A 71,894-nucleotide genomic window follows, 5' to 3' on the forward strand; every position below is an offset into this window, starting at 1 on the left:
GTCAGATAATCACAATTGATTTATCTCTGTCACTCAAGGTTTTAATCTATCAATATGAAACTATTTATTTGATTTAATTTATATATTATGATCAGAAAAAATCTGCTTAAATCTTAGAATAAACTTGTTAGCATTCTGATTTTAAGGCTTATTAATTTTCTGTCTCAAATCATGGATATGGACGCTACGGAAGGAACACACAAAGTGTAGCTTTAAAGGAAAAGCTGGTCCTGAGCCATGCAATGGAGCCAACATGTGCCATAATTTACCTTTTTTCCTTGCAGCTTTAGTGCATTCATGTACCAGAAGTTCAACTCATAATCATTTAATAAAGTGAACATCTGTAGTCTTAAACAACGTTGAGAAAGAAGCAGGCTATTAAAAGTTAAAACCCTACTTGCATTAAATATGTTCTAAAAAATAATCCCAAGAATATTGTAATGAAGTCTAGGCTTAGTAGCAAGCATTGTGCAAGTTAATGTAAGTAATGAACCTTTCACGTGAAATGATGTAGTGTCACAACTCATTTGCATCCCACTTAAAGTGTAATTAAGTTTCCCTGACAGCTTGGCTTATGGCTGGAAGAACAGACCTGGATGCTAAATTAATCCAGAGTCCCTTAGTTAATAACACTCAGAAAAGAAAACTTTATACACTTTCATTTAAAGTTACCAAACTTCCACTTACAGAATTGTGTGATAAGCAGCCTACAGAGAAACCTTAGGAAATTGGTGGCCACCATCCAATCACTAAAATATCTAGAAACATAGCTTTGATGAAACGGGACATTAGAAAGTACTATTTTCTCTCTAGCCAAGAAAGTGGATGATCTGGAGGGGTGGTTTCACTCTCAAATTTTTCTGTAGCATATTTATAAAGTATGGCATGTTTTCACATTTAAATTTGAATTGCTAGCAAATTTATAACCTAGCCAGCTTCCCATAGCAAGTGCTCAGAAGTTGTGTAATTCATGTTTTATCCATTCTTTCAAGACATATGCCTCACGTAAGTTTTTACCCCCAGTTGAAATATCAGTACATTTTCATGTGATTCTATTATCATTTCTTATTTGTTTTGCTAAGACTATTTGCTTTTTGCTATTAAAAAATCTTCAATATCCTTAACCAGCGGGGAAATACAAATTAAAAGTGCTTTGAGATTCCATTCATCCCAGTCAGTATGGCTAACATCTAAAAAATACATGACACCAAATGGTGGTGAGGGTGTGGAGAAAGAAGAGTCCTCATTCACCACAGGGGATGGAGTGGGGAGCATAACAGCCACTATGGAAACTACATGGAGATGTCTCAAGAAAACTAAACTGTGACTACCACATGACCCAGCTGTACTACTTTGGGGAGTAACTTGCAAAGCCATGCTTATAACTGCTGTATTCACAATAACTAGGAAATGGAACCGATCCAGATCTCAATCAATAGATAAATGGATATAGAAGATGTGGTACATAGACACAGTTTTATTCAGCTATAAAGGAACATGGAATAATGGCATCGATGGGAAAATGGATGAAACTAGAATTATGTTAGAAAAAATAAGCCAGAATAAGAAAGACTGCCTATTTATTCTCATATTCAGATCCTAGATTTTACTTTTTGTATATGTATACTTATATGTATGAGGGATTGTAAATCATAAAACCTAAACGGAACCAAGAAGGAGTAAAAAGATATCTCAGTGGGAGGACAAGAATGAGAGCAAAAGAAAGAGATAGTGAAAGCCAGCCAGAGAGAGAGAGGACAAAACTCATGTGAATGTAATCCACCATATTAACAATCTGCGAAAGAAAAACCACATGATCATCTCACTAGATGCTGAAAAAGCCTTTGACAAAATCCAGCACCCCTTCATGATAAAGGTCCTAGAGAGATCAGGGATAACAGGAACGTACCTGAATATAATAAAAGCAATATACAGTAAACCAACAGCTAACATCAAACTAAATGGAGAGAAACTCAAAGCAATTCCTCTAAAATCAGGAACAAGACAAGGCTGTCCACTCTCTCCATATCTCTTCAATATTGTACTTGAAGTTCTAGCTACAGCAATAAGACAACAAAAGGAGATAAAGGGGATACAAATAGGAAAAGAAGAAGTCAAACTTTCATTATTTGCAGATGATATGATAGTTTACATAAGTGACCCAAAAAACTCCGCAAGGTTACTCCTAGAGCTGATAAACACCTTCAGCAATGTGGCAGGATACAAGGTAAACTCAAAAAAATCAGTGGTCCTATTATATACAGATGATGAAGTGACTGAGAAAGAAATCAGAGAAACATCACCTTTTACAATAGCCAAAAACAGCATCAAATATCTGGGGATAATGTTAACCAAGGAAGTGAAAGACCTGTATATCAAGAACTTTGTGTCTTTGAAGAAAGAAATCAAAGAAGATACCAGAAAATGGAAAGATCTCCCATGCTCTTGGATTGGTAGGATCAACATAATAAAAATGGCAATCTTGCCAAAAGCAGTCTATAGATTCAATGCAATCCCTATCAAAATTCCATCACAATTTTTCAAGGACCTGGAAAGAACATTAATCAACTTTATATGGAAAAACAAAAGGCCCAGGATAGCCAAAACATCCCTATACAATAAAGGAACTTCAGGAGGCATCACCATACCTGACTTCAAGCTCTATTATAGAGCTATAGTCCTGAAAACAGCTTGGTATTGGCACAAAAATAGGCAGGTAGACCAATGGAACCGAATCGAAAGCCCTAATTTTAACCCACACACCTATGAACACCTGATTTTTGACAAAGAAGCTAAAACTGTACAGTGGAAAAAGAAAGCATCTTCAACAAATGGTGCTGGCATAACTGGGTAGTGGTATGCAGAAGACTGCAGATAGATCCATGTTTATCACCTTGTACAAAACTTAAGTCCAAATGGATCAAAGATCTCAACATACATCCAGCCACACTGAAACTTTTAGAAGAGAAAGTGGGAGATACTCTTCAACGAGTTGGTACAGGAGACCACTTCCTAAACATAACACCAGTGGCACAGGCACTGAGATCAACAATTAACAAATGGGACCTTCTGAAACTAAAAAGCTTCTGTAAGGCAAAGGACACAATCAAAAAGACAAAAAGGCAGGCCACAGAATGGGAAAAGATATTCACTAACCCTACATCTGACAGAGGGCTAATCTCCAAAATTTACAAAGAACTCAAGAAACAAGTCTCCAAAACACCAAAGGATCCACTTGAAAGGTGGGGTACAGAGCTAAATAGAGAATTCTCAGTAGAGGAGGCTAAAATGGCCAAGAGACACTTAAGAAAGTGCTCAACATCCTTAGCCATCAGGGAAATGCAAATCAAAACAACTCTGAGATACCATCTTACTCCTGTCAGAATGGCTAGAATCAAAAACACCGAAGACAATTTATGCTGGAGGGGATGTGGAGAGAGAGGAACACTCCTCCACTGCTGGTGGGAATGCCAACTCATACAGCCTCTTTGGAAATCAGTATGGAGATTCCTCAGGAAAATGGGAATTAATCTACCACTAGACCCAGCAATTCCACTCTTAGGCATATATCCAAATGAGGCAGGTTCATACAACAAGGGAATCTGCTCCACTATGTTCATAGCAGCATTGTTTGTAATAGCCAGAACCTGGAAGCAACCTAGATGCCCCTCAACTGAAGAGTGGATAGAGAAAATGTGGTACATTTACACAATGGAGTATTACTCAGCAGAAAAAAACAATGGAATCTTGAAATTCGCAGGGAAATGGATAGCACTGGAAGAAACCATCCTGAGTGAGGTAACCCAGTCGCAAAAAGACAAACATGGTATGTACTCACTCATATATGGATTTTAGATATGGATCAGGATAGTGCCAGTCTGCACTTCCACAGATAGAGAGTCTGGGAAACAGGAAAGAACCTAAAAGATATGCATATATGCATAGTACCCAAGAGAAGAGGATGGAGACAAGATCCTCTGAATGGATGGGGAACAGGGCTGGGGGGGGGTAGTGAGACCTGGGAAGAATAGAGGCGGTAAAGAGGAAGGGAGTTGGTCATGGGGGAACAGGAAGTTGAGGGGGTGGGGGTAGAATAGGGGGAAGAGGGAATCATAGGATCGAAGACAGATCAGGCACCAGAGTGACCTCGAGTGATCTAAAGGTATAACATCAATTGGCAAGCTAAGCAATAGTGGAAGGACCACCTCGAATGCCCATTCCTGATAATGAACTTGATGTCTATAACTATCCGGGAGCCTTCATCCTGGGACTGATGGAAGCAGAGGCAAACACACAACTAAGCACTGAACTGAACCCAAGGAACCCAGTGACAGAGAGAGAGGAATGATGAGCAAATTGACAAAGAATGGGCTGGCAAAACCAGCAGAGACAGCTGATCTGAACAGGGGAGTGCTCTTGGACCCTAGACCGACAGTGGGGAGGCCAGAATGGGACTGATCTGGACCCCCCAAATGTGAGTGTCAGTGAGAAGGCCTGGACAACCTATGGGGCTCTGAGCTGTGGATCAGTGTCTATCCCTGGTATACAATCTGTCTTCATGTGCCTATAGCACAAAGAGAGATGCTCTCTCAGCCTGGACTCTTAGGGGAGTGCCTTGACCCTACCAAGAGTAAAATGATAGACTCTAGACATCCCCTATGTGGAAGGATTTGGCAATAGGGTGGGAGGGAGGGTGGAAGGGGAGTGCAGGAGGAGGGGAGGGAGAGGGAACTGGGATTGACATGTAAAACAAGCTATTTAAAATTAAAAAAAAAAACTCATGTGACATGAAAGGATAGGGGAGCTATTGGAAGAAGGCCACAGGAAGGAGGCAGGCAGATAGGGAAGAAAGGAGCAGCATCCCCAGATACGTATGAAAATTCCATAATGAAACCCATATGCTAACTTTTTAAAAGTTTGAAATTTTTAAATAACCAAAAGTATTTACTTTTTACAGTCCATAAACTAATTGTGGTGCTGTCGCAACAAGTTTTAACTAAAGCAGTATTCAGTTTGTAAATAATATAAACTATTTTCACCGCAATAGAGAAGAGTGAGTGAGGTTCTGGCATTCAGGCATTCCTTCTCCGGCAGGACACGGGAAGTTCAGCACCACAGTGGTGTCCAGCTACACGTTCCTTACCTTGCTCCCTTTATGAGTATCTCTTTATGGGCATCTCAATTGAGACAATGTGAGAAGAAAAACTACCATAAACTGCCGGCCTCCAAAGGGACTCCAGCTGCCCCATGATTAAAGTGGCTCTTCAGAGGGTTCAAAGTTTTGCTGGTGGGGAACAAAGAAAAGAAGACAGTCTTCTGAAGACAGTTCTGAACCTTGCGAATGCCTAACACAGTTATGCTTAATAGATTCACCCTCATCTCTTAAACCAAAATTGTTCAGCCTATTTCCAGTTCAGTTAACATTTATTCTAACAGATGAGCTACATACAGTACCTGCCAAGAAAGTCATCTCATTTGGAAATCAGATAACATGCTGACATGTAGCACTGAGGAGAACTGTGATATTCAACTCCGTGTATTTGCACAGCCCTGAGATGTCTCCTCAGGCAAAATTTATACTGCCTCGTCTTTCTAGATGAGGTCTCAGCATGTGCAAGAGATTGCTGAGTGAGATGTGCATGCTCTGCTCTAAGTTTCTGAAGCACTGTTTCCGAGGACAGAAAACTTGCTAAGAAGGCACGCTGTTGGGAAAAAGAGCACCGTGGGGATCTTTTTCTCTTTTCATAGACCATAATGTACTAAAACACAGAGACAGGAATATTCAATGAGATGACTTGTTGTACCATGTTGTTGGCCTAACTAGAGGGGTAGCAGACAAACCTTTTACTTTATCCATCCAGTTGGGGTCAAAATGCAGTGAGAAAAGGCATTCTATTCTGCCAGCCTTTGTTCCTCAACTGAAGCCCAAGTTATCAGAAGAGAAGAATCTAGGGGCTGTGATCTGACCACTTCAGCAATTTCCCATATCCACTACTTTGGAACAAAGGGATTAAGCTGCTCAAGGTGACAGCTTGCAGTCACACTGAGAAAAAAATAAAATGTATTTCTTCATAAATACAAAGTAAGTTTAGGGGAAAATACATTGTATATATACTTTAATTTCGTTAAGAATTACTGATAAACCGGGCGTTGGTGGCGCACGCCTTTAATCCCAGCACTCGGGAGGCAGAGGCAGGCGGATCTCTGTGAGTTCGAGGCCAGCCTGGTCTACAGAGCGAATTCCAGGACAGCCTCCAAAGCCACAGAGAAACCCTGTCTCGAAAAAACCAAAAAAAAAAAAAAAAAGAATTACTGATAAATATGTTGTATGTTTTAAAGTATTTACAGAGCTGTTCTATTTCATTAACATGTAATTTTCTTATATAAAGTGCTCACTATAGCAATTCACTATATGACTTACCATTTTCAACTGCTAATAAATGATTATAATCCCACACATAATTTATATGATATCTGATGTGCATTTAATTCAAAACACACCCAAAATACTTTTATAAGCAGTTCACTGTATTTACATTTTTAACATGCATCAAGATGGTCTAAACATAAGTTGTATCAAGTAATTACCAAAGCTCTCCTGCCCATTTGTAATTTCCAAAAAGTTCTATCAATCCACACCAAATACTGTACACCAAGAGATTCCAACCATGCAACACTGGTGGAGATTAACCTGCAGCTGGCACTGCCAGCCATGGCATTACTACTCCTGTGCATAAAAACAAGCAGCAAGCATGCAGCACTGCACTGGGTGCCTAATGAGCTCAAATCAGCTGTTATCTCTCCTGGTCTCCCATTATCTGTTAGTTTTTCCAAATAATTGAGTTGTTAAAGTCCAAAAGAATTAGAAGCAAAGCTGTGATGAAACTTTGCAGGAGATTTCCCACCTAGCATGTGTGAAACCCTATGCTAAATATACAGTATACCATATAGAAAATATTTACCTCCTGTGAAAAATACAACTATTCATATACAGTTCAATTATTTACATAGTTATTATAACTTTATGACTATATCACTATTTTGAGACTCCGTAAAAATAGTGAATGTTTAAAACATGCTCCATAATGTACAATATCAAAATAAAATAAATATAATATTCATAAAATATAATACATATAGGATGTTCTCAAAGATATGCCATAAGTGTTGACATTTAGATTTGGGGTAGGAGTTCTGAATGAATGAGAAAGTTATGTAAACATACAATGAAAGTTAGCTGGCATATTTTTAACTCTTAATTTTATTTTAGTTAGTGTGTGTGTGTGTGTGTGCGCGCGCGTGTGTGTGTGTGTGCGTGTCTGTGTGTCTGTGTGTGTAAGTCAGAGGACAACTTTCAGGAGTTGATTCTTTTCTTTTACCATAGATTCCAGGGATTGACAAACTTGAGTCATCAGGCTTTTTAAGGAATCACTTTTACCCGCTGAGCTATCTTGCAGATGCAGCATATTTAATTGTATATTTTAAAGGCTTAAGTAGCCAACAATTATCCCTCAGCATTTTCAGTTCTTGTTAATTTATGTTTTTTATGTAGTATGTACAGAAAATGTTTTATAGTAAGTTTGGTCAAGACCTTGCTTTTGAATAAATGTACTTATACCTGACAGTGAAAGCCTTTCTTGGGTATTAAAACATAGGGAAGGGTTGTGAATCTCTTTCTTCTCACACCCCCTGTCACTCACTGCAGGCCAAAAGCAAATTTGTAATTCAATTATTATTGTAAACTCACAATTAGACCTTTGTCCATCCTCAGTCTTTTTACATGTATTGGGTAAAGAATTCTACAAATTCTCCCAGTCTCAGACCTGTGAACTGTGTAAATTTTTTATCAATGTCAAGTGGAAAATGCTCCCAAAGAGGACAAACAACCCCATCCCACTTATTTCAAGTAACGTTGACTTTAGATTGTAAGCATAGGTCTTCTTTCATAGTTGGGAAATAATTTTAAAACTTTTTCTAAAATTATTGGATTTAATGCATTAAGCAAAAAAAAGAGACCAGATCATAAGGTTTCAGTTCAACAAAAATTGTGTAATTTCTTAGTAAGATAAGCTTTCATAAATGTGTCCTCTTAGGTTAATAATTCATTACTAATGCTACTAAGAAATCATCCTATTTGCAGTTTCATTATTTACTGAAGCATTTAGGTCTGCAATAAGACAATGAGATTTCAAATTCAGTTTATGCAAATAACTTATTTTTAAGAGGAATATAATGATACAGCTGGCCTGGGCCTTGGTTCTTCATGCTTGGTGCTCTGATGAAAAACAACTGAAATGCTACATATGTTCATCTGGCCTAATTTTATCATGGTTATCAATGCTCATTCTGGTCTCCTGGGGCCATATTGAGATTCTGGAGAAATTTAGAGATATGTATAATACACATCATCTGCATTCAAGGAACATTACCAGCTTCACAGAGAACTTCAATGTATCTCCCACTGCTCGGATAAAATCTTACTGTTTTCCATGATTTCAGAAGCTAGAAGTTATTTTTATTATATCTTGGCTTTATTTACTAATTCATCAGCAATTACCTACCATTTTATCAGTTTTCCAACTTTTTAATAATTTTTACTAATATCAATTTTACCTTCTTGAGGAAGTTCACACCTGCAAGCAACCTAGATGCCCCACAACAGAAGAATGGATAAAGAAATGTGGTACATTTACACGATGGAAATTTACACTACTCAGCGGGAAAAAAACAATGACTCTTGAAATTCGCAGGCAAATGCATGGAACTAGAAGGAACCATCCTGAGTGAGTTAACCCCGTCACAGAAAGACAAACATGCATGTACTCACTCATATATGGATATTAGATATAGAGCAAAGGGTTACCAGCCTACAATCCACACCCCCAGAGAAGCTAGGAAACAAGAACATACATGGACCCCTGGAGAAGGGGAAAGGGACAAGATCTCCTGAACAAATTGGGAATACGGTGGGGAGATGGGGGAAGGCAGAAGAAAGAGGAGGGGACAAAAGGAGGCAGGAAGAGAACATAATGGGTCAGGAAGACTGAGTTGGGGGATGAATAGAGGAGAGCAAGAAAAGAGATACTTTAATAGAGGGAGCCATTACAAGTTTAAAGAGTAATCTGGCACTAGGAAAATGTCCAGAGTTTCACAAGGATGACTTCAACTAAGAACCTAAGCAATAGTGGAGAGGCTACTTTAAATGCCCTTCCCCTACAATGAGAATGATGACTATCTTAAACGCCATCCTAGAGCCTTCATCCACAAGCTGATAGAAGCAGAAGCAGAGATCCACAGCTAAGCACTGAGTCTAACTCCTGAAATCCAGTTGTAGAAACGGAGGAGTGATAGCAAAGGGTTCAAGACCATGCTGGGGAAACCCACAGAAACAACTGGTCTGAGCAAGTAAGAGATCACAGATTCTAGTCTGACAACTAGGGAATCAGCATAGGACTGAACCAGACCCCCTGAATGAGGGTGTCAACTAGGAGGCCTGGGCAGTCTATAGGGCCTCTGGCAGGGGAGCCAGTATTTATCTCTAGTGCATGAATGGAATTCGGGAGCCCATTCCCCATGGAGGGATACTTTCTTGGCCTAGATACACGAGGGAGGGCATAGGCCCTGCGCCAAATGACTTGACAGACTTTGATGATCCCTCATGGAAGGCCTCATCCTCCCTGGGGAGTGTATGGGAGATGGCATGGGGGTTCAGCGGGGAGCATGGGAGGATGTGAGGGAGAGGGAACTGGGATTGTTTCTAATTTAAATAAAAGTTATTAAAAAATAAAGAAATGTTTTAGACATAGATCTGGGGAGTGCCAGCCTACAATCCCATGGCCAGAGAGTCTGGGAAACAGAAACTTCATTCAGTGGCTGATGAAGAAGAGGCAGACTCCCACGGCTAAGTACTGAGCTGAACTCAAGAAAGCCAGAACAGAGAGGGAGGACTAATGACCAAAGGAGTTAAGACTGGGCTGGTTTAACCCCAGAAACAGCTGACCTGACAAGGGTTAACTCTTGAATCCCAGGCTGATGCCTGGGAATCCAACATGGGACTGATCAAGACCCCCTGAATGGGGGTGTCAGTGAGGAGGCCTAGGTAATCTATTGAGCCTTGGGCAGTAGATCAGTATTCATCCCGAGTATACACATGGACTTTGGACTCCCATCCAACAATGTGAGATGAACTCTCACCCTGAACTCTTGGGGGGGAGGGTCTAGGCCCTGCCCTGGATTAAATGACAGACTATGGACACCCCCATGGAGGGCCTCACCCTCCCTGGGGAAATGATGGGATAATAGGGGAGTTGGGGGGAGGAGGGGAGGGAAAGGGAGAGGGACCTGGAACTGACTTGTGAACTAACCATGTTTCTAATCTAAATTTAAACTTAAAAATAAAAAAATTAATAATAAAAAATAAAGAAACAAAGATTTGTACAGCAAATATATCCCAAATAAATATTTCATTCCTCATTCTGATGATTTCTCTCTAGTTTTTAATACCCAGCTCTATAAACAGATCTTGTCAACTCTAATGAGGAATGTAATATTAACTGAAGTCATCCAGAATCACTGGCATTCCAATTCTTAAAATTTCCCATTTTAAAAACAGTTTTGAATGAGAACCAAATTACCTTGTCTGCTCTCCCAACTCTATCCTCTCAGAGATCAAAACACTTTAATTTTAACATTGTGCATGGAAGTTTTGTAACATATCTTCCACAAAACAATTTAGAACTTCTATGAAGAGAGCCATAAGAAATAAAATCTATGAGGCTATAATAAACAAAATCCACTAATCAGAATTGTGTCTCAACTAAATCCTTTATTTTGCATCTAGGAAAAATAAAATACATCAGGAATTTTATCCAGGTAAGTTCTGGTAGAGTTTCACAAAGATTCTAATAGTTATTTGTCTTTCAAATTAAATAGAAATGGAGACACCATCCACTAATTGGAGTCTTGTATGCAATCAAGCTAATAGGAAAAACCTGAGTAACTTGTGTGATATCCTTTCAAAACAGAACTTAAGGATGTTCTCCATTATGTCCAAACCCTCTAAAACATCTCTATGAGTATTACAAGAAATAAGTGTTAATTATCTGTGGTGTCATTTCCCAAAAAGAGTAAAGATCTGAGCCCCATAGGTACCAGTTAGTATTAAGGTCTAAACAATACATTCTTCCCCTCGTCACTTACCTTGCTGCTTCATGAAGAAATGACGTTAGTTCCTGATCCCACTTGGCTCCAAGAGTCAGTCAGCAAGTACTTTTTCAAGGAACTTGAACATATGTTATTAAAAACAGCAAAATCCTTGCCCTCATGGAGCTTGTATCCTAGCTACATTCATAGACTCTTAAATTTAAAAAATTCTTAGGACAAAAAACTTAAATTCCTTTAGCTATAAAAGATCTATTTTCTTCAGAATTCTAACTATGCCAATTAATTATTCAGTATGTAACATTTGTCATCTGTTATCCATTTCTGCTTGAGAAGAATACTGTTCTAGAAGGTCGAGAATGAGACAGCTTGTATCTACCTTGCATGTTGAATACATTTAATATATGTTAGTGGGTTAAAGGATCAGCCAGCCAAATAAATGAAAACAAAATTGGCTATCTACTTCCACTTATTGGATCAGTAAATGGTCATTTAATAGCCTTAATTTTTATGATGTTAACATTCTTGCTATAGAGTTTCCATTGCTGTGATAAAGACAACATGACCAAAAGCACTAAAGGAGGAAAGGGCTATTTCTGTTTATAGTTCCACATCACTGTCCATCATCAAAGGAAATCAGGGCAGAAACTCAAGCAGAACATGAATATAGAGGCAAGACCTGAGACAGAAGCCACGGAGGAATGCTGCTTACTGACTTGCTCTTTATGGCTGTTTACCTAGCTTTCTTACAAACACAGAACCTCCTACTCAGGGATGGCACTGGTAACATTGAGCTGGACCCTCCCACATCAAACATCAATCAAGAAATTCATCAAGAATCAATCAAGAAATTCCTCTGCAGACATGTCCACATGCCAATCTGATGGAGGAAATTCCTCAGTTGAGGTTTCCTTTACCCAAGTGTATCAAGTTACCAACCAAGTTTAGTCATCATACTACCCTACTACCTTACACCAGTTTTCCATATTGAACTGCAAAAATTGCTTAATTTTTTCCTAATTAAAAGTTAGCCATGATTGAAGATCCATGCTAAGATCCAGGCATCAAAACTCTAAGACACTTCTATTAAAGGTTTATTATGAGTAATTCAATGACATCAAGAATATTTAAGTAATTGAAGTACTAGAAGTGTTTGGGGGTATCGTTTTTTGTTATTGTTTTTAAGAAAGCATTTTTAACTTTCTGAGGTATTTCTGAAGCTTCTGTAAGCTGAATTTTTATCATAGCAAGAGTATATGAGAGGCTCTTCAATGTTCCTCTGAAGCATGGTCTCTACCATCAGTTGCTTGGTTAAGATCACAACAGTTTTCCAGCAATCAGCACCACAGGTTGGAAGACATTACAATATGCTTATTATTGCTTCTCACTGTCAATTTCTGCCACATGGTTCCCATCAAACTCAGTTTCAAAAGAAATTAAACTGGTAACAGCCTACAGGTTTCAGCCCTATTAGATTTCAGAGAGGTGGAAAGTACTATGAACGTTAGTTACTAGGATAGAAAAGTAACCAACTGTCTTACCTATCTTACCTATATGTGAGTATAATAATAACTTGCCTTAGAAGATATTCTCCCTGGTGCAACATGAATGTTATAAGAGTCACCAACCACATTCTAACTTTATTTGAGACCAATTCTACAAAACAGAACTCAAACCCAGTACTGTTAATTGGATCAAGATTCTATAACTATGTAGGTCATACACCATAGGGAAAAACTTGATACTATTATTCTGCTAAATTGAAATTGTATTAAGATACCTCTAAAATATGTATCTTTATACCCATAGGTTAGCAGAGGATTCAACCATAATTAGAAAAGCTTCTTTTGGCAGTAGATATGCATACAAAGATGCACAACTGGTCAATGTGCAGAAATGATAAACAAATGCTAGTTTTCTTCAGGTATGTGACCATTGATAGGCTACCCTCGCTTCAGTACATGGCCCTATACCTATGTACATAGTAGTAGCATCAAGTTGACTGGGTATGTTTAAAAAGGATCATTTGAAAGGAAAGTGTTTGGGGGGGAGGATAGGAATATGAGAGGAGTCGGGAAAGTCGAGTTGATCAAAATACATTATATGAAATACTCAATAAAAAGAGAAAGTGTGTTTGATTGAACTCATCCTAAGTACTCATAAAAAATAAATTCCTAGTGTCCATGCAGGATCTCTTGAATTGGAACATTAAGGGCAGTCTGATTCCTACGATTGCCTTGCATTTAATAGGCACACAGCAGACATATGTTCAGAGTACATATAGGACATACTGTGTTTCTCTGCCAATATGCATTAATTCCTACAGACAGGTTTTATAGAACATAATTCTTATGATTTTGACATCTGCACTTTCTGTTACTCTATATTTCCCTTGAATGGTAGTCCTTGAGGGCAAGAAGCCTTACCAAAGAGCAATACCCTGGAGATTAGTGTTACTCATAAAATTTTTATTGAGTGAATTAATGTCTGAACCAGCCTCTGTGTGTGTGTGTATGTGTGTGTGTGTATGTGTGTACTCCGTGTGAGCTTATATGTGTGTATATCAAATGGCATATTGATCATCTTGTACCAGAATGGATTTAGCAATTTTTAATAGACTTCTGTCTTACTATTTCAAAAACAATATTTATAGTTCTCTGAAGATGGGAGTTTCTGTCCCACCAGGTCCCACCACCCTTTAGCCCCAAATAATCACATGGATGCTAAATTAATTATAAAAATGTTGGCTGATATCTAGGGCTTCTTATTGGATAGCTCTGTCTTACTTATTAACCCATTTCTGTTAATCTAAGCATTTTCATGTGGTCTTACCTTACCAGAGAAGGGTCTGGACCTGTTACTCCTTCCTAGGTTACATGGCATCTCTCAAGGCCTCTCTTTGTGTTCCTCTCCCCAGAATTCTCCTTGCCTCCTAGCCCCACCTATCCTGCCTCTAGAGCCAACCAGTGTTTTATTCATTGACCAACAAGAGAAACATATATATGTTTGATTAGGTGCAGCCAATTAGGAGTTGTTGGAGGATATGAATCACTGGGGGTGGGCTTTGAGAATTTAAGAATATCCCCCATAAGTTCTCTTGGAAAGAACTGTGACATCTATCCTTTAAAGCAGACATCCTTTTTAAAATATTTTGGGATGATAAAAAATTACATCATTTTAGCCTTTCCTTTCTTTACTCTAAACCCTCCTATGTACCACTCCCTTGTTATCCTCCAAATTCATGACCTCTTTGTTGTTACACAAATGTGTGTGTGCACATGTGTGTGTGTCTAAAAATATAATACAACCTGCTCAGCCCATATATTACCTGTATTTGCTTTCAAGGATGACCACTTGTTATTGGATAACCAGTTGGTGTACTCTTCCCAGTTTCAGCATTTTTTTTTGTTTCCTTTGTTCTTTGTCTAGGGATGAGGCCTCCTGAGCTTCCTCCCTCTTCCTTGTTAGTATGTCTATTGCTATCCTCCTTTCAGTCCATGTTTAGGCAGCCACAGTGGTGAGACTTCATGGGTATAGCTTCTGACATTTTAGTAAACATAATCTCATAGCAATCTCCCTGAACCTCTGACTCTTACAGTCTGTTCTTGCACAATGATTCCTGGTCCTCAGGTGCAATAGTTGTGCTGTAGATGTATCATTTGGATATGTACCCCCATAACTCTACATTTTGATCAGGTGTTTTCTGTAATGGTCTCTGTCTCTTACAAAGATAAGTTTTCTTGATGAGGTATGAGAATTATATTTATCTATGGGTATAAGGATAAATATTTATAATATAGTTAGGGATTATGCAGGTTTAGTAAATTGGTGTCAGTAGATTTTCCTCCAGATCTCTGACTTCACTAATCCTGGGTAGTTGTCTGGGTATCAAATACCAGGCATGATTTCCCTCTTGTTCACTAGGTCTTCAAATTAGAGATCAGTTTGTTACTGCCAAGGTGTGTGTGTGTGTGTGTGTGTGTGTGTGTGTGTGTGTGTGTGTGTGTGTGCTCTTAATGTTATGACATGCTGGTTGTTGTGGTTTCTAGTTGTCATAGCTATGTAGGACTATTGGTTGCTTCCCTCCTTTGCATAGAATCCTCTAATAACATGAAAGACAGTCCTCAAGGAAGTGAATGTCAGGTCAAACCTGCTGGATTCTGTTTCCAAAGTCTATGATGCATTTAGCAACAAGGACTTATCCCCCATCTCTGAGGGACAACCAAGGGAAATAGCAAAAATATGTATAATTGTATAAGTCTCTTTTACACCCTAACCAGCTTCTCACACCCATGGTGTGTTTTTTGTTATTGTTGTTGAATAGTCTATGGCACTCGGAGGCAGCATTGTCAGGCAAGATGGGAAATTTCATTTAAATTGTAAATGGATATGTATACACAAATTTATGTGTATTGTAGATCGTGGTAGTTTGGTCCCCATAGGCTCATGTATTAGAATGCTTAGTCTACCAGAGAATGACACTATTTGAAAGGATTAGAAGGAGGTACGGTCTTGTTTGATTAGGTGCAGCCTTGTTGGAGGATATGAATCACTTGGGATGGGCTTTGAGAATTCAAAGGACCAGGCTGCCTGCAAATCAGGAAGTGGTTCTCAACTACTTTTCAAGTGCTATGCCTACTGCCCTGCTCCCTGTCATGGAGACAATGGACTAATCCTCTGAAACGCTAATCGAGTTTCCTAGTAAATGGTTTCTTTTATAAGAGTTCCTTGATCACAGTGTCTCTTCACAGCAATATGATAGGTACTCAGACATAAGTATTTTTATGTGGATAGTTAATAGTAATAGTATGTTTCCTTATAACTTTTTTTAGACTTAGATACTGCTATCATCTCCCTACACATGTATCTCTCTCTGTCTGCCTCCCTAATTACAGCCTTCTGTTTTTACAATTTTGCCATTCAGATCCTTTGGACCTTGCATTCCCCTCTCTATTGCCACCCCAGCCCCACTGGAGCCTTGTTAGTTTCTCTTGATTACATACTCACATCTGAAGATTTGGAGCTAGGAACCAGTTAAGCAAGAAAGTGTGACATTTGTTTTCTGAATCTGGCTTACTTCCCTCAATATGATCATCCGTTTACTTAAAAATTTCATGATTTTATTTTTCTTTACATTCCATAGTGTATATAAGCCAGATATACACCATGACTAGGACAGCAATGAATATGGTAGAGCAAGTATCTGTGGAGTAGAATGCTAAGTCATTTGAGAATATGCTGACGATTGATAACTGGGTCATATAATAGATTTGTTTTGTTTTTTAAACTCAGGATTCTCCACATTGATTTCCAGAGTTGGTAGTTCAGTTTAAAATCCAAACAGTAAATGAGAGCTCCCTTTTCCCCCACATATATAAAGAATAAAATTCTTTTATCAATGGTGTCAAATCTTCCTATAGAATTGTATACCTAAGTTAAAAATATGAAATGCATTACTTTATTAACACTGAGACAAATGTTGAGGTTAGCATGAACATTTCCTCAAATTAATGTGCTGGGTAATTTTATGTCAACTTGTCACAACCTAGAGTTATCTGAAAGGAGGGAACCTCAATCGAGAAAATGCCTCCATAAGATCCAGTTGTAGGGCATTTTCTTAATTAGTGATTGATGATGGATGGACCAGCCCATTGTGGGTGATACCCTCCTTGGACTGATGGTACAGGGTTCTATAATAAAGCAGGCTTAGCAAGTCATGTGGAACAAGCCAGTAAGCAGCACCCCTCCATGGCCTCTATATCAGCTCCTGCCTCCAGGTACCAGCCCTATTTAAGTTCCTGCCCTGACTTCCTTCAGTGATGACCACCACAATTATAGAAGCCAAATAAGCCCTTCCCTACACAACTTGATTTTGGTCATGGTGTCTTATAATAGCAATAATAACCCTAACTAAGACAATTAACAAGTCAAATAGGTACTCTAGTAGACATGCACAGAAGAAAAATACACAATCTTTCTTTCTCAGTAAAACAGGATTTTCATTTTTTTCAACTCCCAAAGAAGAAGCATGGTTTCATTGTTTTGCTTTTTTATTACAAAATAGAGGCAGAGATATCTAAGGCATACATAAAGAGATCTACTTTAAAAATGGAGAGGAGCTGGACAGCTGAGTGATTAATAATATTTGCTATTCTGGCAGATATGGTGATATCTTGTTTGTACTCTAACAAAGCTTGCCTAAAGATCATAAAGTACAGCTAGCCACTAGTTAGCTATAGAGGCCTGGAGGTCTGTACAGACAGACAGGAAGTGATATGAGAGAGGAATACAAGGCAGGAGGAGACAAGATCTCAATCAATTTTGGGCTGAGAAGTTGGTGAAGTAAAGTATGGCTGTGGCTTGCTCCTGTGTCTCTCTGATCTTTCAACATTTACCCCTATATCTGACTTCAAGTTTTTATTATTAAGACCAGTTTGAACTCATGCTACATTTGGTGCCCAACTTTAAGGCATGAAGTCACAAAAAAAGCTACTTGCCTGTGGCTTTGTAGCCACCAGCACAGGTTGGAGCTGCAAGCGGGACTCCTACTGGAGTCACCAGCCTGCCAGCTAGGTTCTTCTCTTTTTTTCCCCCCAGACCTCTAAGAGAAGTTTGGACTTTGTTGTTGTTGTTGTTGTTGCATCCTCTCTGCAACAAACTCTGCATACCCTAAACTCCAGAGGCACCTGGGCTCCAAGTGCTGCAGTAGGACTGACCCACCTTAGACTGACTGGCTCTGCCTCTCCGGCCAGTGCTTCTTCTACACAATCCCTTGTGCATTTTTCAGACAGACAGCTCCCTCTCCCCAATGGGTTGTGGACTTCCCCTAGACCCCCTCGACGCAGGCGGCCACTCTCAGTCCCAGCTACCCTATAACAGCTGCAGCTGTCCTCAGCCAGGCTGTTTGCCACCTGTGTTCTCTGCTCAGTTGTGCTACACAGCACATTTCGCCGTCATTGTTGGCATATTCGGTGAAACAACTGGGAATTCTTTTTTTTTCTATTTTATTTTTAATTTAAATTAGAAATAATCTTGTTTTACATGTCAATCCCAGTTCCCTCTCCCTCCCCTCCCCCCTGACCCCCACTAGCCCCTTATCCCATCCCCTTTCTGCTCCCCAGGGAGGGTGAGGCCTTCCATGGGGGATCTTCAAAGTCTGTCATATCATTTGGAGCAGGGTCTAGACCCTTCCCCGTGTGTCTAGGCTGAGAGAGTATCCCTCTATGTGGGATAGACTCCCAAAGTCCATTTGTGTACTAGGAATAAATACTGATCCACTACCAGAGGCCCCATAGATTTCGAGGCCTCCTCCCTCAGGGCTCAAAGGAAGTCTTCATGGATTTCTTACAAAGATTGACTTAAGCAATAAATAGAATGATACAAAATTCAGAAGCTAGACAAATAATAATTGAATCTATAACTTTTGAAAATGCTAATGCATAATGCAAATGGGTAATTAAGCCATTAAAGGCATTTCTTGGAGGGATGGTTCTGAGATATAGTCAATATTGAGTCTCATCACCATGGTGATGCCTGGAAGGAGAGGTGATTTCCAAAGGTATGAAAAACAATTGAAATGTCAAGTGCTTCAATTGTGGCAAACAAAGCCATCTTAAAATGGTTTGTAAACAAGGCATTCCTAAAAACAAACTTTTTCTAAGTATAATTCAAATAGAACACCCTTCCTTACTAGAATGCAAAAGGTTTGGCAGAGGCAGGCATTGAACTAATGAATGTAGATTAATAAGAGACAGTCAAGGCAACCATTTACAATAGTGAAATGCTTGAGGTGCCTCTTGCAGGCCCCCATGCCAAATTTGGTTCAGTCATTTCCTGAAATTCCTTCCCAGAGCACTTAAAGAATTTAATGCCTATTGTAAGAAATTCTACTTCTCTGGATGATAAAACAGCTATAGAAGAGAGAACAAAAAACTCAGGAGAAGCTGTAAAGCAAATATTTTGACAAACGTCTATAAATGAGCAAAGACCAAAATCAAAAATATGAATAAATGACGTCATTGAAGGTCTGGTAGACACAGGTATAGAGGTAACAATAATTACACCAGAATCTTGGCATCCAATTGGAAGTGGTCTCCTGTGCCAATGCATTCAAGGGTACTCGCCACTTTTTCTTCTAAGAGGTTCAGAGTGGCTAGATTTATGTTGAGGTCTTTGATCCATTTGGACTTAAGTTTTGTGTGTGGTGATAGATATAGATCTATCTGCAGTCTCCTACATGCCAGGATCCAGTTATGCAAGCATCATTTGTTGAAGATGAGTTCTTTTTTCTGTTGCATAATTTTAGCTTCTTTGTCAAAAAGCGTTCATAAGTGTGTGGATTAATATCAGGGTCTTTGATTTGATTTGATTGGTCCACCTGTCTGTTTTTGTGCCAATATCAAGCTGTTTTCATTACTATAGCTCTATAGTAGAGCTTGAAGTCAGGGATGGCGATGCCTCCTGAAGTTCCTTTATTGTATACGAGTGTTCTAGCTATTCTGGGTTTTTTGTTTTTCCATATGAATTTGAGTATTATTCTTTCAAAATCTGTTAAGATTATGCTGGGATTTTGATGGGGATTGCATTGAATCTGTAGATTGCTTTTGGTTAGATTGATATTTTTACTATGTTGATCCTACCTATCCATTTTCTGATACCTTCTTCATTTTCCTTCTTTAAAGATTTAAAGTTCTTGTCATACAGGTCTTTCACTTGTTTGATTAGAGTTATCCCAAGATATTTTATGTTGTTTACGGCTACTGTGAAGGGTGATATTTCTCTGGTTTCTTTCTCAGCCCATTTATTATCTACATATAGGAGACCTACTGATTTTTTTGAGTTAATCTTGTATCCTGTCACTTTACTAAAGGTGTTTATCAGCTTTAGGAGTTCCCTGGTAGAATTTTTGGGCTCACTTGTGTAAACTATCATATCATTTGCAAATAGTGAAAAATTGACTTCTTCCCTTCAAATTTGTATCCCCTTGATCTCCTTTTGTTGTCTTATAGCTCCAGCTAGAACTTCAAGTACAATATTGAATAGACATTGAGCAAGTGGACAGCCTTGTCTTGTTCCTGATTGTAGAGAATTCACATTGAGTTTTTCTCCATTTAGTTTGATGGTGGCTGTTGACTTTCTGTATATTGCCTTTAGGTTTGTTCCTTTTATCCCTGATCTCTCCAAGACCTTTATCATTAAGGTGTGTTGGATTTTGTTGAGGGTTTTCAGCATTTATTGAGATGATCATGTGGGTTTTCCCCAGTTTTTTTTATAGTGGATTATGTTGACAGATTTTCATATGTTAAACCATCCCTGAATCTCTGAGATAATTTCTACTTGATCATGATAGATAATTATTCTGATGTTTTCTTGAATTCAGTTTACAAGTATTTTATTGAGTATTTTTGCATCAATATTAAGATTATTTTTATTAGACCATACTGTACATACATTTCTAATCTTGTTCAAGATATTATACCTATGCAACTTATTTAACAATACAATGCAAATATTTGGCTTTGAAAGTTATTATTACCAACTATTTAGGATAATAAGGAAATGCAGGTTAGTAATTAGTCATCTATTACAGTCGAGCTTGTAGTCATATTAGGTATATTATCAAAGTAAAACAGATATATATCAGATAGACAGGCTGCCTTCAAACACTTCAGAGATATACATTTAAGATATCTCAATAACATAGGTTCTAATATTTATGACAATGAGACATGTCTACTCCTGGCAGCACCAGTCTACTTCAGAGAAGATGATAGGAATTGAAGAAATCCATACGAATTTTACTTTCTTGTGGCAAAAGTAGCCACTGTGCAATAAAATGCTCTTGCCTTGACTGTTGACAGTATCAGACAAGCAGGACACAAGAGGACTACTGAACTTTGCCAAGACAAAGTAGGACAGCCATTAAGAGTATCCTGCTTAACAGAAATGTCTGTCAGATATGTGAGGCATGTTCCCCGAAGATGGATGCCACAATATTGCAGAAGAGCCTTGGGTGACTGTCCAGTCAGCCAGCTGTTCCTGTCATTTCTCATATGATTTGGAAGTCACTTGTTTGCACTTCCTGTTTACCCAGGTAATATTATCTCCTTCTTGGGTCTCTGATGGAGTTGAAAACTCTATAGTTCTAGTTTTCTTTGTTACATATTCAGGAAAGAAATTCACTAAAGAAATGTAAAGTATATAAGATTGAGAAACATAAAAATACAGTTTGGTAATGCAAGTTAGACTAGAAAGTGAATTAGGCATAGCTTTTTGGAATCACCAAAATAGGATATATAATGGAATATTTTCTCGGACAATGTGTCTATTGTCAATGGACTAGACGCTGTTGACAGTTTTTGCCTGCATATATTGCATATAGTTATTATATATAGTATTTCTTATATCAGTTATAACTTTTTTATTTTAGATAAAAATGGGGAAATATAGTAATATCTTGTTTATACTCTAATAAATAAAGCTTGCTTATAGATGAGAGGGTACAGCTAGCCACTAGTTAACCATAGAGGTCTAGAGGTCTGTACAGACAGACAGGGAGTGATATGGCTAGGTGGAGAGAGGAATATAAGGTGGGGGAATAGGGGAGCTCGGTTTCTATTCAGATAAGAAGTTGGTGAGGTAAGGTGTGACTGTGGCTTGCTCCTTTGTCTCTCTGTTCTTTCAGCATTTATCCCTATATCTGACTCTAGGTTTTTATTATTAATACCAACTAGAACTCATGCAACATGCAGAGAATCCAAGTTAGGTTCCAAGTACTCATGATGAGTGGTTCACCATTGTCTGTTAACTCCAAAGCCAGGAGATATGGAGCACTCTTCTGGACAATGGGGTCAACTGCACTCACATGCACATACCAACATGCAGGCAAGAGAATAAATCCCAGTGCCAGTGAGTCTGGGAAACAAGGAGGATCCCAAGAGAGGTGCATGATACCCCAGAGAAATGGAATGAGGCAAGATCTCCTGAGCATATTGGGAACATCAGGAGAGGGAAGAGGGAACCAAGAAAAACAGAGGGGGATAAGGGGAGGGGAGAAGAAGGCATGGGGGAGCAGGAAGGTTGAGTCGAGGTAAGAATAGAGGCGAGTAGGATGAGAGATACCATAATAGATCGAGTCATTATAGGCTTGAGGAGTGAGCTGACTCTAGTGAGATCTCCAGAGATCTATAAGGATAATAGCAACTGGCAACCTAAAAAATAGTGGAGAGACTACACTAATAGCCCCTCCTTGATGATAGGGTTGATGACTATCCTATATGCCGTCCTAGAACCTTCATCCAGGGATCGATGGAAGCAGAAACATACTCACAGCTACACACTGAACTGAACTCCTGGAACCTAGTGACAGAGATGGAGGAGTGATGAGCAAAGGGGACAAGACCATGATGATGAAACCCACAAAGACAGCTGACCAGATAAGGGGGAGCTCTTGAATCCCAGACTGATGGCTGAGAGGCCAACAGGAGACCGATCTAGATATCCCCTATGTAGGAGGATGGGGGGAGGATGTTAGGGGGGGTGCGGGAGGAGGGGAGGGAGAAGGAACTGGGATTGACATGTAAAACAAGCTATTTAAAATTAAAATAAAAAATAAAAGGAAAAAAACAAAAACAAAAACAAATTTATTCATAACCCTCAGTTTTCTTTATTTCCCCTTTCACTAAGTGGAAATTAAAATTATAAAAGTAAATAGAGCTACTATTATAGAGCTATAGTCCTGAAACAGCTTGGTATTGGCACAAAAAAAATGGACAGGTAAACCAATGGAATCAAATTGAACACCCCGATATTAAGCCATACATGTATGAACATTTTACCTTTGACAAAGAAGCTAAAAGTGTACAATGGAAAAATAGAACACAGCTTCAACTAATGGTGCTGGCATAACTGGATGATGGCACGTAGAAGAATGCAGACAGATCCATGTCTATCACCATGCACAAAACTTAAGTCCAAATGGATCAAAGACCTCAACATAAATCCAGCCACACTGAACCTCGTAGAAGAGAAAGTGGGTGGTACCCTTGAACAAACTGGTACAGGAGACTGCTTCCTGAACATAACACCAGTAGCACAGACAGTGAGATCAACAATTAATAAATGGGACCTCCTGAAACCGAGAAGCTTCTGTAAGGCAAAGGACGCAGTCAACGAGGCAAAAAGGCAGCCCACAGAATGGGAAAAGATATTCACTAACCCCTCATCTGACAGAGGGCTGATCTCTAAAATTTACAAAGAACTCAAGATGCAAGTCTCCAAAACTCCAAAGAAGCCGATTAAAAAGTGGGGTACAGAACTAACTAGAGAATTCTCAATAAAGGAGTCTAAAATGATTGAGAGACACTTAAGAAAGTACTCACCATCCTTAGCCATCAGGGAAATGCAAATCAAAACAACTCTGAGATACCATCTTACTCCTGTCAGAATGGCTAAAATCAGAAACACCACTGACAGTTTATGCTGAAGAGGATGTGGAGAAAGGGGAACACTCTGCCACGGCTGGTAGGAGTGTCAACTTGTACAACCACTTTGGAAATCAGTGGGGAGATTCCTCAGGAAAATGGGAATTAGCCTACCACAAGACCCAGCAATTCCACTCTTAGGAATGCATCCAAAAGATGCAATATAACAAGGGCATCTGTTCCACTGTGTTCATAGCAGCATTATTTGTAATAGCCAGAACCTGGAAGCAACCTAGATGCCCCTCAACTGAAGAGTGGGTAGAGAAAATGTGGTACATTTACACAGCAGAAAGAAACAATGGAATCTTGGAATTTGCAGCAAATGGATGGCAGTAGAAGAAACCATCCTGATTGAGGTAACCCAGTCACAAAACGACAAGCATAGTATGTACTCACTCATATATGTATTTTAGACATGTATGAGGGAAGTGCCAGTCTACAATTCCTCTGCCAGAGAGTTTGGGAAACAGAACCTTCAACCAATGACTGATGAAAGCAGAGGCAGACACCCACAGCTAAACACTGAGCTGGACTCAAGGAACTCAGTGACAGAGAGGGAGACTGATGATCATAGGGGTCAAGACTGGGCTTGTTTAACCCACAGAGACAGCTGACCTGTAAAAGGGGGAGCTCTTGAACCCCAGACTGATGGCTGGGAATCCAGCATGGGAATGATCAAGATCCCCTGAATGTGGGTGTCAGTGGGAAGGCATAGGCAATCTATGGGGCCTGGCATACAATATTTTTCCCTGGCATACATATGAACTTTGGGTGCCCATTGCACAATGAGAGATGCTCTCTCAGCCTGGACTCTTTGGGGAGGACCTAGGCCCTGCCCTGGATGAAATAACAGACTATGGATACCACCATGGTGCACCTCACCCTCCCTGGGGATAGGAGTGGGGATTAGGGATGGGGGGGTTGGTGGGAGGGCACGGGAGGAGGGGAGGGAAAGGGAGAGGGACCTGGGATTGACATGTGAAGCAACCTTGTTTCTAATTTAAATTTAAAAATTACAAAAGACATAAAAAAGTTAATAGAGCTATAAAATATAGCACCAAATTTCTTTTAATGACAGAATATGTGTCATTGATTTAGGACAGCTGCTTCCTAAATAGTGTATCCATTACCCAATAACTACAGAAAGAGGCCAAGGTAAGTGTTACTGCTCCTGTCCAAAGACCTGTTGGCAGACTGCTGCCCTGTAGGACTGCGGGTCTCAGCTGCAGCTTTCCTGCAGCACCCAAGTCTGCACAGCTGCTTCTGTATGCAGAGCCCGCTGCATCGATTTCTTCCTGGAATAGATTTCTCACAAACCAGGATAATCCTTTATTTGAGGTTTAGTCACTTGAATTCCTCTCCGTATTCTTCACTGTCAGGCTTTGCAGTTTTATTTATTCTTGCTAGGATGCACTTACTATTGTAGTTATGACACTTTTCACTCTAAGCCTCTTTTTTCAAGGCCTTACAGGAGGGGAGAGAGGTCTTTAGCTAGAAATTTCTCATCCTTGTTGACAGTTTGGAAATGATTTATTTTAGAGGAGAGCAGAGGTGAGAAGAGTAGAAAGAAAGATCATTTATTCCAGCGTTTCTGAGAACTTAGCCATCAGTTAATCACAAGCTTATTGATAAATGAAATGTGCTGGCTTTCAGCATTAAGTTCTAATTGCAAAAGTAAGCTTTAATCTTTATTTAAGAAGTTACACTAAAATGTCTTGAAGTCTTATGTAACCAAAAACACTGAAAAATAATCTTGTGGCTAAAATAAATTTAATTTATTCTCTCCTACATTATCACAGTAAAATAGATTACTATAATAATAATGAAAACATGCTTTGATTTATATATTTACAAATACTTAATTTTTAAATATGCATCTCTAAATACAAATCGATATATATGTACTGTTTGAGCATCCTTTCAGGTATTTTTAATACTAGTTACATTCACACTTATAATACTTAATTAAAAATTGTCAATCTTCAAGTCCTCTACTTTATAGCCTCCATTTTAATCCATTGATTTCCATATTTTTTTCTACACAAGAATTAATGATACAAGCCTAATTACATACCAAATCTATGAGTCCTCTTAGTGTGTGAGCTCCCTATCCTGGGTAAATCAGTTTTCTCTCTGTACCCTTACCCCAACCTGCTGCTATAATCAAACACAAGCACAGTGAAAGTTATGAGGCCACGAACCCTCTTCATCTGTGAACCCCCTTTGTTTGTTCTAGCTAAAGACCCATGGTTTCAGAGTCATCTTTCCCTGGTCCAACTAAACAGCCCATCCACAAGTTTTATCTGACCTAGCTGAGGTTATACATCTTTTGCACTGGCCCAACCTAAGTAAAGCCAGATTATCACATCAGATACAACAAAAGAAAGAACTCCACATTCCCAGATGAATGAAAGACATATGAATGGCCAAAACAGCATGTATCCCACCAAAACAACTAGTCCTATAGAAGTGTTCTCTAAACCCCAGGAAACAGAATTTAAGAGAACAGTCATAAGCTTTATCAAAGAATTTAAAGAAGACATAAATAAATATTTATTAAGCACCAATAAGATAACATGAAAGCACTTGAGTGATGTCCAAGAAAAAAATATGGAAAATAATGAAGATAATTCAGGATTTGAAAACTGAATTGAAAAGAGATAGAAAATGAAGAGCACTCAAGCTGAAATGATGATGGAATTGAAAAACCCAATAATGCAACTAGAAAACAAAGGACAGTCTTATCAAGCAGAAGATAGAATATCAGAATTCAAACATAAAGAAGAGAATCTAGACAAAATAAGAAAAATACTTAAAGCACAGGAAATGAAAATACAGGAAATTTAGAACACCACCAGAAGTACAAATTTTTGAATTATGGGCATAAAAGATGGAGATGAATCCCCAGTCAATGGCATAGATCAAATCTTTAGCAAGATTGTAAAAGAAAACTTCCCTTAACTAAGGAAAGACATAGCCATACAGACACAAGAAGCACACAAAACTCCAGTTAGACAGGACCAAAAGACAAACACCCTATGGCTTCTCAAAGTCAAAAAACTAAACATACAGAACAAAGAAAAATAATGAAAGCTGTAAGAAAACAAACACAAGACACATATAAAGGAAAACTCAACAGAATAACTTTAAAAGACTGACTCTTAACCTAGACTAGTATACCCAGGAAAATTATCTGTCATAGTTGAAGGAGAAAGGAAAAATTTCCATGATCTAAACTCATTCCATGGAGCCGGTACTCTGGTACCCAAATCATGTAAAGATAAAACACACAAAAAACTAAACTACAAATTGATATTCCTGATGAACATAGATTCACAAATCTCCAATGAAATACTAGCAAACTGAATATAAGAACATATCAAGAAAAGCATTCAATGTGATCAAGTTGGCTTTATCCTGGAAATTCAGGTATTAAATATATATATATAATAAACTTAAAGACAAAAATCACATGATTATCTCAATAGATGCAGAAGATATTTTGACAAAATTCAATATGCTTCCATGATAAAAGTCCTAGAGAGAGTAGTAATGGAGGGGACATACCTCAACATAATAACAGCTACATATGACAAACCTACAGCCAATATTATCCTAAATGGAAAAAAAACTCAAAGAAATCCCATTAAAATCAGAAAAAAGAAAGGGCTACCCATCATCCCCACTCCTTTTCAATATTTTGCTGGAAGCACTAGCCAGAGTAAAAAGGCAAGAGAAGAAATTAAAGGGATAGAAATAGGAAAAGAAGTCAAATTATCAGTATTTGCAGATGATATGGTTATACATAAGAGATCCTAAAAATCCCACCAGAAAACTAGAAATGATCAACAATTTTAGTCAAGTAACAGGGCTGAAAAATCGGCCTTTAAAAATGAGTAGCCTTGCCGAGAGTTGATGACATACACCTTTAATCCCAGCACTCGGGAGGCAGAGGCAGGCGGATCTCTGTGAGTTTGAGGCCAGCCTGTTTTACAGAGCGAGTTCCAGGACAGCCTACAAAACAATATAGAGAAACCCTGTCTCAAAAAAAATTAGCCTTTCAATATACCAAGCAAAAACACACTACCAATAGCAAACACACTGACAAAGAAACATGTATAGACTCCTATTTACAATATCATCAAAGACAATAAAATATCTTGGAATAAACCTAAAGAGATGAAAGACATCTACAATGAAAACGCAGATGTCTGAAGAGAGAGATTGAGAAAGATGTTAGGAAGTTTAAAGACATCTCATGTTCATGGATAAATAGAATTAATATTGTGAATTGTAGCAATTTAGACTCAATGCAATCTCAATCAAAAGCCCACAACAACGTGGAGTTAGCACAGAAACCAGGAAAGCAGGAGTGGACCATGGATGGAGTAAGAGAAGAATAGCAGGAGATAGGTAATGTGAAGTAGGAAGCAGAAAAATGGGGAGGGGCCTTCAATTGGGGAGAAAAGAAGGAGGTTAGTACAGAAGGAGAGGGAGGGACAAGAGACAATACCAAGATTGTTCAATGAAGTCTCAAATAATCATATTACTTTATGTTTATCTAAAATTACACATAACACACACACACACAGTTGAGCTGACAATGCTCCTCACAAGAACCACAGACTAATACAAACCCCAGTACCAGGCAAGAGACACCTCCTTTCAAATGTTTGGGCAGTGCAATTCAGGCGATTAACCCTTAATGTCAAAGGGGAAATTTCGATGGATCCCACCTCTAGATCTGCTAGGACACTAATGACTGCTAAGAAAAGGAGAATTAACGTCTCCCTGGGATGAGCCTGTCCAGTGCAGAGTGGTAGGCTTTGAAACCATATACACACAAACAACAAGAATAGACTCAGGTTTATATAAACACACATGCATGTACTTACACACATTATATATATATGAGTGAGAGAACCAAATCCTAACCTGGAAGAAACTTCAGAGGCAGGGCTGAGTTTCAGACCTGGGGCAGCAGTGTCAGAGGGAGGTTTGAGCTTCAGGCCCCCAGCAGCATCAAAGGAGCCATGAGCCCCAGACCTGGGAGCACTGTCAGAAGGAGGCCCCAGCCGCAGGCCCAGGAGCAAGGAGTGACCGCCTGGTGAAACAACAGCAGCGGTTTCCAGCAGTAGCTTCCAGAAACTATCGCAAAAAGTTCATCTGGGAAAGAGCACCTGTGTCCCAGCCAGCATCCACTGCCATTTCTTGGTTGGAGATACCCGGCTTCGACGTTGACCACTGGACCCTCAGCCCCACCTACATCACCAGCGGGAGGAGCGTCCACCGGAGCTGTAGCCCCACTTGCACCTCAAGCAATGACCACCTGAGCATTGTGCCCACTTCCACCAGGAGGATCGTTCAGTAGAATCTCTACTCTACTTGTGCCTAAAGGAGGCATACGTGGAGCCACACTCCCCATCTATACTAGTTGGAGAGAGACTCCCTGAAGCACAAACTCCACCTGTACCGATTAGAGGAAGAGATGGGTAGACAATAAGGTAAGAACACACGCAACAATATAAGGAGCAATAAGGCACCACTAGAATCTAGTGGTGATACAACAGTAAGATCTGAACATCCCAACACAGATGAAGTAGAAGAAAACAACCTAACGATCAACTTTATGAGTATTATTATGCCCTTAAAGAGAAATTAAAAACTCTCTTAAAGAAATGGAGGAAAAGACAAACAAAAAATTGTAAGATATCAATAAATCCCTAAAAGAAAACCAAGAAAAAGCAATCAACCAAGTGAAGGAGACAACTCAGGACATGAAATCGGAAATAGAGGCAATAAATAAAACACAAACCAAGGGAATTCTGGAAATGAAATATCTGGGCAAACACAGAAGAATCCAAGAGATGAAAGAGAGAATTTCAGGCACCGAAGATACTATATAGGAAATAGATTGATTGGTCAAAGAAATTTTTAAATATTTATACATATATGTAAAAATAATAAAGAAAAATGTTATCTCGAAAAACCAAAAAAAATGTTATCAAAATGATATTAGGGAAGACATGGGAGATTTTATAGAGAGGTTTAACCAGCAGGGGCTGAAGTAAGGCAATGGGGGGAAGGGGGGGTTATGTAATTTTATTTCAATTTAAAACATTTAAAATAATTATTGAATACAAGCTTATGAGTAAATTATATAATAGCTACTGAAATAATTAATAAACAGTATTTCAAGATGTGTCAAACTCACTCTAGGATTCTCTGATTTTGCTTTCCAAAAATAAAACATTTTGACTCATTTATTTGACTAACAGTAATATTCAAAGCAATCCATTGAACTTGTCTCTCTTTTTTTCTAATTGAAAAAAAACAACCTTAGCCAGGCATATTGGTGCATGTGCTTAATTCCAGAAGTTGGTAGGCAGAGGTAAGCAGATCTCTCTGAGTTTAAGGCCAACCTGGAATACATAGTTAGTAGTAGGACAACCAGAGCTATGTGGGAAGACCCTGTCTCAAAAACAAAAGAAACAACAACAACAAAAAAGAAAACAATGACAATAAAAAACCCTTTCAGGTGAGTTATTTTTGATTCCCTTTAAAAAACTGTATGAAAAGGAGAAGAGCCATGAGTAGATCTGGTTTGGCCTACACCAAATTCCTAAGTGTGACACCTTCAACATCATCTATTACATTAGATTTTTTGACAGAAAATATATAGATACAACTACTAAGTATTTAGAAGAAACTTGGTATATCTTCATAATAAGACATTAAGGGCAGGCTTTCGTGAATATTAATCCTTCTATACTTATTTCTGACTTTGTATGCTAAATTGAAAGACTACAAAGGAGAAAAAACAGTGAAGTATCAAATGCATACTCAGATGATATTTTTCAAAGGCAAGATTATATAACAGAAACAGAATGAAGTTCTATATAAAGATATAAGTTTATATATATTAATTATATTTTTCATCTCTGTACCCTAAAATTCACACTGGCTCAGATTTGAAATCCCAAATATAAAGTTTAAATAATATTTTTCTCTTTCTAATAATGTTTGACTCCAGAGAAGACTAAGGGTAAGGCATTATGAAATTTAAATTTCCTTCCTTCTCTTGAGTTAAGACTAATATGTGGATATTAGCTATTAAATACATGATAACCAAGCTACAATCTGTACTCCCAGAGAGGTCGTGTATGTAGTGGGAGGTACTGGGTGGGGGGAATACAGATCTCCCCAGGAGGGGGAAATAGAATAGATTTTATGGATGGACTGAGGGTGAGATGAAAGAAGGAAAAGAAGTAACAGGTGCGGAAGGGGGTGGGAAGGTGGGGGAAGGCATGTGGGAGAAACAGCTCTGGAATTGAGGGGCTTCAGAGGGGGCTATGAAAACGTCTTTAAAATATATGAAGGTAATCCTTAAGAAGTCTACAAATAATGAAGGCAACAGAGGCCCAACTGGCCATTTCTTGCCACCAAACAAATCATCCATCACCAAGAATGGGTTACACAAGATAAGTTGCTCTCTGCAAATGGACAGCAAGACTCTATTGCTGATAACAACACCCACACAACTCATTGAACACAGAGAGGGTGAGCTGGTGCCTACATAGAACCTTTGTCCCCATCTCCTAGTGTCTTTGGTATGGGAAGGTACTCATAAGGTTACCAAAAGAGAAATGTAAATACCAAAATAGCCACAAAACCCTTGATCTACAATGGCTTCCTGTGTGCAAGATATACTAAGGTAACTGTGGCATAAAGCTTCTGGGAGAAACCAACCAATGTCTGATTTGGCTTAAGTCCCACTCCACGAGATGGAATATATACACAATACTGCTTGGGTGACCAGGGGACAGAGACCAGAGAGACCAGAGACCTAGGGTAAAAACAAATATAGTGAGTCTAAAAGAAAGTAACAATAAAATGACTTCTAACAATATTCTGCTATACTCATAGATCAGTGCCTTATTCACCTGTCATCAGAGCAGCTTCCTCCTATAGCAGATGGGAACAAATAAGGAGACCCACAACCAGACATTAAGCAGAGAGAGAGAGAGAGAGAGAGAGAGAGAGAGAGAGAGAGAGAGAGAGAGAGAGAGAGACAGACAGACAGACAGACAGAGAGACAGAGACAGACACAGAGACAGAGACAGAGAAAGAGAAAGAGAAAGAGAAAGAGAAAGAGATTGGGCACAGTTCTAAATGGGATATCTCCATCAAATACCTCCCCTCAGAGATCAGGGAACCCTGTGGAAGAGGAGGTACAAAGAATGTAAAAGCCAGAGGGGATTGTGACGCCAGATGAACAAGTCCCTCTAATCAACTGAGCAAGACTCATGAACTCACAGAGAGCGAAGCAGTGAGCACAGGGCTAGGCCTGTATGGGTCTGTGCCTGGTCCTCTGTGTATGTATCATGGCTTTCAGTTAAGTGTCTTTTTGTTTGTTTGTTTTTTAAATGGGACTCCTGAGTATGTGAACAAATGGGTCTCTGTTTTTAGTGCCTTCTCTTGGGCTCTTTCCCTTCTGTTGGTTTTCCTTGTCCAACTTCAATATGATGTTTTTTGCTTTATCCTATTATATTTTATTTTTGCTGTTTAAAATGAATTTTTAAAGACTGATTAGAGGCAAGTTATACATGAATGTGTTTTGTCAGGAAATTTCCAGAGGAGTATAGCACACTCAAACTGGCTAAGCTCTTACTTAAACATGGTCCTGGATCATCCTCTCATGAACTGGAATTGGAACTTGCTTCATTGTTGTTCCAAATAGCATAAGAAAGAGCAAAACAACAAATTATCATCATCACAGCAAAATCACTTACCTCAGGGCAGCAAGATGGCTTCATAGGCAAGGGGAGCTGCCACCAAACCTGATAACCTGAGTGGGAATCCCCAGAATCAACATGATGGAAGGAGAGTTGCCTTCTGCCCTCAATGGCACACATTCGCACATACACAAATAAGTAAACACTGTAAATAAAAAAAAACAAAATATTTTTCCTGGATACAAGAGGAAAATGTAAGTGACTATGGTCTGACTCACAACACTGAAATCTACTATACTCATTTTGGGGGAAAAATATTGAAGAACACAAAAGTATTGCTTACCACAGTTCTCAAATATATATAGTGTTATGGTTAGTCAAAAATTATGATTACTGTATGTGGAGCACAGTAGGACCATTAGGCAGGTATATTATTTCAAACACAAGTCTCATCTGTGTGTTAAAGAATAACTACTATGTAAAACACTCAGTTAGATGTTTCTAGGTCCAAAGTGAAAACATATGCATGAGCTATTCAGAATTTATAAATAAATAAAAATGAAAAGGTCAGCATTGCCTTTCTTCCTCACTGTTACTAAGCCTTTGAAATAAGCTCAGAAAATATATGCAGGTGGTTTTTTGATTAATTTGATGGGGGTACATCTATGGAACCAATTTACAAGTGATTTGCAGGCAAGCTGGCATTACTGAAATAAACGGTGCTATTACTATGATTTATGCTAGTATTCTAAACACAAATGATAAAGTGAAATTTACAGTCCTTAATTACCACCAAGAAGAATTGTGAGAGAGAGAAAGGAGCAAAGATTGGCAATTTGCAAACTTGTCAGTAAGGCAAGATGCAAAAATCTATTCTTTCTTTTAAATAAAAAGGGTATTGTATAAATTGACCTAACTATATTGTTATCAATTTATTGAGGGGCAGAAGGGAGTGCAAAACCTAAAACAAATGATCATGCCAGAAGCATAGCTTAAGGAACACCAAAAAAATGTATCCTGAACTTACAAAAAAGCAAGGGGGCAACAAAATAGAACACTGCTCATTATTTTGTGCCACAAACAAGATTTAGTTTGCTCTTCAAACCCTTCCTTACCAGACTATTTCTTAAATGCATTAAAACAGTGTGGAAAGCAAATTGTTTTTCTCTTGTCCCATTCTTATGTGATTAGTGTCTACATTCTGGTTGGTGCTTCAGTGACTTTTACAGAGATACTATAACCATGTGATGCTAACAAAGTTGTACAATTGATAACTTACCCTGAGAAAAGAATCTCAAACATTGCTGATTCCAAGAGGTTGAGGATGTGAGTGTCTCTTCTGGCGGGGCCATGGACCATTCCTCTCTCAATCTTCCCCCAATTTCTATCTGCTAAAATACCTAAGATACCAAGTAACCAAGAAGAAAAGGTTTATTCTAATTCATTGTTTGAGCTGTTTCAGCCTTTGGGCAGTTGTCTGATGATCTAAGACTTGAGCAATAGCAAGGGGGAATACCATAGTGGTGAGTGAGTAGGGGAGCTATTCACCTCATGATGGGTGTAGGCAGAGACAGTGTAGGAGCAAAGATTCTGAAATCCCAAATCATCCTCCTCAAGACTCTACTTCCTTCCTCTAGGGCAGTGTTTCTCAGTCTGTGGGCCACAACACCTTTGGAAGTCAAGCAACCTTTTCATAGAGTTGCATGCCAGATATCCTGCACATTAGATATTTACATTACAATTCATAGGAGTTGCAAAATTGCAGTTATGAAGTAGCAATGAAAATAATTTTATGGTTGGGGGTCACCACAACATGAGGAACTTTATTAAAGGGTCACAGGTTAGGAGAACCACTGCTTTAGGGCCTCATCTCCTAAAAGTTCCGTACCCCAATAATTTGGCAATAAGGGAATCAAATCTTCAGCACATGGGCTTTTAGAAAATCTATCCAAACTACACAGCACTACCCTAACAATGCTGCTGTTTTATTCTTGTCACACATTCTCATGGGTGACAAGCTACTATAAGAGAATGTCTAGCGTTCTGGTGGATCTGGTAATCACTGTTGGAGGAATTCCATTCACACTGTAGCATTTCACAAGAGTGGTCATTCACACTATTTTACCAACTGCTTCGTAGTAGAACTGCGAAAAGTGGTATAGCTTGGCAAATGATTGGATATGACAGGCAAAGGAGATGGAAGACTCAAAGATAGCAGAGATTTCTTGTTTGTCTGATTTAGAAAATTTCATTTCACTTGTAGGAATCAAGAAGTTACCACCAAAAACTTCAGAAATACTAAGTTTTAGAGACTGATCGGAGACCAAAACACACACATCTAGTAAATATCACTAAGTATGTAAAGTTGAATTTCTAGATAGCTTGGGTCTAAAGAGATATATTTAGGAAAACTATGACTAGAAATAAAAGTTGAATAAAGCAGGCATAGTGAAAACTCAAAAAACAATGATCAAAGAACAAAACCTTTTTAATGTTATATTTAATTTAACCAACAGTGAAGAATGAAATCAAATCTCAAATTAAATCCTTTAAAGTATTAAGAAAGAAATGATCCTCTCATATGTGTATAAACTATCTTAGCAATCTATTATTTTCCACTAAAAATCATTTCTCTCATAACTGGGTGTGGGGATTCAGTTTAATTTGAGCATAACCATCTGGAGTTACAATGACCACACCTGGCCTTGAGCAATCCTGTTGCTTTCCCACATAGTTTTCCAGGCTACTACAAATAGACAAAAGCATTATTACAGTCTACGTAGAGCTTTAGGAATGGATCCTGGTGCCACCAGAAGTTATCTGGTTCTTTAATATTGCTATAGATTGAGAGTAAGCAGGAACATTCCAGCTGGGATCTGGTCCCATTACTATATGCAGCCTTCTTCTGGCCCAGCTTGCCATTACCTATTACCACGCTTCTTCCAGTGCAATACTAGATCTGTCTGGCTTTGTCGTGCAGAATCTTATGACCAGTTCCCATATGTACTAGTTCCCATACGTCGTGTTTTCCACGTATAAGATGAGAAAAAATACAGAAATAGCCCCCTTATGGAGTTTACACCTTTGTATGCAAAATTTCCATAATTCTGGTGGATTCTTATTTTATCTTTGCTTTGTTCTCAGAAAATCTGAAGAGCATGTGGGCATTCCACAGCCAAGTAGGTTTTCAATGTCTAGTTCCCATCAACTCTGGTTTCATTACTGCTACAAAAAATGTATTTTTAAGTGATTTTTCTCTATTTAAATAATTCTCCTCCTAAGATTATCTATAATGCTTTAATTTCACATCTTCTTTTATGATCTTCTTATTTCCAATCTGGAAGTTTTACACTTTTCCATTGGGCTTTAGCAGCCCTCCATGTTATCTGTATTGTGACAGTATCCCCTAAATGTTATATATTTTCCTCATTATATTTTCATCACCATTCTTAAAACATACCACAAGGGATTTTAAATGTTGTTTCTTATCCCTTATAAGCGTTTTCATCAATATTTAATATTAACTATCATTTGAAAGGTTATTTGATGTATTAAAGATTATACTAAGTACCTGACATTTATTATATCATTTCATGCTCTTTGAAAACCTTTGAATTGAGTGGTTCAATTTTTTCTAATTCTGTTGCGGACACTTAGTATGGGACAGTTAGGTCTTATTCAAAAATCACACAGAAAGTAACCAATGGAGCTTGTATTTAATGGTGAGTTCAATGTTCATCATAATTCTTGTGGAAAATTTATTGTGATTATTATAGATGCACTTTAAAAGTATATCTATTGTTAGCCAATATATTTCCATTATTTAAATGCTATACAAAACAAATTCTCATTAGTGAGAACAGGCATCAATTTGTCAATGCCAGTTGTAATAAAATTCAGACTTATTTTTTCCTTCTTCCATCATCACCTCACATTTTTATCAATCACCATCCCATTTCCCAAAAGACCCAGACATTGTTTTAATGTCTCTCTACCATCCCCCATATATTCTTCCTACCATAATTACTCTGAAATCACCTTTATTGATAGACAATGATAAATGTGCATAAGATCACCACACTTTGAAAATACTCATTAATTTTCATTAGTCACATATTCTGGAGTTGACTTTCATGCATATACTATTTATCAATTTTAATGTATTTTGACTTCAAAGTATTAATATATAAAGACTAGCTATATTAAAGTCAGACTATATCATTATTTATGTACACATAAATTAATCTATGCACTGATTATATTAAAGTCAGCATATATATTAATAAGCATATGTACATATAATAGCAGATATATTAGTGTAAGTTAATTTCTTTTGATTTTAATATACACATAGAAAAATATACTTACACATGTATACATTTTAATGATAGTAAACAAGCAGTATATATTATAAGTATCTCTCAGGTAATGCAATGCATGTATTGATTATTACATTACTTTCATCACTTTTCATAACTGAAACATTGATTGCCTTTATATTTTCTCAAACACTATAACAAAGGAGCTTGCAATTATATTTAAAAGAAAACTGAAAACGCTACCACAGCACGTGTATGATATCTTCTCTGGAAATCACTGGATAATGTGATAGTCACTAAACTTAGTTGGCTATTTAAAATGAATTAATTAAAAATAAGCAAAGTTAACATTCAGTTTATTAGTTTTACTAGCCCCATTTCAACTATTCAAAATCATTTATGATTAGTGACTAGCATTTTATTAAGAGCATATACAGGACATTTTCCATTGTCAAGGAAATGCTACAAGACAATACTGGTTTAGGAATTCAATTTCCTAAAAATAATCCCTAAATCAGCCCTTAGGATTTCTTGTAAGATTGTTTTCTTCTGTCAGGCAGTGGTGGTACACACCTTTAATCCCAGCTCTTCAGAGCCAGAGGCAGGGGGATTTCACTGAGTTCAAAGCTAGCCTGGTCTACAAAACCAGTTGCAAGGCAGCCAGGACCTTTACACAGATTTTCTTTTTCCAACCCTTACTTTTTCATTATGTTCAATATTTAGGTTCAATATTTATTAATTTTCTACAGTCAACCACTTTACTATAATAATACTGGGAATACAACCACTGAATGTCAGTGCACACAGCTTTGAAGTCTGCTGTGACTTTCCTTAAAACAGTAGATGTTGAGAACCTTCTCTGTCATTCTCTATCCTCCAAAAAACTCTTAAAATATAAAGAAAGACATTTTCTCAAACAAGCATCCAAAAGAGACAGAGTGAAACCAGTGATAAAAATGCTTGATCCTTGCTAAGAATTTTGTTTCTAGAACTGGAAAGGACCTTAGTTTGTTTTATTTTTTAAGGACAAGTTATTTTAACCTAAAAATTATATTTCTACCACTGTCAGCAATTTTATACTCTGAGTTTGTTTCTTTCCTTGTATTAAAAAAATATTCTGAAGTCACTGGGACCCATGTATGAAGAGCAAGTTAGGGGATTTATAGTCATGGTACACAGATGATAGCTGACCAAGATGGATGAAGGCTCTATGTTGTGTGATCTTTTCTCCAGATTGAAACACTTCCAACTGGAGGGAGGGAGAAGGCTCGTGAGGTTCACATATAAGTCATTAGCCTACTGAATTCAATGAGGCTCATGAAACTCACAAGAGCTGAGGAGACTCGAGAAACTCACAACATCTGAGTCCTCTCCCTCTCCTCAGAGTTCTATAGGCATTATATAGCACCTTGGGTTGAGGAGACCTTCAGTGTTATAGCTAGCTGCCTTGAAATTATACAGAGGACTCCAGTGATACAGCTGTGGCTAGTCATCATTCAGGCTGATGGGGGCCCTTAGGTGATGCAACTGACTGAGTTCCTAACCACCCATGCTTATGAAAGTAACCCATCTATATGTTATTGTAATAAATGCTAATAAACTCATTGTTTGTCCAACCCTGGTTTAGAAAAAAAAACTGTTTCTTTGACCTGGCTTGTCCTTTCAATTTGAGTTGAATAGAAACTTCTTCCCCAGTAAAAGTCACATAATATGACACCATAATCTTGGCTTTTATAGGCACAGAATCTAGACTAAGATATCTACAGGTAAACAAGACTAAAACACAAGGATTAATTCATTTCTTAGAAATCCTATTTATTCAATTGTGCTTTGGTTCCCTAAAGAAATACCAAAGCACAAACCTCATCCTGTTAATATGAAAACTAAATTAACTTCTCTTATTTATGATCAACTGATGATTAGAATGCAAAGATAGACACACTAGTCAACCATAGAGGCTGGCAAGAAGTGGCATATACCTTTAATCCCAAGACTCAGGAGACAGAGGCCGATGGATCTCTGTGAGTTCAAGGCCACCCAGGACTACATGAGAGTGAATCAGTCTTAAAGAGAAATAGAGTTCATGCCTATCCTAGTAGTAGAGAGATATATAAGATAGGAGCAGGGTCTCGTATTCCGAGCATTCAGTCTCCAGCTATCCTGAGGATTTGTGGAGCCAGGATTGCCCTTTTGGTCTGAGATACAGGCAAGAGCTAGTGACTGGATCTTGCTTCTCTGATCTTCATCTTCAACCCCAATATCTGTCTCTGGGTTTTTATTATTTGTACTACAAATTGATACCCAACATAAAAATACAAATTCAGGAAAACACTGCTTGCCTGTGGCTTTAAAGCCTCTGGCCCAGGCTGGAGCTACATTCGGGGCTCCCACTGGCATTATGCCTGACCAACTAGAAGCATCTGAGCTTCAAATGCCACCTTAGACCAGTTGATTTCACCTGCCACACATCTCTTCCTAACAATCCCCCCCGTGCCCCTGTGCTTTTTTCAGAAATCTCTCTCTCTCTCTCTCTCTCTCTCTCTCTCTCTCTCTCTCTCTCTCTCTCTCTCTCTCTCTCTCTCTCTCTCTCTTTCCCCTCCCTCTCTCCCTCTCTGCATTGTGGGCTTTCCCAACAGCCCCTCTCATCGGGCTTCCAGACATGTACTGACATTTTTGGCAGATTTGGTAAGACAATTGGGAATTCTTAAAGGGAGGAATTAGTTAAAAGAGGGAGTCTTTCCCACATTAAAATGGGAAACTCTATTACAATGGAAAGAGTTAGGTCTCTATATGATTATGCAATGCATGATTTAGAAATGGAACAATTAAATGAAGGGATAATCAACTAGGACTGATATACTGTTAATTATCATTTTGATAACCTTTGTTGTAGGTTTGAAAATTCTTGGTTCTTCTCTAAAAAAGTTGGTTGATGTCAGTACCAAGATACGGGCCTTAGAAAAAATTATTAAAGCAGATCAGAGAGATATTCAAACCCAGATGAAGGAGTTTAAAAGAGAACCAAGTTCAACATTGCATTATAAGGTTAAAGAGGAACACTCTAAGATTTTCATACAACAAACCTTATTATATCCAGAAATCTTACAGTAATTGCCAAATGATGGAGGCTCTGTAAAAAGCTGATTGAACTACTGTGCCAATGTTAGATTTAGGAAGATTCAAGGAAGCTGTAATCTCATATGGTATGCATTCAACATTTGTGAAGCAGATGTTAAACTCATGGTCAGTTTGTAATAGAATTATCCCTAAAGACTAGATAGACTTGGTTAACACTGTCTTAGAGCCTAGTTCACAATTACAACGGGGTACCCGGTTTAAATAAGATGCTAAGCCTATTGAACAATGGTGGAAAACTAGAGCGATGGACATCTCCCAAGATCAAATTCTTGCAGAAAGAGATTATGCTAGTACAGAAGGCCAATCTCTATTCGATATCCATACCCTGACTTTATGCCACACAGAAGTTCTGAATGTTTGAGACAGAATTGGAAAAGTACGAATTAAAATTTGCTCATTTACTAAAGTTATACTTGACCCAAAGGAAGCCTTCATGGACTTCTTACAAAGATTGGCACCAGAAGTAAATAGAATGCTACCAAATTCAGAAGCTAGACAAATAATAACTGAAACTCTGACATTTGAAAATGCTAATGCACAATGCAAAAGGATAATTAGGCCATTAAAGGCAAGGTCAGCACATTTGGGGAAATAGATCTGAGATATAATCAATAATGAATCTCATGACCATGATGATGCAAAGATAAGTGATTTCCAGAGGTGTGAAGAAAAATCAAAATGTCATGTGCTTCAATTGTGGAAAACAAGGTCACCTTAAAAAGGTCTATAAACAGGTATTCCTAGAAACAATGATTTTTCTAAGCATAATCCAAAGAGAATGCCCCTCCCTTCTGAATTATGTGGAAGGTGTAGCAAAGGCAGTCATTGGATTAATAAATAGGTCAACAAAAGACATTCAAGATAACCCATTGACATGGGGAAACTTTTCGAGGGACCTCTCCAAGGCGTCTATGCCAAATTTGGCTCAGTCCTTTCCTGTAATATGGACATTCCTCCCCATAGGAATAAAAGAACCTGATGCCTATTGTAAGAAACCATACTGCTTTCAATGATAGAAGAGCTTTAGAAGATAAAATAAAATTTTCAGGAGAAACCATGAATCAAATTTGATAAAAATTAGATTAGGAACCTCCCCAAAATTAGGGTTGGGAAAGGGTTTTGTTTTTGTCTTTTCAAGAAAATAAAAATAAACATTTTGAGGAAATTAAGACATTTGGACAAATAAGCATTCAAAGAAGAAGGGAGGACAACCTGGAAAAAAAGTATAAGAAAAAGAATCTGACCTAATATGATCTCTGAAGTCTCCAAAAAGAAAATGGAATCCCAGCTGGGTGATGGTGGCACATGCCTTTAATCCCACCACTTGGGAGGCAGAAGCAGGCAGATCTCAGTGAGTTCAAGGCCAGCCGGGATACAAAATGAGTTTCAAGACAGCCAGGACTGTTAACACAGAGAAACCCTGTCTCAAAAAAGCAAAACAAAACAACAACAAAAAGATGAATCCTACAATGACAATTCCAGCAGGACTATGACAGCACCATTAAGCTGAACAACACAAACTAAAGATTGGCTTTGGACTACAAACTTCTCAGAACAATTTTAAGGAGGCTTGCTGAAACAATACAGCCCCACAGACACTGCTCAGGACAATTTCAACACTGCTAGCTGAGATGATCCAGCCTCACACTCTACTCTAGCCAGGATTTGAAACAAGCCATGCACTTTCCCATTATGAAGAGACTGGACAAAAATGATACAGCTACCTCTCCCAGGACTTGGCAATTAACCCAAATTTTTCTATTCAGGATCCCCTCAAGATGCCATTACCCCCAGACAACAGGAAATAACTTTAAGAACACAACACTCACATTCCCTAGAGGTGAAGTAGGTGTTTTTTGGTCTTTCATTGGGTTATGGATATTTGTCTTTGTTTAGGGGGTTGGTTACAAGTTGTTATTGGTTATTGTAAGGAAGAAAGTTTAACAAGGGGGATTAGATTCAGAGTTCTTGTTTTGAAAAGAAAAAAGGGGGATAAAGATATGATAGGATAAAAGGATAGATTATTGAATCTACCCTGAAAAGAAAAAAGGAAGGATATAGATATGATACGATTATTGAATCTACTTGTAAAAAGCAACTACCAGTTTTAAATATTTTACATTGGATTCGACATTTGTATATTGTATACAAATTTTATATATTTATACAAATTTAAGAGTAATTTTGTTAAAACATACTGTACATATATTTTTAAGTTTATTCAAGGTTTTGTACCTACATAGACCAATTTAGCAACATAATGCAAATTTCTAGTCCTTGAAAGTTATTATTACCAACTATATAGGATAATAAGAACATGCAAGTTAGTAATTAGTCTGTACAATCAAACATGTAGTCACATGAAGTATTTTTGAAGGTCAAATAAAGATATATTTTAGAAAGATGGGTCATCTTCAAACACTTCAGAGATCTACAAAATATAGCATTTAAGATGTTTTAATAACATTGGTTCTTTTTTATGACCATGAGATATATCTTCTCCTGGCAGCACCAATCTACTTCAGCTAGGATGATGGGCATCAAAGAAACTCAACGTGGAGTTTACTCTTTGTGGCAAAAGTGAGCCACTGGACAAAAAAGTGCCCTTGTCTCTACTGCTGAAAGTATGCTGTTCAGATTGGACGAGCAGGATACAAAAAAGAATGACTGTAAAACCTTGACAAGACAAGGTGGGACAGTCCTTCAAAAATCCTGTTTCACAGAAAAGTCTGTCAGAGATGCTAGACCTATAGGCCAAAGATGGATGCTCCAACATTGCAGAGGAACCTTGAGTGTCTGTTCAGACATCCAGCTGTTTTTGTCAGTTCTCACATTTTTGGAAGTCGCTTGCTTGTATTTACTGCTTGCTCAGTTAATATTATTTCATTTTTGGGTCTTTGAGGAAGTTTAAGACTAGATAGTTATAGTTTTCCTTGTTTACCACACTCAGAAAAGAAACTCACTAAAGAGGTGTAAAGTGTAAAAAGTTAAGAGGCATTGAAAGATGAAATGATAATGCAAATTAAAGTAGAAAGTAAATTAGGTGCAAGACTTTGGACTCACCATGATAGAATAGATAATAGCAAATTTTCTATGAATTCGTCAAGTGCAAATGGAGTAGACATTGTTGATGTACTTATTACCTGCATATATTGCATATAGTTTTTTACTTACTGTATATAGTTTTTTCTTATATTAATTATAACCTTTTTGTATTAGACAAAAAGGGGGGAATTGTGGTGATATATTGTTTATGATCTAATAAAGCCACTGAAGATCAGAATGCAAAGCCAGCCACATTAGTCAGCCATAGAGGCCAGGCAAGGGTAGCATAAACCATTAATTCTAGGACTAAGAAGACAGAGGCAGATGGATCTTTGTGAGTTTGTGGTCACCCAGGAATACATGAGAGTGAATCAGTCTAAAAGACAAACTCAGCTTATGCCTTTAATGTCAGCTCTAGAGAAGTATATAAAATAGGACCAGGATCTCCTATTCTGGCAATTAGTATCCAGCCACATTGAGGACAGGAGGTAAGAGCTGTCTGATGGCTTGGCTATTTTGCATTCCGATATTCTGTGGTTTTATTAGATTATAAACAATGTATGACCACAGACCTCCAAGGCAACCTTTCAAAGACAAATCAAATTTATCCAGCAATATTTATGTGGTGATTTATTATGAGTACTTAATGTTATGAAACTACTCGGTGTTTTATAGGTTTTAACATTCATTTTCATATACTGATGAAATGTTCATTCTGTCTCTGTGAGAGAAGAGGGTCAAAGGCCTGACCATCTTGATATTCATAGCAGCAACACTGGATCTGCCTGCATTTCCACAGATTCTCCTGTCCATCCATTCACTGGAAAAAGCAGAATATGGGCAGCAATTCATCAGAACAATTAAATATTTCATTTTTGCCACTCTACACCAACTGACAAAACTAGAGCCCTGCACATACAAATGCTTACTAGATACCTCAGGGTCTAATGTCTGTCATTGATGTCCTGACAAAAGCTCACTGAAACACTATTGAAGTAAACATGTTTAAGGCCTGTTTGCTCAAAATGTTGTCTTCAGACCAATGATTTTTTTTAGCATATCATGGAAGCCTGCTAGTAATACAAGATCTTCAGTCATACCCAGACCAACCTGGCAAAAGCAACTACATAAAGAAAAGATATATTTTCTTTCATGGTTCAAGGTATATCAGTCTGTAGCACAGACGTTCATGGTGCTAGGAGTTTGTAGTGCCACTAGGGGAAGCAGAGTTAATCTATAACCTTCTAAGTTTATGAGAAATAGCCTATATACTTGGTAACAAATCAAAGCTCAACAGATACAAAAAAAACTGTAATAAACTCCTGTATCTTATCAGACTACCATGGCTTAAAGTTAGAATACAACAACAAAAATAATTGCAGAAATCCTACAAGCTCATGGAAATTGAACAATGCTCATCTTAATCATCAATGTGTCAAGGAAAAAATAAAGAAAAAATTAAAGACTTCCTAGAATGCAACGAAAATAAAAGCACAGCATACCAAAACTTATGGGACACTATGAAAGCAGTGCTAAGAGGAAAATTCATATCAATAAGTGCCTACATAAAGAATGTGGAGAAATCTCACACTAGTGACTTAACAGCACACCTGAAAACTCTAGAACAAAAAGATGAAAATTCACCCAGAAGGAGTAGATGACAGGAAATAATCAAACTAAGGACTGAAATCAATTAAATAGAAACAAGGAGAACAATACAAAGAACCAATGAAACAAAGAGTTTGTTCTTTGAAAAACTCAGCAAGATAGATAAACCCTTAGTCAAACTAACAAAAAGGCACAAAGAGAATATCCAAATTAACAAAATCAGAAATGAAAAAGGGTGCATAACAAAAGACATTGAGGAAATCCAGGGAATCATCAGGTCATACTTCAAAAGCCTATACTACACAAAATTGGAAAATTTAAAAGAAATGGACATTTTTTTCTTTTAAATGTTCCAATTTTTATATAATTTTGGTATGTGGTACTTATCCAGAATGGAAAAGTACCACATACCAAAATTAAATCAAGAGCAGATAAACAATTTAAATAGAATATAACTCCCAAGGAAATAGAAACAGTCATCAAAACTCTCATAAATAAAAAAAAAACTCAGAGCCAGATGGTTTCAGCGCAGAATTCTACCATAATTTCAAAGAAGAGTTAATACCAATACTCTTCAAGCTGTTACACACAATAGAAACACAAGGAACATTACCAAACTCTTTTTATGGGACTGCAGCTACCCTGACACCCAAACCACACAAAGATGAACCCCAGGATGTGGCAGCACCCTAGCTTTCACAGGTCCTCCAAAGACGGTCAACGCCCCCCAGGTCAGCAGGTAGCAGTCCCTATTCCCTAACTTGCCACGTCCAACACCCACCTTTTAATAATAATAAGTGGTGTGATTGTTGGAACCTCAGACATTATGTTGACCCCACCTCCCCATGATGGGCGGGGTACATACAGTGGCCCCTTCCACTCCCACTTCACTCTCTTCTCCCTTCTCCCTTCTCTCTCTTACCCTCTTCAACTCTCTCTCTCTCTCTCTCTCTCTCTCTCTCTCTCTCTCTCTCTCTCTCTCTCTCTCTCGGGATCACTCTTGTTTCCCCCCCTTTAACAAACTCTATGGCAAACGAAATCCAAGAACACATAAAAAAATCCTTCAGCATGGCAAAATAGGCTTCTTCCAAGAGACACAGAGATGGTTCAAAATACAGAAATCTGTCAATGTAATTCACCATATAAAAAAACTGAAAGAAAATAAAACACATGATTGTCTCATTAGATGCTGAAAAATCCTTCTACAAAATCCAACACCCCTTCATGAAAAAGGTCTTAGAGAGATCAGGGATAAAAGGAACATAGCTAAACATAACAAAGGCAATATGCAGCAAGCCAACAGCAACATCAAACTAAATGAAGAGAAACTCAAAGCAATCCCACTAAAATCAGGAATAAGAAAAGAGTGTCCACTCTCTTCATATCTTTTCAATATAGTACTCAAAGTTCTAGCTAGGGCAATGGAACAACAAAAGGAGACCAAGAGGATACTAACTAGGAGGGAAAGAGTCAAACTTTCACTATTTGCAGATGATACGATAGTTTAGACAAGTGACCCCCAAAATTCTACCAGGGAACTCCTACAACTAATATACATCTTCAGCAAAGTGGCAGGATACAAGATTGACTCAAGAAAATCAGTAGCCCTCCTATATACAAATGATAAACAGGCTGAGAAAGAATTCAGAGAAACATCACCCTTTACAATAGCCACAAATAACCTAAAATATTTTGGGGTAACTCTAACCAGAAAAGTGAAAGATTTGTAGGATGAAAACTTTAAGTCTTTGAAAAAAGACATTGAATGATACCAGAAAATTGAAAGATCTCCCATGCTCTTGGAAAGGTAGGATCAGCAGAGTAAAAATGGCAATCTTACCACAGGCAATCTACAGATGCAATGCAATCCCCACCAAAATCCTAACACAGTTCTTTACAGACCTTAAAAGAACAATACTCAACTTCATATGGAAAAACAATAAACTCAGGGTATCCAAAACAATACTCTATAATAAGGGAACTGATGGGGGATGTTCTTCTGGATATATGTTTGTCTTATTGGTTGATGAATAAAACACTGATTGGCCAGGCAGGATGATAGCTAGGACTAGGAAACAAGAAGGATTCTGGGAAGTGTAGGCAGAGAGAAGTTGTCATGTGATTCAAGGAAGTGATATAGCTGGGCAGGAACTGCCACTAACTAACCATAGAGGTCTGAAGGTCTGTACAGACAGGCAGGAAGTGACATAGCTGGGCAGAAACAAGATAAAACAGGGACAAACAGGAAATCGCTGTCTTCTCTGAGAAGATGCTGAGCAGTCACAATGTAGACTGCCAGAGGAGTAACAGGTCTGGACTCTTTCCCTGGTAAGATAAGACCATGGATTACTAGTTATGGGTTAATAATTAAGACAGAGCTAGCCAATAAGAAGCCCTAAGCCAATGGCCAACAGCTTTATAACTAATATAGCATCTGTGTGTCTATTTGGGAAGGGATACAGCAGGACCTTCTGGGCAAGAAAACTCACGTTACAGGGAACCTCCAGAGGAATCACTATCCCTGACTTAAAACTCTACAATAATAAAGCAGCTTGGGGCTGGGTGTTGGTGGCACACGACTTTAATCCCAGCACTCGGGAAGCAGAGGCAGGTGGATCTCTGTGAGTTCGAGACCAGCCTGGTCTACAACAGTTAGTTCCAGGACAACCTCCAAAGCCACAGAGAAACCCTGTCTCAAAAAAGCAAAAACAAAAAAAAACAGCTTGGTATTGACATAAAAACAGAGTGAATCAATGGAATCAAATTGAAGACCCTGATACTAATCCACACACCTGTAATCATCTGAGTTTTGACAAAGAAGTCAAAATTATACAATAGGAAATAGAAAGTCTCTTCCACAAATGGTGCTGGCATAACTGGATGCTGACATGTAGAAGATTGCAGATAGATTGACATCTATCCCCATGCACAAAAGTCAAGTCCAAGTATATAAAAGACCTCAACATAAACCCGGGTACACTAAACCTCTTAGAAGAAAAAGTGGGACGTACCCTTGAACACATTGGCACAGGAGACCACTTCCTAAATATAACAGCAGTAGCACAGACTCTGAGAGCAACAATCAATAAATGTGACCTCCTGAAACTAAGAAACTGCTATAGGGCAAAGGATATGGTCAATAAGACAAAGCAGCAGTCTACAAAATAGTAACAGATCTTCAATCCCACATCTGACAGAGGGCTGATCTCTAAAATATATAAAGAACTCAAGAAACTAGGCACAGAAATACCAAATATTTTAATTTAAAAATGAGGTACAGATCTAAACAGCAAATTCTCAACAGAAGAAACTCAAATGGCTGAAAGGCATTTAAGGAATTGCTTGATATCCTTAGTCATCAGGAAAATGAAAATTACTCTGAGATATCATCTCACACCTGTCACATTGGCTAAGGTAAAAAACACTGATGACAGCTTATGCTGGAGAGAATGTGGAGTAAGTGGAACACTCCACCATTGCTGATGGGAATACATACTTGCACAGCTACTTTGGAAATCAGTATGGCAGCTTCTCAGAACAGGGACTCAATCTTCCTCAAGACCCAGCAATACCCCTCTTGGACATATACCCAAAGGATGCACAATCATGCCACAAGGGCATTTGATGGGGGAAGTCCTTTTGTGTATATGTTTGTCTTATTGATTGATAAATAAAGCACTGTTGACCAATAGGGAAACAAGATAGGTGGTACTAGGAGTCGAGAATTCTGGGAAATGTAGTAAAGAGTGGAGAGTCACCATGTGACTGGCGTCCTCGGTAAGATAAGACCTTATAGAAACATATATATATTATGTTATGGGTTAATACTTAACACAGAACTACACAATGAGAAGCCCTGGATATTGGACAACAGCATTGTAACTAATAGAGTCTCTGGGTGTTATTTGGGGTTGACAAAACTCTGGGACCAGGCTGGCAGGAAGAATCCCTTAACAGACATTTGCTCAACAATGTTCATAGAAGCATTATTTGTAATACCTAGAACATGGAAACAACCTAGATGTCCATCAACCAAAGAATAGATAAAGAAAATGTGGTAGATTTACACAATGGAGTATTATTTAGTGATTAAAAAACAATGGCATCTTGAAATTTGCAGGCAAATGGATGGAACTAGAAAAGAAACATCTTCAGTGAAGTAACCCAGACCCAGAAAGGCAAACTTGGTATGTATTTACTCATAAGTAGGTAATAGTGGTAAAGCAAAGGATAACCAGGCTTTTATCCACAACCCCAGAGAAGCTAGGTATAAAGAGGGATCATAAGAGGGACATACATGGAAGCCCCAGGAAGCAAAAATAGTTAAAATCGCCTGTGTAAACTGGGAGGAGGTAAAAGGAAGGGAATAAAGGGTGGGAACATAAGGGATCAAGAAGACCCAGTTGGGGAAGGGAGAGAGGGAGAGAGCAATGAAAGAGGCATCTTGATAGAGGGAGCCATTATGGAGTTAGGGAGAAACCTGGTACTGAGAAATTATCTGGAATTCACAAGGATTACTCCTGCTGAGACTCCTAACAATAGTGAAGAGGCTGACAGAATGGACCTTCCCCTTAATCGGATTAGTCACTACCCAAATTGTCATCACAGGATCTACATCCAGGAACTGATGGAAGCAGATGCAGTGACCCACATCCAAGCAATGGGTTGAACTCCTGGAGTTTATCTGAAAAGGGGGAGGAGGGATCATATGAACAAGGGGGATCAAGAACATGATGGGAAAAACCACAGAGATTGCTTACCCAAGCAAGTGGGAGCTCACGAACTATGAACTATGGAATGCCGGCTGGGCAACCTGTTTGGGACTGAACTAGACTCTCTAAATATAGGTGACAGTTATGTGACTTGATCTGTGGGGTTGGGGCTGGAAGTGGTACCAGGACCTATCACAGGAATATAAACTGATTTTCTTGGAGCCCATTCCCTATGATGGGATACCTTGCTCAGCCTCAGGGCTTGGTTCTGCCTCAATTTGGTATGCCAAACTCTGTTGATTTCCCAAGGAAGGCTTTATGCCCTCTGAGGAGTAGATGGGGGCGTGGGAAGGGTGAGAGGGAGGGGGAGGGAGGGGAAACTGGGATTGGTATGTAAAATGAAAATAATGTTTTTATATAATAAAAACCTCTAACTAGGAAAAAAACAGTTTTCTACCCTTAGAGCTCTGCATTGCTCATTGAAAACGCTGCACTATTGCGGAGCAGGAGCTCAAGGTAGCTGGTCACATTGTGCCTACATTCAGGAAGCAGAGGTAAATTCATTCTAGGGGCTGTTTCTCATTTTTATGCAGGCCAGGATCCAAGCCTGTGGAATGTCACCACTCACATTTAGACTGGGTCTTGTCACTCAATTCATCTAATCTAGAATATCCATCATAAAAATGTCCAGAGATTTATCTCCCAGATGATTCCAGATCCTGTTCAGTTGACAATTGATATGAACCATCACAGTTACTGTTAACAGTATGGCAAATGTTGCTAAACTTTGTCCAAATTTTCAGCTTTTCTGTTACTGAGAAATTTAATTCTCAAGTAAGAGAATGCCATCTTCAAAATCAATTGTTTAAGCCGGGCGGTGGTGGCGCATGCCTTTAATCCCAGCACTCGGGAGGCAGAGGCAGGAGGATCTCTGTGAGTTTGAGGCCGGGCTGGACCGACAGCCTCCAAAACAATACAGAGAAACCCTGTCTCTTAAAAAAAACAAAAAAAAATCAATTGTTTGGGTTCATGTTAAGAGTGTTGAATATCTGATAATACTATGCTATCACATTCTACTCACAAAACGGAGATAACAATGCACCAATGGCTCTCCATTCCACAATCAGTTTACCACCTTTTACACATTGACTAGACATTTCAACCAACGTATATATTAACCATAAACTCTCATAATGTCTGACACTAAGCTGTTACCAAACAATTATGAAAAGGTCATGGAGGAAAGAACCAGTTACCACAATATGTCCTCTGACCTCCACATATTTAAATACACACACACACACACACACACACACACACACACACACACACTGTTAAAAAATTATAAACAAGTTTTCCAATGATGTTTTAAAAATAAGAACAATAAGTCAACAATGCTCAAAATTGGAAATACAAAAATGAAATTACAAACTTTGTATATCTTATTTATCTTTTATATTTACTCTTCAGAGTTCATTTATAAAAAAATCACAAAGTACTATGATTCAATACAGCACTTGACTTAACATAAACTTTCTCAAAGGGATGAACAAATAGTATCTATATATTTTTGGGTTTATTTAGTATTCACATATTTAGTATCTATATATAGTGATACTTTGATATTATGAGAAAGTCTTCCTAGTAAGAGACTGCTGTGGAGAATAGATGAAAAATAAAATTGTTCTGATAATATAAAAGGCAAAACCGGCCCAACATTCAGAATGCGTATAAAACAAGTTTCAAGTATATATAGGAAGTTGCTTTCTAGAAATGAGTTTGTAAGTGGTTTTGGACTTCCACCCTTAAAGAGCCAAATGAAAGCTAGAGAACATGCTTCTCTGGTGAAACAGAGGAGGAATTTCTAACTGAATCAAAATGTAAATAAAGTCCTGAAATCTCTCCTGTGTCTAGCTTTTGTGATTCTCTGCCAAGTGGGTAAATGAAAGGTTGGAGAGAAAATTGAGAGAACACAATAAATAAATTAATAAATAGAAAATTATATACAAACAGGCAAAGGAAGGCAATAGGAAGTAAAGTATAACTTTTAGAAGTAAACCATGTATATAATCAAGGAATACATTACTAGGAAATAAGAATGTCTAGAAAATACTGTAAGTTTTATAAAATAAAAATATCTCAGATGGCTGCATCCTTTAAAAACAACAAAAATTGTTTAAGAATGTAGGATTAATGTTTTGTCTGCTGGGGGCGAGTCAACCTGTAGTACTACTCAGCGGAAAAAATAAAAAATAAAAATGGGATCTTGAAATTGGATGGAACTAGAAGAAACCATTCTGAGTAAGGTAACCCAGTCACAAAAAGAAAACATGGAATGTACTCACTCATATATGGATTTCAGACATAGAACAAAGAATGACCAGCATAAAATCTACACCACCAGAGAAGCTAGGAAACAAGGAGGCCCCTAAGAGAGACATGCATGGTACTCTAGAGAAGGGGAAAGGGACAAGATCTCCTAAGCAAATTGGGAGCATGGAGGAGGGGAAAGGAGGACATGAGAGAGCAGGAAGGTTGAGTCAGAGGAAGGACAGAGGAGAGCAAGAATAGAGATACCATAATAGAGGAAGCCAATATAGGTTTAAAGAGAAATCTGGCACTAAGGAAATGTCCAGAGATCTACAAGGATGACTCCAACTAAGAATCTAATCAATAGTGGAGAGGCTACCTTAAATGCCATTCCCCAGTAATGAGATTAATGACTTCCTTAAATGCCATCCTAGAGCCTTCATCCAGTAGCTTATGGAAGCAGAAGTAGACACTCACAGCTGAACACTGAACTGAACTACTGGATTCCAGTTGTAGAGAGGGAGGAGTGATGAGCAAAGGGGTCAAGATCAGGCTGGAGAAACCCACAGAAACAGCTGACCTGAACAAGGGGGAGCTCAGGGACCCCAGACTGATAGCTGGGAAACCGACCCAGATCCCCAGAATGTGGGTGTCAGTCAGAAGACCTGGGAAATCCATGGGGCCTCTGGCAATGGATCAGTATTTATCCCTAGTATACAAATGGACTTTGGGAGCCCATTCCACATAGAGGGATACTCTCTCAGCCTAGACACACGGGGAGATCCTCCATGGAAGGCCTCACCCTTCCTGGGGAGCAGAAAGGGGATGAGATAGGGGTTGGTGGGGGGCAGGGGAGGAGTAGAGGAAGAGACAACTGGGGTTGACATGTATAAAACAAGCTTGTTTCTAATTTAAATTTTTAAAAAAGGAAAAAAATAGAGATTAAGATTGATATTTAGAATACTAAAATTAAAATTATGTCTAATGATTTCAAGATTAATTTAATTAGAATTGAAAATCCGTTCCATTCATCATTTATAATAACATTTTTAGACTTCTTGATTGATTCTTGTTATAGTCCTAAGGGATTTTACTGTCCTAATTTATAACAGGCTGTCTGTTGACTTTTGTCATGCTCATATTTATGCCCAGGATCCTGTCATTTTGCAAGCAAGTTAGTAAATGGCTCTCTCCAGTTTATTAGTAAGCTTAATTAAAGCAAATAAGGTAAAGAACTATAGCTCACCAATCTTTGTGGCATTTCTATTACCTGACAGAAAGCCATTATTGCAATGTGAATAGAAATATTTTTATTAGAAATAATTCAGTAACCATTAGTTGAGATTTTTCTCTTACATCCCAATGTTCTGGGCATAGAAAGAACACAGTACTGTGGTTAAAAATATAGGCTTCTCCGTGAGAAAGAATCTGTGTTCAAATCTCTGACTTGTCATATACTATTCCCAGTTTCCTCAGCTATAGAGTAAATATAATAAAAGCACTTACTTCCCAATAGAAGATGCAGTAAGATAATGCAAGTGAGTTGCTTAAGATACCTTGCTACATGCTCACAGTTATAAGCCAGTTGCATAGTCTCTCTAACATGTTCTAAACTGTTTTAGTAGGATAGCAAGCCTGTGATCCCAGGACTTGGAGGCTGAAAAATTCAAGGCTATGAATCAAGACCCTGCTTCAAAAGAGAAAGGAGAAAGATTGTTTTCAATACAGCCATAACCCCTGCCCTATGAACACATTCAATAAAAACTCCATGAGAAAAGAACTTTTGCCATTTTATTCCATAACTGTATACCTGTGATCTGAAATAATGCCTGAAGAGGCTTATAAAAATCTTTAAAATATAAAGATTTTAAAGAACTTAAGAAATTAAGACATTTTAAATAAAAACCATTCCTATTTTCCTTTTAATTTTCAGTGTGTGTGTATTCATTGTACATAGTAGTATATTGATTGCATAAGGCCATTTTATGAAAATACATAATTACCTTGAGTATGTTCCTACATTCCCATGCCTTCGTGCTTTTCTCCTCTTCCATTAGTCTCCTTTGTTCCTGTAGGCAGTTTTACTTCTACTTTCATGACATGCATGCTTGTATGATTTTATGTATCTATATAAAATTAGAAACACACATATGCTAAGACATCCAATATCTGTCTTTCTAAGACGGGCTCAGTCTGTTTAACATGGTTACATCCAGTAGCCTGGGGAGGGAGCACATGGGCATGCACCTGTTGAACACTGAACAGGAAGTCAGGTCTCAGATATCCCATAGCTGTTGTTAACAGGTTATGAGCTGCCTGACATGGTACTGGGAATGGAACTTAGGTCCTCTGGAAAAGCAGCAGTCCTGTTAATTACCGACTCACCTCCCCAGTCTCATAACGTGTTTCTTGTTGCAGCGTTTTCTTTACAAGGTTACTTGAACTCAGGTATCCACCTTTCTATGCCTCCATAGTGCAAAACTACGTTCTGTTTTTTGTTAATTTAAGGTTTTTATTATTTTTGCTTTTTTTGGAGGCATTAATGTGGATTAGTACATTTTAAAGGCATCATGTTGCCTTTTTTCCCTTTTACTTAAGATTTTACATTGGAAATTGCACAAACTGGTGTTAGGTTATAAACTAGATATTTAAAATCCTATTCTTTTGATGTACGTGTTTTCAATGTTCAATAAAGATGAGGTTGTTATATTAGAGCTGAGGTATTATTTTTCTCTTCTAGACAGATGCTTGGGGTTCTGAGCTTTGCTTTTAGTTCTATCTTGGAAGTAGAATGTTATCTACAAAAATAATCACTGTAAAAATTATTGGGCAACAGTGTTTTCTTTACCAGGTTACCTTGAACTCTGGTAATCCACCTGTCTGTGCCTTCCTAGTGCCCATTAAAAACAAGCAGCATCTTAAGAAATTTAATTCAGAAAAAACAAAGAAAATAAATGTTAGTAGAAGGTCACAACCAAAGAAAGGAAGCCTAATACTGTATTAATGATAATTTTATATACAATATATTTTTAAATGTTTTAAAATACCATGTAATATCCTAAAGCCCTTGTTATTGAAAGTCAAGGCAACTTATCCATTATTGATGAAAATATTCTACTTTCACTGCTTCACAATGATTTTCCAGAAATATTTATGTTTCTGAAAGCCTGCAGGCATTAAATGTGGATGTCAATTTGGCATAGGATACAGACAAAGGACTCTAATTTCAGAGAAGTTGATCTTAATGATGTCTATAGCCCTTACTATCATCTTCCCAGGGTCAGAGATTTTCCTGGAGCCCTGGGGTTGATGGGAATTCATCCATTAGTAAACCTTAAGTCCCAGCCCCTGTTCCTCTCTGTGTGTCAAGTGTGTGTGTGTTATGCTTTCTATGTATTCCATTGTGTATACCATGTGTGCCTGTTCTCGTCTTCCATCATGCTTGAGGCAAGGCTTCTTGTTGTTCGTCAAATATGCCAATCTACTTGGCCCATGAGCTTCCAGTCACCTTCTAGCTCTACCTACTATCTCACCATAGGGGTACAAGAATTAGAGACCCACCATGACATCTTTACATAGGTTCTAGAGATGCGAACACGCCCTTCACACTTCCTTTGCAAGTGCTTTACTAACTGAGGTATCCCCTCTTTAGTCATTTTCATTCTTTCACAGGTGTAGCACATAGGTGTGCATGTGTGTAACTAGATGCACACATGACCAGAGGTCATCATTCAGTTCTCCCCCCCTCTCTCGTGTGTGTGTGTGTGTGTGTGTGTGTGTGTGTGTGTGTGTATGTGTGTGTGTTTCCCCCTCCCTCCCACATCCTGTCTTGTGTATAGTGTGTGTGGCATATACAAGTACTCAGCAGCCACGCCAGAACTTGATATTAAACATTTTCCTTTATGGCCCTCCACCTTATTTTTGAGACAAAGTCTCATACTGAACCTGGGGGCAACCATTGGGATAGACTGATTGGCCAGCGAGCTCTTGGGACCCTTCTATTCTGTTGTTGGCCTCTCAGTCCTGGGCGACTGAGGTCTTTTGCGACAAGGTTTCTCACTGAACTCGAGGTCATGGACTGGATAAACTGTCCAGAAAGCTCAGAAGATCCACCTGTGTCTCCAGCACTAAGTTCCTGGAATAAACACTACCATTTCTGATTTTTTTCCCTTGGTTCTGGGGAAACTCAAGTCCTTCTGCTTGCACAGCAAGAACTTGACCGACTGAGTCATATCCCCAGTTCTGAATATACTTTCATTGGTTGCTTTCCTTGAAAGTCACTGACTTCTGTGTAGTCCTCCAAAAATACATTAGAAGAATGTTCGTATTTGGCATGCATCAAATACTTAGGAAGAACTAACCAATTAATAAAGAAAGACTTCATTGTATGCCCATATATTTTCTATAGTAGATATTGGAACTACAAAATGTCTTCCTTACCTTCCAGTGGCTTGTAGTCTGATGGAAAACACAGCACTGCAGAAAAAAGTGTGAAAGTGCCTTCACAGAAGTCCTTAATAGATTATCAGCATGCAGCACAGATAGTTAGAATGAGGAGTGCAGTGAGTGCCAGCAAAGACTTCACGGGATATCTAGGAACAGAACCAGAAATGAGAATATTACAATAGGAAGAAATAGCATGAGCAAAAGCCCAGAGCCATGTAAAAGCCAAGGGGATTGGTTTATGAATGGAGCATAAGAGGCAATGGGAAATGAGGAGTGCTGGGAGGAGAGATGCTCACAGAAGGGATGCTGGTCAGGGGGCTGACATTAGAATGTATGCTGGAACCGTGAGCAACACTTGGGACAATTTAGCAAGAAATTTGCTGCTGAGATTTGATATTGAAAAATATTTTGAGGCATATAAGAACAAAAACCCTAAGAAATTTGAAGTCTTATTTAAAATGTATTTTTCTATTCCAATTTTCCCTAATTACCTTGGTAAAATTTTATTTCCAAGCCCATAGTCTTTATTTCAAGTAGTTCTTATCAAATGTTGTAAAAGAAAGGGATCTTAAGAATAGAATTGAAGTCAATTCAATGTAACTTCTTATTCCCTTTCTGTAACATAATACTCCTAGTGCTAGATACACCCATGTTACCTCACTTATTTATTTCTCAATATGTAAAGAAAATTAACCAAAGGGATTATGATGGAGGGGAAGCAAACTTTAAGTCCAAGAATAATTTTCTATAAGCATTGAATGATACAGGTTTAAGCAGCCCTTTTAGAAAACGATCCCATCATGACACTAGAAGAAACCATCCTGAGTGAGGTAACGCAGTCACAAAAAGAGAAACATGGCATGTACTCTCTCATATATGGATTTTAGACATAGATCTGGGGAGTGCCAGCCTACAATCCCATGGCCAGAGAGTCTGGAAAACAGAAACTTCATCCAGTGGCTGATGTAAGAAGAGGCAGACTCCCACGGCTAAGTACTGAGCTGAACTCAAGAAAGCCAGTAACAGAGAGGGAGGACTGATGACCAAAGGAGTTAAGACTGGGCTGGTTTAACCCCAGAAACAGCTGACCTGACAAGGGCTAACTCTTGAATCCCAGGCTGATGCCTGGGAATCCAACATGGGACTGATCAAGACCCCCTGAATGGGGGTGTCAGTAAGGAGGCCTAGGTAATCTATTGAGCCTTGGGCAGTAGATCAGTATTCATCCCAAGTATACACATGGACTTTGGACTCCCATCCAACAATGTGAGATGAACTCTCACCCTGAACTTTTGGGGGGAGGGTCTAGGCCCTATCCTGGATGAAATGACAGACTATGGACACCCCCATATGGACAGAGGGAGTGAGGAACAAAAGAGACATCTTGATGGGGGGGTCATTTTGGAGTTAGGGAGAAACCTGGAGCCAGGGAAACCCCTAGGAATCCACAAGGATAACCCCAGCTAAGACTCCTAGCAATAGTGGAGAGGGTACCTGAACTGGCCTTCTCCTGTAATCAGACTGGTGACTACCCTAATTGTTATTAGAAATCATTAAAAAGTATGAAAGGGCAGCACAATAGAATTACTATCCCTATCTAATGAGATCCAAGCATGGCTAATGCCTTTATTAGATATATTAAAAATAACTAGAATTATTATTTTGAGTTCATGAAAATAGGCATCTATACTAATTAAAACAAAGTTGCTTTTTATATTTTAAATTTTATATGTATGTGTGAATGAGTGGGTGGGTGGGTGGGAGGGTGGGTAGGTGCGGGTGTGGGGGTATGTATGCATGTGCCTGCCAAGGTACACGTGTGAAGGTCAGAGGACAACTTATGTGGGTTGGTTTTCTCACCATCATGGGGTGTAGGTAACAAAATCAGGTCCTTAGAATTGTGCAGCAATGGTTTACCTGCTGAGCTATCTCACAGGCCTTGAGCATGAAGTTGCTTTGACAGAAAACAAGGGGATAAAAATTATATTAAATGGAAATTGTGTACATGATTATTTGAATGTAGCCTAGTACTTCTTTGTAGTATCACACATACATGTAATTTAAATAGGATTGAATGCATAGTATTTTATATAATAAAATGTAAAATAATTTTAATTTCATTATACTTATAGTAGTATACAATATGAAAATGAAGCTTAAAATTATATAGTTTCAAAATTATATACTCTCCTATATATTTCTAGCAATTAAAATAGTGATAAATTATATGCAATATCAGAGGAATAATATAAATCTGAAGTAGGAAAAGAGAAAGTTACAAGATCTTCCCTGAGTTATACAAAATTATAATGTTATAAAGCTTGTCACACAGTAGCACAAGGTGATCTCTGAAGTTACAAGGCAGTAAATTCAGAATTATATAAAGGAAATATTACTTCACAATCTTTAGTTAACCTGTAGCTACAGTTCCATAGGAGACCATAAAATCAAACTCCATGGTTGGATTTAAAAGCTGGATAATTTTATAGACACTCATAACATCAGAGTTTAAGTCCATCACCTTCAGTAGCTGGGACAGAATGATTATATGAATAGACTATGAGGTAAAAAAGGTAGGTGGTATGAGGTGTGAACTTAAATATTGGTTCATGGTAGTTAAAATGACAGCGGCCACTTAGTTCCCCTTGCAAAAGACATACATAAAAGCAAAAATGGAGAATAGATGTCCCAAGAAGCTGCCTTTGCAAGTCTGAATTTAATAATTCCCTATGAAGTCTGCCCATTAATTTCCAGACCCACATGCACAGAAAGTCTGCACCTTGGCAGAACACTGGTATCCATCAAGTGGATGCTAGAATATACTAGTCATTCTAAGTGAGCTTCCATTTCCAAGTGGAAGTTTCCCTGTCCCCTGCACCTTCTATTCTCCTCTGCAAGGTGTTTCAGCTTATTACATTCCCTGTATGCATCGCCTATTGAAAAATTGTGCATTCTCTATGAAAATATTTAAATTACTTTAAAAATGCGACCCTTTAATCTTTCAATAGTTTTAAAATTATTATTGCTTACGTCTGTGCCTACACCTTCAGCCTATCTCACTGAAGTGCTATTCCTTGATCCTCTTGCTTAGAAGATCCATTTTAATTTGTTTCTTCATTAAGTGAACTGTGTTGTTATCAGATACAAATAACAATTCAAACCAGCATCACCACGCAGTATGTAATCCAAACATTATATCTATTTCTAATATTTTCCCATTTCTTTTTTTTTCTTTTTTTTCTTTTTTTTTTTTTTTTTTTTTTGGTTTTATGAGACAGGGTTTCTCTGTATTGTTTTGGAGGCTGTCGGTCCAGCCTGGCCTCAAACTCACAGAGATCCGCCTGCCTTTGCCTCCCGAGTGCTGGGATTAAAGGTGTGCGCCACCACCGCCCGGCACACCTATTTTCCCATTTCTGAATTTTAAAAATGTATTAATGTATTTGTATTTCCTTTTGCTCTTATCTTTTTTACAATGATCTATCTCATAAAGAGAAGCTATCCTCAAGTAATACCTGGAGTGGTTTACAGTATGTCTTTTGAATCTATAATATGCAAATTGCTTGGCACATACTTGTGACATAAAGGAATAACTGAATTATGTGGTTTAATGCTCATATGGGGGCATGTTTCCTTGAATAATTACTAAGAATTACTTTCTGATATATATGTTACCAAAATTTTAGGTATAATTTTATAACTCTTCCAGCTGACAATTGTTCTTGCTTACCATGAAAATTTATAATTCTCAAAAATCATAAAAGAAAGTTTAACTCTAAAAAATGCTGTTCTTAGGTCCAGTATTCATATAAAAATTAATACTGAAATAAAAACAAATAAAAGACTGCTGATTATACCCTTGTTTTAATCACAGTTTTCTGGTTGTTTCTGGGCAGGGTTAGCTGAAGCACCAAAAATATCATTTTGTTAACCTACTTCTTCCATCTAGTGGCAAAAAGCAGTAAGAAACAATGTCTTTCAAAAAACGTAATGAGCAAATAGTTCTACGTGTCATTTTAGAAAATGCTGATAGTGAGCATTCAGCATCTAACATTTAGATTATAAAGGCACAACAAGTTTAGCAGATTGACAGTGTTCAGCTAGCGGCACCTGTCAAAGTTGCTTACAATCATATAGATACATGTTTCACAAAGGCTGTAGGTCAAGATGTAAAGTTTTACATCACTTCTCATTAAATTAGAATAGATTTGTTTATGAATATACAGTCAACATTCTGGAACAAGTTGGTGGCTAACTTTAGAATTCCGTTATTTCCTTTGCTATGAGTTCCATGCTATTGTAAGTTTTTTTTTTTCAGTTTAAATTTAGATTAGAAACAAGGTTTAGATTAGAAACAAGTCAGTTCCAGGTCCTTCTCCCTTTCCCTCCCCTCCTCTTGTGCCCTCCCCTAACCCCCCCCCATTATCCTCTCATTTCCCCAGGGAGGGTGAGGCCCTCCATGGGGGTGTCCATAGTCTGTCATTTCATACAGGGCAGGGCCTAGACCCTCCCCCAAGAGTTCAGGGTGAGAGTGCATCTCACATTGTTGGATGAGAGTCCAAAGTCCGTGTGTATACTTGGGATGAGTACTGATCTAGCTATTGTAAGTTTTAAAACAGCCAGCATGAACCCCTAAAACTGAACAGTCTCATTGACTTTGCCTCTTAAGAAGTCTTTTGTACTAATAGGAAGTAAAATACTTGACAACCTGAGACAAGGAGTCACTGGACAAGGGAGGCCAAGGTCAAAGGAGGTAGAATTGGCTGCTGTGTAGTTAGAGTTATGACAAAGACAATAATGAAATATAATTTTACAATGTGAACAGCAGAATTTTGTACTCTCTTTGCCACCAGCTCATCCCTAACAGATGAGATTTGACTATCCTTCTACCACATTCCATTTGATCCAATGTAAGAGTAACTAATGTTTTAGAAGCTTAACTTAGCTTATGCAGAAACAGTAAGAACATTCTCCAAGACAGCAAACTTAATCCTTTCCCCAATTTCAGTAAAACAGTCAAAAATATGTAATGATATTAGAAGTTAAGATATGTCACCATTTTAAAATGTTGATTATACAACAAAATATAAGTATTCAGGACTGTAGTGATTATTTCTCAGTATTTTTATTAAAAGAATAACAATTTGTTTCTTTTTTTCCTTTTCTTTAATTTAAATTAGAAACAAGCTTGTTTTACCTGTCAATCGGATCCCCTTTCTGCTCCCCAGGGGTGGGGGGTGAGGGTGGGGGCTGGGGGAGGAGGCCTTCCATAGGATCTTCAAAGTCTGTCATATCATTTGGAGCAGGGCCTAGACCCTCCCCCATAGCTGAAAGAGTAGCCCTCTATGTGGAATGTGCTCCCAAAGTCCAATCGTGTACTAGGGATTAAATACTATTCTACTACCAGAGGCCCCATAGATTAACCAGACCTCCAAACTGATATCCACGTTCAGGGGGTCTGGAACAGTCCTATGTGGTTTCCCAGCTATCAGTCTCCCCCCTTGTTCAGGTCAGCTGTTTCTGTGGGGTTTCCCAGCCTGGTCTTGACCCCCCTTTGCTCTTCATTCCTCCTCTCTGCAACTGGATTCCAGAGTTCATCTCAGTGTTTAGCTGTGGGTGTCTGCTTTGCTTCCATCAGCTACTGGATGAAGGCTCTAGGATAACATATAAGGTAATCATCAATCTCATTATCAGAGAAGGGCATTTAAGTTAGCCTCTCAACTATTGTTTAGATTGTTAGTTGGGGTTATCCTTGTATATCTCTGGACATTTCCTTAGTGCCAGATTTCTCTTTAAACCTATAATGACTCCCTCTATTATGGTATCTCTTTTCTTGCTCTCCTCTGTTCTTCCCCTGACTCAATCTTCCTGCTCTCTCATGTCCTGCTCTCCCATCCTCTTGTCCCCCTCTCTTTCTCCTAACTCCCTCTCCCCTCCCCCATGATCCCAATTAACTCAGGAGATCTTGTCCCTTTCCCCTTCTCTAGAGTACCATGTATGTCTCTTTTAGGGTCCTCCTTGTTTTCTAGCTTCTCTGGTGGTGCGGATTGTAGGCTGGTAATCCTTTGCTCTATGTCTAAAATCCATATATGAATGAGTACATACCATGTTTGTCTTTTTGTGCCTGGGTTACCTCACTCAGGTTGGTTTCTTCTAGTTCCATCTATTTGCCTGGGAATTTCAAAATTCCATTGTTTTTTTTCTCCTGAGTAGTACTCCATTGTGTAAATGTACCACATTTTCTCTATCCACTCTTCAGTTGTGGGGCATCTAGGTTGCTTCCAGGTTCTGGCTATGACAAATAATGCTGCTATGAACACGTTTGAACAGATGTCCTTGTTGTATGAATGTGTGTCTTGATTTCTTAATTTTCAAGAAGAGAAAGATAGAATCTGCCTAACACCATAACCCCCAAAGTGAACATGAGTTTAGTAAAACTGTGTTGATTCCCCCAACCTCAAGAGGAGAAAGCTAAAGTTTTTCTGCTCTGTATATAATAGTGGGAGTAGTGGGAGACAAAGGGAAATGTGATGTAACTGAGAGGGTGAGGCAAAGAAAATGTTGGCAAGTTATCCTAGAACAGACTAGCATCAGAGATTACAATATCCCAGTTTTCCTGTGACCTGTTTCTCCAGAGAGTGCCAAGGAAAGATGGGCAATGAATTCAAAGGTTGTTGAAGTCACTGCCATGGCTTAAATGTTCCAGTACAAGGGTCATAAGGCCAAACACTTCATATAGATAGTTCTAAATTTTTATGCTAACTATTCACTAGCAAAATGCCTAAGGAAACCAGATTTTCTGTCTACACACACACACACACACACACACACACACAGAGTGATGAGTTTCATAATGACATTTTCCTTCAAATATATCATATAGTTTGATGATATCCACCACATACTATTCCCTTTCTTTTTCATACCCTCCAACTTATGCTCTTCCTGCTCCAAGACTTTGTTTTACTTTTCATGTCATAAATCTACATGTGTATATCTATGCAAATATATGTTTCCACATAAAATCTAGGATCCACAATTAAGAGAAAACATGAGATACTCATTTTCATGAGCACTGCTGTCCTAGTTAAGGTTACCATTGATATGATGAAACACATGACCAAAGCAACTTGGGAAGGAAAAAGGTTCATTTGGATTACACTTCCATCTCACTCTACATTATTGGAGGAAGTCAGATCAAAAACTCAAACAAAGCTGGAACCTGGAGGCAGGAGCTAACACAAAGGTCATGGAAAGGAGCTGCTTACTGGTTTGTTCTACACAGCTTGCTCAGACTACTGTCTTATAGAACCTAGGACCACCAGCCAAGGGATAATACCACCCAAAATGCTCTGGGCCCTCTCCCATTGATCAATAGAAAATTCCTTACAGCTGGCATTTTTCTTAACTGAAGTTCTTTCCTCTCTCATGGCTCTATCTTGTGTAAAGTTTACATAAAACCAGTCAGTTCAATGGCATGTTTAATATGATGATCTACAATAGCATTTACTTTCCAGCAAGTTACATATTTTTACTATTACTTACGGCTGAATAAAACACTGTATGTATACAACACAGTTTCCTTATCCATTTATCTATTAATGGGCACAGAGCTGATTCCATAACTTGCTGATTGAAAAAAATCATAGTAGTGTTTTACAATAAACGCACATTTCCAAGTATCATTGGTATGTTTATTCAGAATTCTAATCCTAGACACCCACTCTTACTTCATTTGAGGGACCTCTACACTGATTCCCAAAGATTGAACTAATTTGCACTTGTAAAAATATACGTTTCCTCACATCCTCACCAACACTTATTAGTTCCTCCCTTACAGATAGCTATTCTGACTGAAATGAGATGAAGTATCAATGTAGTTTTAATTAGGATTTCTGTAATATGAATATGTTTCCATGTTTATTATAAATTTGTACTTCATCATTTGAAACTGTTCATTTTATTGGCTCATTTATTGATTGGGTTGTCTGGCATTTTAGTATTTCTTTTTTTAGTTTTTATATATTACAGATATTACTTTTCTATCAGATATACAGTTAAAGATTTTTCCCATTCTGTAGACTATTGCTTCATTTGATTGTTTGCTTTGCTGTGCAGAATCTTTTTAACTTCATGTAATCTCATTTGTCAGTTCCTAGAGTTATTTCATGAACTACTGGAGTTTTGTTTCAAAAAGTCTTTGCCTATGTCTATATCTTGAATCCGGGTATTTTACTCTAACAGTTTCAGAAATTATATTAAATTTCTTGATTCATTTTGAATTTATTTTTGGACAGGGTGAAAAATAGGGCCCTACTCTCATTATTATGCATATAGACTCCAGTTTTCACAATACCAAGAGGCTGTCTTATCCACTGTATGCTTTTACCATGTTTATAAAAATAAAAGAGAAAAAGATGCCTAAAATGTGTGCTTATTTCTGGGCTCTCTACTGGTCTATGTGTCTGTTTTTGTACAGTAACATGCTGGTTTTGCTACTGTGGCACTATATTATAAGTAAGTATTTTGATATCTCCTACATAATTGCTTTTCCTCAGGATTGCTTTGACTATCCAGTCTTGTGTGCATCCATATTAACTTCACAACTTTTTTTTCCATTTCTATGAATAATGACATTGGAACTTTAATCAGAAATGGACCGAATTTAAAGCCTTTTTTTTTGGTAATATAGCCATGTTCATGATGTTAATTCTTCTGATCCAAAAGAACCTACTAGTGTCTTGTTCAGCTTATTTATTCAGTGTCTTAAATTTTTCATAAGAGGTCTTTCACTTCCTATGGTTTATTCCAAAATAGTTTACATTCCCGAAGTTACTGTGGTTTCTTTCTTGGAATGTAAAGTACTGGTACAAAGGAAAGCTATTGGCTTTATATGTTGATTTTATATTTCCTACTTTGCTTAAAGTGTTTATCATTAGTTTTTTGAAGTGGAGTCTTTAGGGTTGTTACATAAATAAACATATCACCCACAAGTAGGGATAATCTGTCTTCTTTCTTATTTGTATCCCTTTTGTTACTTTTGAATAACAGTGAAGGAAATGGACATACTTTTTCATTCCTGATTTTACTGTATATGCTTTTAGTGTTACCATTTAGCACAATATTTGATATATGTTATATATATTTATATTTTTTCTATCTGTTGAAGTATGATCTTTCTATTTCTAGTTTCTGATAGGCTTTATCATGAAGGAGTGGTAGACTTTGTCAAAGACCTTTACTACAACAACTGAAATGACCATGGGATTTCTTGAATTAAATTTATGACATATATTACATTTATTGATTTACATATGTTGAACCATGCTTGAATCCTTACAATGAAGTCTTTTGTTTTTTGTTTTACGAGACAGGGTTTCTCTGTATTGTTCTGGAGGCTGTCGGTCCAGCCTGGCCTGGAACTCACAGAGATCTGCCTGCCTCTGCCTCCTGAGTGCTGGGATTAAAAGCATATGCCACCACAGCCCGGCCCCTGAATCCTTAGAATGAAGTATTACTTAGTCATGGTGAATAATCTTTTTATATTGTTGTTGAAATCAGCTTTCATATATTTTATTGAAATATTTTACATGTGCGTTCAATGGGGAGATTAGTCTATAATTTTCCTTTACTGTTGTGTCCTTATCTTGTTTTTGTATGAAGTTAATATTAGGTTTATAAAATGATCTTGATAGTATGCTTTTCTATTGATACTTTATGGAATAGACTGAGAAGCACTGGTGTTAGTTCAGGAGTGATTTGATCTGGGTCTGACTTTTTTAAGTTTGAAGACCTTATTACTGCTTCAATATCATTGCTTCTTATATCTATTTGTTTACATTATCTTGGCATGATTTTGTCAGGTTATATATGTCTAGAAATCTATTCATTTTTCTGTATTTTAAAGTATGCCTGAATTAGTCTATGAAATTCATTGGTGTGTGCAGGAAGGTCTTGCTGTTTATCTCAGGTATTTAATCCAAGGTTTCTCTCTGTACTCTTATTAGTTTTACTAAAGAATTTGTCAGTATTATTATCTTTTAAAGGAACTATTCTTTTTTTCATTGTTCATTTGAATTACTATTCCTTTCATTTCTATTTCATGTAACTTGAGTTCTAATAGGTCTTTATAATAAAAGCCCAGAGTCTGATACAGGGGAAAATGCTGAGAGATCAGAGAAGAAGGAGCAAGTCAAAGCCACTTTACCTCAGTATCTTCCCAGTGTAATAGAGTGTAAGTTCCTGTTTCCTCCCACCCATATTCCTGTCTCCGCCCAGCCAGCCATCTCACTTTCTGTGTCTGTACAGACCTCCTGACCTCTATGGTTAGCTAGTGGCAAACGCCACCCTCTGACCTCCAACACACTTTATTTGTACAAACAAGATATCACCACAAATGTCTGCCCTAATCTTCAATATTTCCTTCCAATTTCCACATTTTGATTTCAATTCACTAAAAATCTGAGATGTGTTAGCAAACTGTATATTTGAGATCTAGGTTTAATGTAGGCATATTGTATCTATGTACTTACCTCTCAAAGCAATTTTCATCATAGCCTGTAGCATGAATAATAAAATCCAGAGACAGATACTGGGTTTCAAGATGAAGATCAGAAAAGCAAAGCAGCCAGTCAGTAGTTCTTACCTCTACCCTGTGACTGGAAACTGAATCTCACATGAGATCCTTTGCTTCTTCCTTATACGCCTCTCTAATGCTGGGATTAAAGGCATGAGCTCTGTTACTCTTTTACACTGATTCACTCTCATGTACCCCAGGTGGTTTTGAACTCACAGAAATCCATCTGCCTTTATCTCCTGAATCCTGGGATTAAAGGTATGCACCAACACTGCCTGGCATCTATGGATAATTAGTGTGGCTAACTTTGCATTCTAATCCCCAAGCAAGATTTATTAAATCATAAACAATATGCCATCACAATAGTTCATAGATTCAGATATGTGTTGTTTCCATTTTCATTTACTTCTAAGAATTTTTATTTCCCTCCTGATTTCTATGATATCTGTCATCAATCACTAGTGTGTTACTTGGTCTCTGGAATCTGTGAATTTTTTGGTAATTTCCTTTGTTTTGATTACTATTTTTTTATATTTTAATTATATGAAATACAAGAAACTATGTTCATTTTTTTGCATTTGTTGAGACTTGCATTGTGTACTAAAATGTTGTCTATTTAAGAAAGTTCCATAAGATTCTGAGAAGATTATGCATTCTGAATTGTTTGGTTGGTCTATAGATGTTGTTAAGTACATTTTATTTATAATGACATAAAACTCTGATGTTTATTTACCTTTTGTCTCAAAAACATATTTGTGAGAATGTGGTGTTGAAGTCACCCAGTGCTTTTGTATTGAGGTCAACCTGTCCCTTTACATCCAATAGGGATTGTTTTTATAAAATCGATGTTAAAAGCATATATAATTGTGGTATCTTCTTGATGGTTGTTCTATTAATCAATGTGAAATAAACTTTCTCATGTCTTCTAATTTGGATTTAAAGTCTACTTTGTCAAGTATCATGTGTGCTTTCTAGTTTCACTTGTTTAAAATGTCTTTTTCCATCCCTTTCAGCCTTATGGTATTTGACATTGCCAGTGACATGTTTCATGTAGTCAAGAAAATAGGTCCTACTTTGAGTTGATCAGGTGGCCTGCTGTTCTTTGATTAGGGTTGAAACGATAAACCTTCAGAGTTATCCTTGAAATACATGTATTTATTCCTGTCATATTGTTGTCTTTGTAATGATTGCTACTTTCCTAATCCTCACTTGCTCATCTACTGTTTGTGTGAAATTTATTCTTCCCTGTGACCTCATGGATATGGCTTTGTAATCATTGATTCATTTATTTTGTGATTATCATGGAACTTTTTCTTTCTTCTTCAATAAAAAGGATACATTCATAGAATTTATAGGGTTGGCATTTACTGTCTTTCAGGGTTTGACAGAGATGCCCTCTTGGCTTTTAAAGATTCTTTCGAGAAATGTATACTGTCACTCTATTGGGACTTCCTTTATATGTGATTTGGTGTTTCTCTCTACCTTGCAGCTTTCATGTTTTAATTATATGTCATGGAGAAATTATTTTCTGATCATGACTACATCTATGCTTCATGAACCTTAATTGTCATTTCCCTGGATTGGGACTTTTTTCTGCTATGATTTTATTAAACATAATTTCTGTAACTTTACTTAATACTTTTTCTTTTTCTGTATTCATGATTTCTAAATTTGATCTTCTAATGATGTTCTATGAGTCTTTCATGTTCTAAACATGCTTTCTTATTATTTTGTCTATATGGATGTCTGAATGTTCTAATTTATCTATATGTCTTCAAGCTCTGATATTTTGTTTTCCATTTGATCCATTCTATTGTTGAAGTTTCCACTGAAGGTTTTTTATTTATGGAGATTTTCATTACTAAAATTTCTCTTTGATTGTTTTCAGCATTTTCATCTCTTTGCTGAATTCCTTTTCCATATTATATACTGATTATTTTATTCAGATGTTTGTATTCTCTTTGAAATAATTCAGGACTTTGTGGATTCATTGAAGAATTTCATGTAATTTACTTACACCACAATCTATTACTATGGAATTGGTAGTAGTTGAAGACATGTTGGCTTGCATTTTCATCTCTCTCAGATTTATGCCTTTGGACTTATTCATTTAGAATGGGGTATTGGTTTAATTTTTTTAATCAGTAGTATTATTTCTATTGAAGCCTTTGAAATATTTGAGTCATATGAAGTTGAAGCATTGTTGCTCCCCATTTAGGCAGAGTGTAACTCAGTAAATACACTCTAAGCCTACAAGTTCAAGACACCTGGTACTATTACTAGCATTACTCTAAGATCAGAATACTAACTGGAAAAGCAACCACAACTGATGGATTCACCCATTATGAAAATATAGTTGTAGTCAATTTCCTCTTCAACTCTAATAATTCTGGAGTAATAAAGGAACAGGGACATATAGTAATAAAACATTACTTACTAAAGACAGTAATGAAATAAAAATAAAAGTATAAGACTAGTGGTAGATAAAATAATGGTAGATTAAAAATAGAGGAGGGAAAAGGAAATTGAAGAAGGAAATAATAAAAATGAATGAGGAATTAAGTCACTTGTAGCTAAAGGTAGATTAAGGGGCAGTAAAGAAATGCAACCAGACAGTCTATAACAACCCCAACAACCCCAGCACTCTCGACGCTGAGGTAGGCAGACCCCTACCCACCAGACTCCAGTCTAAGGTAATATATGCTCTTTTGTAAAAGTCTTTAAGAGAAGAAGAGGAGGAAGGGAAAGAGGAGGAAGAGAAGATAGCAATGTAAGACAAAGCTCATGACATAGCTGTTCTCCAAATACCTACCTTTATGCTCAGAGATCATAGCAGTCAGTGCTTAAGGTCCATCTGCCACCTTCTACATACCCTTTTCTTACATCCTGAAGTGAAATTACTTTAGAAGTTTCCACAGGTACTCCAGAAAAATTTAAAGGGAATGGCTTTCATTCTTTCACTCTATCGTGTTTGAGCCAACTGCTTTACTGGGACTTTAATTTACATTTTTCTACTTTGTGAGAGGAAACTGAAAAAAATGTATTTTCCTTCTCACTATTCATAACATAGCTAAACTATGTGCATAGTTCTGGATGTTTTGGCTTATATGTTGTAGATGAAAATGGGGAAGTTCCCTAGTTCCCAAAATTCAATCTCTGTCTCAGTGTGTGTGTGTGTGTGTGTGTGTGTGTTTGCACAAGTGCTTGTGCATGTATATGTGTAAATAAGATTAAGAACTCAGAATCATGTAAGTGACAGGCTTGGTGAAAGAGGTTATATGGAGAGTTTTCTGACCAAACACCACCAACAGAGGTTAAAGAAATTACAGGGTTCTGTACTGAGGTAGGCCATGCCCCATTCTTTTGAAACCTGTGGTAGCAGACAGGGCCATTGACTGAGTAGTAAAGAAACTCAATGATGCTTAATATGAAGAGAAGAAATAACCTCTGAGTCCAAGCTTACATTCACCAAGAGAAACTAATATTCACCAAAACAACATATATAAATGTGATTGGTTACTTTATGTTCTAAGCTACAGGAAAATTCATCATTTACTAAACTGAGAAAAGTTGGAGCAGATAAGGTATAGGAGCCAAGTGTTTGATTTTGGATGTGTAAATAGATATTCCTTATTTGATAACTTAGTGGCAATCAAAAGGTTTGATGTTCTGGCACAGAAGAGGAAGATTAAAATACATAATTGGGAATGTATTTTCGATTACCATATTGTCTGAAGTAACCAAATCAGTTCATGATAGACAGTAAAAGTCTGAGGACTAAGTCTTCAGGAATCCCTTTCTTAAAGTATAATGACAGAAGAAACTAAACAAGAATTAGGGCTGAGAGAGCTACAAACCAGAAACACAGGAGAGAATATCTATACCCCTATGATGTCACAAGTCCAATGCAAATGGAACTAAGTAACTATGGTCTAAAGCTCCTAAACAAGTCTTTCCTTCTTTTAAGTTGACTATCTCATATATTTTGTCATAGTAACAAAGCTGACAAATACAACACGATGCAATTCATTTTCTTCCTTCATGTGTCAGTATCCTAGGAAAGAAACCAGTCAAAATAGCTTATAAATTGAATTGTGACAAATCTCTTGACAAACATTTGCTACAGAAAAGTCCTTCCTATCGGTTTCTTTCAACAGGATGTATTTAGTTGGTTTAAGATTGTTTATGATGAAAATGGTTAATAGTTACTTTTGAGACATTGATCTTTAAAAATTAATACACATACACTGTGATTATTTGAATATAAAAATGAACCTGAGGGGAGAGAAATTCCTCCGTGGGTAATATCATAAGCCTGATGATCTGTGTTCAGTCTACAGAACCCACATAAAATGACAGATGTGGTAATAAACATCTATAATCTCAGCATTCCTGTGTGGAGATGGGAGATGGAGACAGAAACAAAATGACTGGAAGTTCATAGTCCATCTGCTCTAATCTCCATACTTGCCATGGTATGCGTGCATACTAACCCAGTCATACACACACACACACACACACACACACACACACACACACACACACACCAAACACACTCTGAATAAAATACCCCTTCAGTGCTAAATTACTGTTTTCATGAAGGATAATGGTTAAACTGACTCTTTACTCCATTTTAATTGGTTATAATAAATTAGAAATTTTAAAATGTCATGAGTCATTGGGTAATAGAGCAACAATAGATCCTTGTTCTAATTAAAGAGATAGCAGAGGGAGATTTGATTGCCACTAACTTTATTTTTAATCACTCTTCAAGCTACCACATTATCAGGGTAGTTACTGAAAATACACAACATACTGCCAAGGACCAAATGAGGTGGCTTCCTGATGAAGACTATAGAAAGTGAAGGGCAGCGAAGAGAGCCTAATGCTGCTCTGCATGGGATAGCGCCTTCTTTCGACCTGCTCCTCAGAGTCCAGACACAGTTCATGGATTCATGGTATAACATCTGTGTAATTTCACTGTTACCACAACAATGTGTAAATTTCCTGGCATGTTGCTATGGTCTAGAGAGTGAGTCTCTTGACTTGAATAACCCTCAAGAGCAATTTAGTGCAGCATATTGGCACTATCAAGCTAATTATGACCTCCGAAGAGTTAAGGTCAAGAGGAGTTAAGGATTCAAATAACCAGCTATGATCCACATCCGTCTAAATCTAAGAAATTCCTGAAACAACTTAAGGTATTCTCCAATCTGTGAGAAATGAATCATTGCCTCCCAGAAATGTTGAAGCAAGTATGAAGCTCAGAGCTAGTAGTGCTATTAGAGTTTTGGCAAAATCTTACTACTTCTAAGAGAGAAGTGTTGTGCTTTATCAGGAGGGCATGTTTTAAATGTTATTTGAAG

General features: G+C 37.8%; 2 long non-coding RNA genes across 2 annotated transcripts; one reads left to right on the top strand and one right to left on the bottom strand.

The window, feature by feature from the left end:
- Positions 1-31,898: 31,898 nt before the first annotated feature.
- On the bottom strand, positions 31,899-56,095 carry LOC121143203. The gene is made up of 4 exons (XR_005880377.1): positions 55,950-56,095; positions 53,513-53,635; positions 33,657-33,777; positions 31,899-32,582 (listed from the first exon to the last, which is right to left on the bottom strand). It is a non-coding gene; the product is annotated as an uncharacterized LOC121143203 (long non-coding RNA).
- On the top strand, positions 48,628-53,323 carry LOC110340805. The gene is made up of 3 exons (XR_002382625.2): positions 48,628-48,674; positions 49,649-49,753; positions 53,135-53,323. It is a non-coding gene; the product is annotated as an uncharacterized LOC110340805 (long non-coding RNA).
- Positions 56,096-71,894: the final 15,799 nt, after the last annotated feature.

The sequence above is a fragment of the Mesocricetus auratus genome, unplaced genomic scaffold, assembly GCF_017639785.1.
Source record: "Mesocricetus auratus isolate SY011 unplaced genomic scaffold, BCM_Maur_2.0 Super-Scaffold_100011, whole genome shotgun sequence".
Taxonomy (NCBI): Eukaryota; Metazoa; Chordata; class Mammalia; order Rodentia; family Cricetidae; genus Mesocricetus; species Mesocricetus auratus.